The sequence below is a fragment of the Ictidomys tridecemlineatus genome, chromosome 16 (assembly GCF_052094955.1).
Source record: "Ictidomys tridecemlineatus isolate mIctTri1 chromosome 16, mIctTri1.hap1, whole genome shotgun sequence".
NCBI classification, from domain to species: Eukaryota; Metazoa; Chordata; class Mammalia; order Rodentia; family Sciuridae; genus Ictidomys; species Ictidomys tridecemlineatus.
In genome coordinates, this window is record NC_135492.1 from 45,256,531 (window position 1) to 45,308,265 (window position 51,735).

General features: G+C 37.6%; 1 protein-coding gene across 1 annotated transcript; it reads right to left on the reverse strand.

The window, feature by feature from the left end:
- Nucleotides 1–6,267: 6,267 nt before the first annotated feature.
- Nucleotides 6,268–50,452, reverse strand: Arl8b (ARF like GTPase 8B). Its single transcript, XM_005330965.5, has 7 exons — nucleotides 50,129–50,452; nucleotides 18,472–18,552; nucleotides 16,872–16,945; nucleotides 16,381–16,474; nucleotides 13,499–13,566; nucleotides 13,149–13,219; nucleotides 6,268–8,518 (listed from the first exon to the last, which is right to left on the reverse strand). Exons 1-7 carry the CDS (start codon nucleotides 50,249–50,251, stop codon nucleotides 8,469–8,471), a joined length of 561 nt encoding a protein of 186 aa, XP_005331022.1. The 5' UTR covers nucleotides 50,252–50,452; the 3' UTR covers nucleotides 6,268–8,468.
- Between the last annotated feature and the right edge of the window lie 1,283 nt (nucleotides 50,453–51,735).

Consider the following 51,735-nt stretch of genomic DNA (forward strand, 5'->3'; position numbering starts at 1 on the left):
AGCAATATATAATGCTGTATAGAAGGAAAAATCAAGCAAAAAATAAAAAAAAAAGAGGATTATCTGTAATTCAGGAGATCTGCTCCAGAATAAAGTTGACTTTATTTTCAAAGTCCTGTAAGAGCAACTAAATTTCACAATTTTTAAAATTAAATACTATATAATTATAGTTCCCACTTCTTTGGTGGACAGAAATGTTAGCTTGCAAATGTACTGTTAGCAAGACACAGGGGACAAACTAGCAGAAATAAAAACTAGTACATCCCCTCTGAAGGGCAATTCTTAGCATATATAAACACATTTACCAGTTGACCCAGATATTTCTGAGTTTCTACACATGTACAAAATGATTCCCTATACTAGTTTTTAGAAAAGCCAAATGTTATGAACCCAAGTGTCTATCAACAGGAGACCAGTTAGATAAGCTGTGGAGTCCTCACACAATGAAAACCACATAATTAGTGGGGTGCTCCTGTTATGCTCAAATTCGGACCCCCAAAAGACCACCAGAGAACAAGATCAATGAAAATAGCAAAGAGGTGTTTATTGCGAGCTAGCTCGGTCCTCCACGTGAACACACAGCAACTGATGACGCTGAGAGGCCCAGAGCCCAGGGTTTGCAGCAGTTTTATACATTCTTTGGAAAAGGCAGGGACCCCCACATACATCATAGCATCTCTTAGCATATCATCACACACCGCTGGAAAATCAAATAACAACTCTAAAACATGATTAGCACATTCTCTGGCGGGAACAAGTTGGGTTGGGGTAATTGGTTACTACAAGAGGGGGATTCCTTTGTACTGATTGGTTTAAGCCAAGAGGGGTGTACGTGCTGAACTACAAACCACCATAAACTACTGGGAGGGTCATCTGGCATCCCAGGTATTTCCCTGTCTCATGCTGATTGGTGGCTGCTAGGGGGTTGCTATGGGTCCCCACCTAGCCTGACTGAGTCAGGGACACGCAGCAGATCTCTCCTGTTATTTGTAGATAAACAACTTAGCAGGGTGGGAATTTGCCTAGGAGTGCTCTGTGGGTCTTTCCAAAGATAAAGGTCATGTCCCTTCCTGGGACAGGCTTTGCTCTGTGGTAGAGGCTGGTTTTTCACTCCAGGACTCAGGAGGCTGAGGCAGGAGGATCACGAGTTCAAAGCCAGCTTCATCAACAGCAAGGCACTAAGCAACTCAGTGAGACCCTGTCTCTAAACAAAATACAAAATAGGGCTGGGGGTGTGGTTCAGTGGTTGAGTGCCCCTGAGTTCAATCCCTGGTACCAAAAGAAAAAGAAAAGAAAACCACACAATTAAATGGCAACCATGGCGCTGCAAAAGAGAACCTTTTTTTTTTTTTTTTTTTAGTTGTAGATGGACACAGTACCTTTATTTATTTTTATGTGGTGCTGAGAATCGAACCCAGTGCCTCACACATGCTAGGCAAGCACTCTGCCACTGAGCCACATCCCCAGCACGAGAATGAGAAATTTATTATGTATTAAGAGAGCCAGGCCATAGTAAATGCCATGTCCAGGGCTGGAGATGTGGCTCAAATGGTAGCGCTCGCCTGGCATGCGTGTGGCCCGGGTTCGATCCTCAGCACCACATACAAACAAAAATGTTGTGTCCGCTGAAAACTAAAAAATAAAAAAAATTTTTTTTTTTAAATTCTCTCTCTAAAAAAAAAAGAAAGAAAAAGCCATGTCCAAATCAGTACACTACCCTCTATGTACGTTAAATGAATAAAAAGATTCTTAAAGGATCCAAATTTCTATTTGATTTTTGCATTTTATATAAAAGGAATTCCTAGAAAAATAAATAAGAAACTGATGTAAGTGTTACTTGTAAAAGCCAGGCGTGTGTGTGTGTGTGTGGGGGGGTGTCTTAAGGCATGGGTGGGATCAGGACAATGTCTTTTTGTGAGTTTTTAATTTCTCAATCATGTGCATTACCTATTATACGTTAACATATTAAAAAAAAATAAAACTTAGAAAAAAAATAGCAGTGAGCTTCCTTTCCACCTGTTCCAACTACTAACCCATTTAAACAGATGCAGTAGCTACGCATCAAGAAATGACACTGCAGAGCTAGGGTTGTGGCTCAGTGGCAGAGCGCTTGCCTAGCATATGTGAGGCAGTGGTTTTAATCCTCAGCACCACATAGAGATAAATAAATAAAATTAAGATATCGTGTCCATCTACAACTAAATATATATAATATAATATATATTATATATATGACTCTCCCCAGCTGCTGTGGAGATTACTGATACTTCCACAGAAAAAAGAAATTACATAAACTCTTACCACTTCTGCGAATGGTGAGGAGGGCTAATGCTTTCATAAATGAGCTAATGATTTGATAAATAACATTGAATTTTCCCTACAAAATAATACATAACACGTTTTTTAATTAAAGTTACCAAATTAACCCATTGGGTAATAGAAGAAATGACAGATTCTCACCAGTAGGGGCACTGACACAGGCAGGAGGCTGAAGCAGAGTAATCTCAAATTTGAAGTCAATCTGGGTATGTTAGGGATACCCTGCTTTAAAATAAAATAATAATAATAATAATAATAATAGTCTAGGGATGTAACTGACGAGGTTGTATGCTTCTTGGCCTACCATAGGCCAAGTCCAGGGTCCAAACCCCAGAACCAAAAAAGAAAAAAGAAATGTCAAACTTTTAAAACAAGATAGCACTTTGCCTGGTGTAGACAGAACACACTGAGGAAAAGCCAAAGTTGTAGAAGAGCCAGGTGGAAGCAGGTGTGGTGGTACACAACTGTAATCCCAGCAGCTCAAGAGGCTGAGGCAGGAGGATCCCAAGTTCTTCTAAATAGAACTTAGAAAAACATAGCAACTTACGCCCTAAACAACTTTGTGAGACCCATGACTCAAAATAAAAATAAAAAGGGGGTGGAAATGTGGGGGATTTGGCTCAGTGCTAAAGCGCCTCTGGGTTCAAACCCTGGTACCAAAAATAAATAAAAAGGTTGGGTGAAGGAGTTACTAGATAACAACTGGTTAAAATTCTGTCCATGTTCAAAGGGAACACAGTGGTTTTGTTGGTTCCCTTCCCCCCTTTTTACTTTGAAAGCCAGAATGTTCTAACTGTTCCAGGTTTCTTCAAAGCTCTAAATAAATTCTAGCAGAACCTAGCAACAGAACAGTTACAAACTGTTAAGCATTAGCTCTAAACAATTTACCCCCAAATTGGTAGTAGGTATTTTTCCTCAGTGTATACCAGAGTTAACATTTTTTTCTGTGGCCTGAAGAAAAAAATGTTAAAATATATAAGTGCCTTTCAAAATATAAGCCTGCATGTTTACAGCATTTCCTTCAAATGAAACCTAAATTATTATGTCATTCTGTAAATGTCTGTGATGCCCAGCTCCTAAATTAAAACTGAAAGTTTTTAAAAAATATATATTTTTGTATTTTTTTTCAAATAGAAGGATCATGAAATAACACATTCAGTAGGACCAATGGGCATTTATTTATGTTTTATTTTTTAAATATTTTTTAGTTGTAGTTGGACACAATACCTTTATTTATTTATTTATTTATATGTGGTGCTGAGGATCGAACCCAGTGCCTCACACATTGGAGGCAAGTGTTCTGCCACTGAGCCACAATCCCAGCCCTTTTTCTCTCTTCTCTGCTTTCTTTAACCACCAAGGAGATCTGTAGGCTGCTTCAATCATAGCCTGTCATGGAGAGAAATTGTTACAGAAATCCTCTCATTTTACAGATCTGAAACTAAGGTGCCACCAGGGTTTCAGCATTTCATCAGTCACACTATCCTTAAAGGCAAAGAAAAGAACCCATTCTGCCAAGTGACAATCCAGCACTCCACAGGACCACACTACATTAGCATTTTAAATGATTCTAACACTGCCCTTCTTTTTATGAATGCAAGACCTGCAATTCCCAGAGAAAGGAGGCTAAGGTATCTTTCCCCACTCTTGATCCCTGCTGGGAAATCTGCACACCTAAATGCCAGCTGTCTTTTGAGATTTTAAAATAGAATTACCTTACTAAAGAGAGGGCTTGTTAAGGAGATGGAATAATGAATGACTACTGCACTTGCTTAAATTAAGAAGCTACCCATTGCAATCCATCTAGCCTGCCAGTGACCTGCATCTGTTTCCCTAAGAACACCCGAGAGGCAACAGTGACAAAAGTACCCATTTTTACTAATAGCTAAATTTTAAGCAGAAATTGTGACAGGAAAATATTTACCAACCAACAGGAAACACCTGCAGTCAGCTGCAAACTTTTACAACAGCAAAGGTACAGGAAGTAAGGCCACTATTTGCCTGACAGTCTTCCTTTTCAAGTCTCTTTACTGTCAAATGCGTTGTGAGGGCATGACCTTAAAAGTTTGTAATAAAATGGAAATGCCTTAAACACCCTGAGTTTCCCCACAGTGGTACACTTCCAGAGTAAAGCATTTGCCAAGTGGGATGTTACAGTCTGGGGTTTGCTAAACTGTATTTAAATTTCCAATCTAGCTCGCAGACAGCTACAGCGGAGAGGTTGGAATTATCAAACCCACCAATTCCAGTGGAACTGAATCCCACAAAGACAGAACAGACAAGGCAATTAGTCTCTCAGTTAAAAAATAAATAAGTGCAGTAAGGTAGCCAGAACACCTAAAACACCTAATTTACTTGACAGAATCCAGGAAACTAACTATAGATATTTTTAGGTCTGTTTTTGAAAGTAGGTACAAACTTAGAATGACGCTAAATAGCTATCGTAGAAAAGCCATCTCCCCATTCACACTATTCCTTGAGTAAAATAATGAAACTGACTACATGGACCTACCAATTCCAATTCCTAAGGATGGAAATGCTCAATCACACATCCAGTTAGCCAGTAAGGGATGGTTTTATAAATTCAAGTATGAAAACTGAAAACCATGACATTTACTGAATATAAAACTAAGATAGGAATCTGGGAATAAAGGGAGAAATACCGAGTATCAAAGTAAGCGCCCATAAACCACTGAAACGCTGAGAATGAAGCCAGATTCAAAATTAGGCAGTCAGTGTAGTTAGGTAAATCGGGTCTAATATTGAGTGAAATCTAAAATGGAGGCCATGTTGAGAACTTTTCCAGAAAAGTTGAGCAACTCTTAAAATGTTAATGAAGTCCCAAGAAAAGCCCTAGGCCCAAAGTCCATCCCAAAGAAATGTTAATGAACAGCCCCGGCAGATTTGAGGATAGCCCAACCAAAGAAGTGTTAATGAAGTCCTTCCTGCCCAGATTACTTCATTGGCCCACCTGTGTCCCACCCCTCAGGCCTTCCAACCTACATTCCATCATTGAAAGAACTATAAAAAGGGGAAACAACCACACTTCCACGGATTCCATCTCTTGGGTCCCCTTCTTCTTCCAGGAAAAGTCTTTTCTAATTTTCCACTCTGACCTTGCCTCGGCATGCTTCTCTGGTGTTATTCTTCAACACTGGGGAAGCAAGGGCTCGTCACCGGTCAACAGCGGTAACAAGAACACCCATAAACAATTCCAACTCCTGAGCAGCAAGGCCTTAGCCCTGCACCCTTGGTGAGGACAATGAGTAAGTGCAGGGAAAACTGATGTGAAACTGTGCAGCTCCATTCTGGCCCCACACCTAGTCCAAGCCTAGCAAGCTTCCTCTATAAATAGTGCCCCACACCAACAGGCTGCAAACTCTCCCTCAGGAGATGGCCTGTCCACATTTGGGGTTCTGATTACTTTATTCCAAAGGCATTTCTTGATATTGCCACCATTATTCCTAGAATGTGTAACTACTTTCCTAAATGAACATAGGTCTATGTCTTGGCGGGAGCTGGAATTATGTTCCTCCAGGTATGCCAAGAACTGTACTGGTCTGAGTCAAGTTCCCTTTTCTAAGAATTCCCAACCCTTGGGGACATGTCTTCTCATTTCTCCAATAACTGTCATGAGAGAGATATTAACTTGTTTTGTTTTATAATGCAGACAATAATATACTGGCAAAGGGGCCAAATGTTTTACTCTGAAAAGGTGCCTTTGTGGGAAAATCAAGTTTGGTATTTAAAATATCTTCAATCTCAACAGAATTTGGTAAATAGGCATGTTTACCAATTTTAGTTTATAAGTATTTTGGTTTGATTTTTTTTAAAACTGTTAGAAAATGCTTTTCTAGCTCCTGCCTTTTAAAAGTCCTAAATCTTCTCTGTCATGACAGTCTACAAGATGTAGCAAATCCCCCCAACAAAAAAGTCACAAAATCAACATTGTGAATATTTTAAAAGTTTATTTCTATTTTAAGTAGCCCACAGACCCAACTTTTTGAGGGCTAAGTTGATTTCTTTCTAGCACATGGTCCATGGACCCTCTTGATGGTCATTTTCTTTCCACCTCCTTCCAAAACTGTCTGCACCTTTCATCATGATGCACATTTTATGGTGAAATTGCCAATACAACCCTCAAAATGCAAATTTATTGAATAAAGCTGAGAAGAGGAGTAAACAGACGAGAAAAATGCATCCACCTAAATAAAAAAATTCTGTATTTACAAAGTTCGGTAACTGTTAAGTTTTCACATGCAGAGGTTACGCACAGGAAAATGTTGGTAGTAGTCTTTCGATGTCTTGAAATGCTAAAAGCAATGAACAGACACACAAACACATTAAGGGTTAGCTATAGGTCCATTAACAAACCTACGCAGTTCCCGCGGAGTCACAAGTTCCAATTCCTCCTTTTAGGCACAAGCAAGTTGTCACATTGAAATGGTTCACAGTGACCATTAATGATGTCCAACTACAGTAGCAAGTTTGTCCCTTTGTTTACAGAACCACCCATCCCATCTTGGAAGTATGCCACATGCCTCAAAGAATAAGAAGAGAACTTTAAAAGCACAAATTCTCCTCGTTTTAAAATGTGAATGTAGAAAAACAAATAGCGTGTATGCAACACAGTGCAGTATTTTGTACAGAATTTTCTTAAGGCCATGGCAGTCTATAAATTAAAACTTGTATTCACTTAAATAACTGACTATTGACTACACTCTGCGTGCTCAACACATCTGGAAATGCACTGTGTATGTAAGTGCTGTTTAACAGAAGAAACAAAAGTCACACACGGTGTGAGGCAACACAGAAGTAGGTGTAGCGCAGAGCTTTATCCAGTACACAATATCAATGAGTAACGATTTACAAGTTAACCAGTATTAATATGTCCCTTTATGTATATGGAGATCACTAAGCTACAAAACATGTTCATTTTCAGTTTTTATACGTTTCTGTATCATAGAAGCAAACAAAAGACAGCCTCAGTTCCTCAGTTCTGTATGATTATTAAACAACCTGTAGACATTGCGCATGATTACATTAGATAAAGCAGGCAGGTCTAGAGTTGTCACAATAATCAAGATGTCTAATGGCACCAGACAAAAGAGTGCCAAACCTTATATTGGTAAGAGAAAAATAGGAATTTTATTTGTTTATAAGCATCTCTTGTGCTGAAAGTCAACGTTGTGACTGGATATGAAACGTCAGGAGTCACAGTGTCACGCAGCAGCACTGAGTCAATGACTGGAGACAGGAGAACAAACAGGTGTTTGAACAAGTCTGACATTCTTAACAGATTTTATTATATTGGTTGGAATGATCTAAATTCACGAAAGCTTGAGAAAATCTTCAATTCCCAACCCCTTAAAAAAGTGTGTTCAAAGGAAAAAAAATAGTAATGATCTGGACAGATACAAAACAGCATGCTCATCTCTTCCCACGTCCCCACTGCCATCTGCTGATAAGATTCTCAGAAAGCAGAACATTCTTAAAATTCACCAGGTAGGATGTCTCCAGTATAAAGAACCAACATTGATCTGGTGCCTCTGCTTTGCAGACCATTTTTTAATTCCTAAGGTGTAATTATACATTTCACATGCATTTGTGAGACAAGATAAACATTATGTTTATATCTCACAGGAGTCAGGCTTAAAGGTTTTCTAAATACTGTGTGTGGCACTAGTAATTTCATGCTGTATCAAGTCCATATCAATATTAAGCTACTGGACTCTATAATGAAATATTATAGATATTTACTGAAAACCAATATAAAATACTGGCCCAGAAAGACCAGTCTGGGAAATATGCAATTTTCTTGATTTAAGATGGTCGTGTGTGTGTGGTGTGTGTGTGGTGTGTGTGTGTGTGTGTGTGTGTGTGTGTGTGTTTAAAAAGCTCTACACACTGTTTAAGACAATTATGTGTGAGAAGCCTTTTCATGTATGCCGACTTTATCATGACAACTCTAGCTGATTCTTTATGAAGGATTAGGGATACACATCTTCAGCAGTGCACATGAGAAATAAACTCTGAAAAAGGCAATTTCTTGGGTTTAGGAAGGACCGTATTCTGGGAAGTACTTCAGAGGAACGGACAATAATTCTAGGATTATAGCCAAGAAGGACTGGAAGACTTCAGGAGATGTTTCAGCTTCTTCTAGATTTTGAATGTTGAATAAGCCACTGAAGTGTGATATCTAGAGACAGAAGGAAAAGTGAAAGTGTCAAGATACCAAAATTAAAAAACTAAATGTCAAACAGACAATACTTAACATGCAGCCAGTTCAAGGCACATAGAGGTCTCTTCTGCTTCACTGTAGCTGTACTCCATTACCTGAGCTTCATGAGGATAATATGAGAAATTATCAGAGACTGGAGAGTCTGCTCATTTAAAAATGAAATTGTGTAAAGAATAACTGAAGCCACCTTTTACTCACTGCCTATAACATCAATTATTGCATGTAAACTGACAGAAATGCAAAGATGTGGGAGAGCCTCCTGTGTCCCAAGACTTTTAAGTATGATAAAAAGACACAAGTAATCATTTGGGTTTGTGGTACCTTATAGAATGTCAGTCAAGAGACTGCAAAAGCCAAAGAATCAAAAAGGGCACAAACCAGTGTGCAACTAGGATGGATTGTGAGTGACAAGTGTGGCTAAAGCACAGGTCTGGAGGAGGGGCTGTCACTACAGCACAGGCCACAGCAAGGGTTCCATAGCCTTGCCCTTTTCACACTCTGAGCTGCATTGACACTTTCCTGTGTTGCAGGGTGAGCCTTTCCTGTGCTCTGTAGAATATTTTGCAGCATCCGTGGGCTTAACCACTACAATTCCCTTATCACCCCACATGCACTGTGACAACCAAAAACATCTCCAGATATTGCCAAATGTCTTCTGGGGAGCAAAATCGTCCTGTGTTAAAAACCACTAGACTAGAGGGGGACTGATAACTCTGTACTCCAGTCTTATGTGCTAACAAATCAAGATTGTAGTCTCAGGTCAACAGGAAGTCACTGGAAAGTTATCAGCAGAGAAGGTCTATCAGTTTACTTTATAGTAAGCTAGCAATATCAACAAAAGGACAATGTGGAGGTTTGCCAAGATGGAGGCTGAGTATTCCAACTGGAACAAGAAAGATATAAAGGCCTGGAGGAAGCCAAGCACTGTATGGATGGAGTGGAATAAGGAACAGATTGAGACAGAGAACTGACAAGACCTGGTAAGTGACTATAGGTATTAAGTGAGAAAGAATCTTCTGGCCTGAATGAATACCTCAGTCATGTCCCTGCTAAGTAAGGCAGTAGCTCAAAAACATCTCTGAGGGAAAAAGACAAAGAATGCAACTGCGGGCACATTACAATGTGGGGAACCACATGCCAAGGTGTCTAGCAGGTGAGGTAGCTCCGCAGATGAGAGAAGACATGGGGGGGCTGGGGATGTGGCTCAAGCGATAGCGCGCTCGCCTGGCATGTGTGCGGCCCGGGTTCAATCCTCAGCACCACATACCAACAAAGATGTTGTGTCCGCCGAGAACTAAAAAATAAATATTAAAAATTCTCTCTCTCCTCTCACTCTCTCTTTAAAAAAAAAAAAAAGAGAGAATACATGGGGACTAGCAAGGTCTTCTCATCATATAGGTGGCAGATAAAGCTACCGCAGCTCACATCAATGAGGAAAAGAACACAGACTGAGGAGAAAAGGTAGTAAGTTAGGATGCTGAATTACTCTTCTGTGTTCTTTAAAATGTGTTCTCCCAAGGCTGAAGCAAGAAGATCAAAAGTTCAAGGCCAGGGTTAAGGCTGTAGCTCAATGGTAGAGCACTTGCCTAGCATGTGTGAGGCACTGGGTTTGATCCTTAGCACCACATATAAATAAATAAAGGGGGCTAGGGTTATGGCTCAGTGGTAGCACACTTGCCTGGCATGTGTGAGGCACTGGGTTCAATTCTCAGCACCACATATAAATAAATAAAGGTCTATCAACAACTACAAAATAAATAAATAGACAAGCAATCAAATAAATAAAGGTGTTGTGCTCATCTACAAAAAAAAAAAAAAGTTCAAGGCCAGCCTGGGTAACTTAGCAAGGCTTTCCCTCAAAGTAACATAATAAAGGAGCAGGGGCCTAGATATGAGAGAGCTCAATGTAAAGCACTTTCCTGGCAAATGTGAAGCCCTAAGTTCAATTCCTAGCATCACAAAAATAAATAAAGAAAGAATAAAGGGGGCTGTCGCCCACCTAAAGAATGTGAGAAACTATTGGAAGTAGTTATATTTTCTTAGGCCCCAAGCCTAAAATAAAAGTATAAATTTGATCTTCCAGTTTCCCAACTAACATGCAATAGAGAAGAGGTAAGCAGCACACTATAAAGAAGAGTCTAGATCTGAGATCTGAACAAATATGACCTGCTCACAGGAATAGGATTTAACACAACTGTTAAAACAGGTCCTTCACATCCCTACTGAGGCAGTAATAAGGGGGAAAGGTGACTCTGAAGTGAACAACCAAGTATACATGTTTAAGAAATTCATTAAAAAACAAACAAAAACCTCTGTGGACACTGGACAGGCAATAATGCTCTACAGACAGATGAATCACTGAGGCCAGGTTAAAATGCAGAAAAGAAGTGCTCTATACAGATGGAGACTCATTTTCTAAAAAAAAAAAAAAAGTCACAGTATAAAGGGTCCTTGCAAAGATCATCTTCCCAGAGGTAATCTGTCCCCCATGTGATCTGAGAACACATTCTGAATGAAACTGAGGTATTTCATGTGTGACACAAATATCTAATGTGACTGTTAGTTTTATTTCTTGTTCAAAACAAAAAACAGACATTCTGATTTACAAACTACTCACTTTGATTCTAGTTTCCTTAGACTTGGTAACACAGACTTGGTAACACTTTAAGTGAATCAACAGTTTTGAAATTACAAACATGATGACTACTGACCCATCCAGCACACTATTAAGATCAGCCTCAAACAGCATAAGTTCTCACCAGCTCTGCTGTATCTCCTGCATAATTGGGTTCAAGAGACCCCTCCCCCTCCACAGGAAATTTAGTTATTTTATAAAAATCTTTTTTTTATAAAAAAAGATCTTTTTCTCCCTTCAAAGTTCTTGTTGTTTTCTATTTTAGGAAACACTTAAGAACATAAAAGGGAGTAATGTCTTTATAGAATAGTGTGATGTACTAAAAATTACAGTTACTATAGAGCAAGGTTTTTCACCCTTGCAACTATTGATGTTTTATGCTGTTAATTCTCTGCTGTGGGGTCTGGATCAAGTTATCAACATCTCCAGTCTCTACTCAAAAGCGAGCATCACTTTCCTATTTGTGACAACCAAAAAAAAAAAAACAACCCATCTCCTGAGGGGAAAATTCCCCACCAACAAACACAGGGGTAGAACAAATGCTCCCTTAGGAGCATACCTTAAAATTTAACAAGAGTTTTCTCCAATCACACATAACAGAATTTTTAAAAAATATAGTCTAAGTATTTGTAGAGGCTTTGTAGTGTCTGTTCTCAAATTAACTAAATGTTCCTGATATAACAAGTCACTTATTGTATCCACTTAATAAAGGAAAATTTGTGTCTATCAGGAATTACACTGCTATTAGGTTATCTTTAAAGGAAATGGTCAGAATAGCTATCAACACTAAGAGCTCATCAGAACATGTCTGGAACTGGGGTTAGGGGTTGGGGTAGGGGAGAGGAGGACAAACTGGAATTAACTTGAAAAAACATTAAGTGTGATAAGTTCCAACACATGCTAGATTACAGCCCAAGGGAAAAAAAATTAGAATTATTTTTAAATGTACTTTTTATATACTATTTATTATATTTATTTGAATACATATTTGTTCAATAATCTCTCATGAAATTAGTTAAGAGACTGAAGTGAGCAGTAATTATATATGTATGCACATATGGTATGTAAGCAGGTAGGTAGGCCTTGAGAACACAGACCTAAATTGAAGAGTGTCCTCCTAAAAGTTCATGTCCACCTAGAATCTCAGAATGTGACTTTATTTGAAAACAGGGTCTCTGCAGGAGTAATTAGTTAAGATCATACTGGGTTATGTGGGCCCTAATCCAACAACTTGTGTCCTTTAAAGAAGATTTATGTGCACACCATGGGAAAAAGCCATGTGAAGCATGACCATGAGGCAGAGACAGGAGCAATGCATCTATAAGCTGAGGAACGGTGAGCACAGTCGGCATCCAATACAAACTAGAGTGAGGCAAGGCTGGATGCTTCCCAGCCTTCAGATAGTGCATGAACCTGCCAACAGTTGTGATTTTGAACATCTAATCTTCTGGGCATGAGAAAATAATTGTCTGTTGTTAGAAATCACCAAGTGTATAGTACTCTGTTGTGACAGTTCTAAGAAATTACTACAGATATTATGTAGGTAAAGGGTATTCTTGGCTTTTGCTTCCAGTAGAGAGGTAACACATTACAGTAATATACTGGCTTAATAACTGAAAAAGTTGTTACAATGCCTGTTTGTAAAGTCTTATTTCAAAACTCATTTTGTTGTAAAGCACTGCTGGATACTGGATCTATGAAAATTAATACAATAAATTGGTATTACATAATGTTTAACCTCATGACTTTATTGAATTTATTTAAATAGAATATAAGATTTAGAATATTACATTTGTTGTCAAAACATATAATGTCTAAGCTTTTTCTTGAGGCAAAAGCAATAGTACTCTTTAAAGTCACTTAATCAGAAATGGGGGAAAATGAACAGCAAGAAGTATTAAATATTCCTTCCAATGATACCCATTCCTTCCAAAAATATCAGTCATTTCTTACCTATATTATCCTTTTCTTTGCAAGAAATTGAATAGCAGCAAATTTCTCTATCCTGAATAGCAGACAGGTTCCTGTAAGAAACAGTTCAAAGAATAAATGTGTGCTTAGAGTAGCTGTCACACTGACAACTCTGCTTGATTTTACTTGTAATTTTCATTAGTACACTGAAGAAATTATTTTACTACTACTAAAACTTTAGGGATTCACTTCTCTCGTAGGCCAAGTTTATTTACCAAAAAACAGGACTACAATAATTCCTGGATAATGTAATGATGCTAAACAACACAGTGGGCATAATATATGATTTAGAACTAAATATTTAAAACAAGATAACTCATTCTTAGACATACATTTTTTCGATTAGCTGTTTCTCATCCAAGGCATTTGGAAGATCTCTCTTGTTTCCAAGTACTAGTACCTTTAAAATGAAAAGATATTAAGGATAAACATTTATATACAAAAATATCACAGAAGCATATCATTTAGATATCTGAAGATGTTAAAATTAATGTTAATACATACCTCAATACTAAAGCATATTTGCATAACTGGTGGCCTATCTCGTTCATTCAATTATTCATATTGATATTCACTTAATGCCTACCTCATAGATGCCTTTAATTCGGTATGCAACTGCAACTTCTATTTAAAACATTCTAAGTCTTGGGCTGGAAGTGTAGCTCAGTGGTAGAGCTCACACATGTATACAAAGCCCTGGGTTCAATCCACAGCTCTAAAAAGAAACTTTCTAAGTTTATGCTGTACATCGTTATTTCTCTCTTTTTTAAAAAATATGTTTTAGTTTTTTGATATTTTAATTACTTATTTATATACGTAGTGCTGAGAACCGAACCCAGTCCCCCACACATAGTAGGCAAGCACTCTACTGCTGAGCCACAACTCCAGCCCCAAGTACATTGCTGTTTATTAATAAACCAAAACTAAAATAAGAACATATCTTAACCAAGGGTGGAAAGCCTTTCTTTCTTTCTCTCTCTCTCTCTCTCTTTTTTTAATCTCAATCATTTGACTCAGTGGTAGAGTACATGCTTATCATGCACAAGGTCCTGGGTGCAATCTGTAGCACCTACATAAATAATAAAACAGAATTTCAGGGTCCATTGTATAGAATATACTTATACAGTGTATACTTATAATAATACTTTATGACAATGGATAAGTGTAGGCATCAGGATGAATACAGTAATTATATACTCTGTTATCATGACTGTTATATAAATATGCTTTCAAAAGAAAGCAGAAACAACCTTCTCAATTACCATTCTAACTTTCCCCAATACCCTTAAATCATTCATTCCTTCCCTCTTTCTTTGTCTTCCTCCCTTTGTGGTACTAGGGACTAACACATGCTATTAACAAGTAGCTTTACCACTGAGCTACATCCCCAAAAGCCCACCACCTCTTTTTAAGAGGGGTGTCACTAAGTTGCCCCAGGCGGTCCTGAACTTGCGACCTTCCTGTCTGAGCCTCCTGAGTCACTGGGATTACAGGTGTGCCTGGCCTCCACACCCAATCTTAAATCAGTTTTCTATTGCTTGAAAGTGAGAATCCTTATGGTGACCAAAATAAAACTGATTTTTATTTATGGTATACAGAATTAGTCTTTAATGTGTAAGAAAAAGAATAAGACCTGAAGTCAGAAACAGATTCAAACCTGGCATTGTGATGGTAAATGTCTAATGACGGCTATGAAGATGGGGAAAAAAACACTAATCTCAATATGTTGCGAGGATTAATGTGGTAATGTAACTGAAGTATCAGGCCCTCATGATTTTATCGAGAGGCTAAAGCTGCTCCTCCCCAGCATTCCTTAGCCCAACTAATGGCACCACCTTCCATCTAACTGCAAGAGCCAGGAGCCAGAATTCCTCTTTATCCTTCACTTTTAATTCATTGCTGCATCTGTTGGACTATGCTCCTACATGTCTCTAAAATCTATTTCCTTCTCCCCATGTCATTCACAATACTACCCTAATCTAACATCCTACAATTTGTCAGGGCTACTAAAACAACTTCCTAAATCTGTCCTCCTCATAGTTCCTTCTTGACCACTTCCATTCATTTGTAACTATAATCAGAGTGATATATTCAAATACTAAATCCGATCCTTGCAAATACTTCAGTGGTTTCCCACAGTCCTGCTCAGTGCGGCCTCTAGTGTCCCAGCTCCAACATTGCAGGCCATGCTCTACCCCATTCTCCCCACTCAACTCTGAGCTCTAGGGCCTACTTCCTACCTGCAAAAGGCCTTCCTTGTCCTTCCCCTCCAGCTGTCATACCCCACACACTCCTATACATCCTTCAGCTCTCAGTTCACACTTCACCTCCTCAGACTCCTTCCTCTTACCCTAAAACTATATAAAACCTCCCCTCTAAATGTCATCATAGAAATTATCAGAGAAGCATTATTTAGCTGTTTACAGACCATGTATCTTGCCCACTAAGCCACAAGCTCCATGAACGCATGCAGTATGTTTTTACTCACTTCCACGCACCATCATATCCCTGTTGCCTAGGAGTTTAGCAGACACCTAATTAAGACATCACAAATAACAATGCCTAGGACATGGCAGATATAAATATAAGGAAATATAAATCTTTCAGACCATTAAAAAGATGACATTTTACTAATTTCAAACATAACATGCAATCAGCTCTCTAAATCCACAGGTTTGACATCCATGGATTCAAACAAATGAAGATCAAAATTATTTTTTTAAAAAAGTGAAACTAATATACATGTACAGACTTTTTTTATAGTCGTCAACCCTAAATACTGTTAACTACTTATATAGCATTTATAATGTATTGGTATTATAAGTAATCTGGAGATTACTTAAACAACATGGGAGGATGTATGTAGAGTACGTGCAAGTAATATACCATTTTGCATAAGGACTTCCAGGCACAATGGCGCACGCACACCTGTATCCCAGCGGCTCAGGAGGTTGAGGCAGGAAGCTTGCAAGTTCAAAGTCAGCCCCAGCGACTTAGCAAGACCCTGTCTCTAAGTGAAATATTTAAAAGGGCTGGGGATGTGGCTAGTGGTTAAGCACCCCTGGGTACAATCCCTGGTACCAAAATATCAATAATAATAATAATAGGCCATATTTATATCCATAGAAGGCCCCAGAACTGATCTCTGTGGATCCTTAGTGACAACTATTATCCTATAATTATAAATGTAAAGTAACACATAACCCATACTTACTGGAATTCCTTGTAACTGTGGTTTATCTAGAAGATTATGTAGTTCATTTCGAGAGGCTTCTATCTTATCACGATCTGCAGCATCTATCATGTAACTTAAAAAAAAAAAGCAATGATCAATATGCCTTTTCCATGTGCCTTGATGATGACAACTAGGACATAGATTTTTAATTTTCTTAAGATTTAATGTTATTAAAATTGTTAAAAGTCCTAGATAAAGAAAAGCTCAGCATTTATAAACGCTTTCAGCAAGTGTTTGTAGAGACTTAATACATGCTAGCATTTATGTCCTGTAGCTCTTAGCTACACAAACAAACATAAATAAAGCTTTCATTCTACAGCTGATTTTTTTTAAACTCTCATGTTAATGAAATTACACTAAGAAATTAGAAAAGAAAGATTTTTACTGCCTGACATAAAGACCTAGACTTCGGAAGTATACAACCTTCTCCTCAGAAGCCTAAATTGATTTAAATTTTTAACAAAGCTTACACGATGGCATTGACTCCTCTGCAATACCGTTCCCACATGCTCCGGAATCGGGGTTGTCCTCCTATGTCCCAGATCTTTAAATTAAGACAAAACAATTCTCAATAAAGGTATTTCAAATACTTCACTGAAGGAAGAAGACATATTTAATCTCACAGTGTGTCAAAGTGCTCCTAAAAACTCAAGCTCAAATAAGCTCTTAATCTGGGAATTCTTTGGGGCACTTCACTTCTAAACTTGATGTCCATATTTAATATGCTAACATTAGATCTAAAACTCTGCTTGAGCAAAGACTTGGTTCATGTGCAATAATTTCTTCCTTTTCCTGTTAACTCATATACTTCTAATACTAAAAATGTCTTTAATGTAATAATTGCTAATGTAAAGTTCAACTGTCTGAATGCCCAATCTTTTTAAGTTATCCTATGAATAATACAGCCAACATTCCCACGTAGGTGTTTTTCATAATAAATATTAAGCCTATTCTGTACAGAATCATGCTGATCACTGAGCTACATAAAACTCTTAAGTCATGGTACTTACTTTCAAGGTTTCCAACTTGGCCAGGTACCAGAAAAATGTATAAAAAGACATATATACATGACTAAATAAGGAGTTTCATCAGAAAAGCCAAAGAATTTAATGAACAGATTCTACAAATCACAAGAACTGGGCAAAACAGTCATTATGGTCCAGACCATTTTTAGAAATAAATGCCCATGAAAGATTGAATCAAAGCATCAAAAATAATCCCAATGAGGTGCTGAGGTTGTGACTTAGCGGTAAGTGCCTGCCTAGCATGCCTGAAGCACTGGGTTCAATCCTCAGCACCACATAAGAAAATCATGTTAAAGAACTAGTTAACTTTTTCCTATTTTATAGTTTCAATTTTAGGCTTAGAAGAAGAAAAACTGGGTGATGGTATTGTTGCCAAAGACATAATATCAAATTATCAATATTATAAATAATTAATTCCCTCTCAGTATAAAATATTATTCATGGGGCTGGGGATGTGGCTCAAGCGGTAGCGCGCTCGCCTGGCATGCGTGCGGCCCGGGTTCGATCCTCATCACCACATACAAACAAAGATGTTGTGTCCACCGAGAAAGAAAAATAAATATTAAAATTCTCTCTCTCTCTCTCTCTTTTTTAAAAAAAAATATTATTCATGAAAAAATGTAATGCCACAATCCAAACATTCTGAAGATGAGATCTTTATTTCTTGGGAATACCTAATCCCAAATATCACTTCTACTAATCCATATGCTAATTTTTAATGGCACTTAACATTAACTCTTTTTTTTAATATTTATTTTTTATAATATTTATTTTTTAGTTTTTTCAGCAGACACAACATCTTTGTTTGTATGTGGTGCTAAGGATTGAACCCGGGCCACGCACATGCCAGACGAGCGCGCTACAGCTTGAGCCACATCCCCAGCCCAACATTTCAACTCTTATACATTCTTTATGAAGAAACAAAAATGATTACATGCCCATTCATTACCTAGGAACTGCAAAATACTCAAGCAAAATCAGAGAAACAGGGAAAATTTCCAAGCTGTGTATTCTAACCATGGATTACAGAAAAAAACTGACGTACCTTTATTGTGACGTTACCTTTAGTCACTTTCCTCATGTTGAAGCCCACTGTGGGTATCATATCTTCACTGAATTGACCTGACTAAACAAACAAAATGTCTGGAGTTAGATGAATCAGTATTTATAAAGAGAATAATCTTCTAACATCAACACTGCGTCTGTACCCATTTTAGCAAATAACTCATATTTTAGTGGTGCTAACAAACTACTTTAAGAAAATGTTCCTTATAGCCCCAGCTCTTAAAGAAGAACATTACTTTGCTCATATAAAAGCATATTCTTCCATTAAAAAGACACTTTGGAAACGAGGCATCTTACATTACAAACACTTATAAAAATTTATAAATTTTTCCCACACATATTTTCACAAAGTAGAAGAAAACCAGAAGAAAAACTTCTGTTTTTTATTATCATTAAACTAGTGTGACAATAAATGTTAACATTCATTGCTGAATAGTTTTTATGAGTTAGTCTTTTAATAATAAGGCTCACAAAATGTTGTCATATAGCAGTTCTTCCTTTTACATAATCAACTGTTCTTTTGGGCTTCTATTCTCGATATCATAAGACTACAACTAAATATTTGTCATAGTATTCATATGACTTTTTCACATTTAAAATATTCATCAGTTTGGAACTTGATTATATACTTAAAGGAAGATTCTATTTCCAAATGACTAACCTGTAATCATCCCACCATCAATTTAAAAATCTACTCTTTTAGTAAGATAGAAATTAGGTGCTTCATGTAAACATTTAAGGATAAAAGATATATCCAATTTTCCAATTTACTTCTTGAATTTCCTGACATTTACCACTTCATTGTTTAAATAATTATTGAACTTCTTTTTGATCTACTGAGCAAATATTGTAGCTTTTTATATGTTTATAGATACTTTTCCTGGGTACCTATGGGTTGATGTGAGGAATAGGCTACCTATTTAAGCACAAATAAGAGCAAGTGATTTATTCTAAAGTCATCACTAGGTATTGAGACATAATATTTTATGTTTTCCATTTGGGTGAGGCATGTATACCTTGTTAAAATGTACCTAAAGAAAAATGGGCAATTTATGATAAACATTTTTATTAAATTAAACCTGAGAAAAGGTCCACTTTGCCCAACTAATTAAGAGTGATCTGCTAAATACTATACAAAGAAAGGTGGGTTCTCAATTTTCACCAGTCTGTTTATTCCTGAGTAAACACTAGGTTTTTTTTTTCTTTTTTTTTTAATCAAAGCTTATTCTATGTATTATTGTACATAGTAGATCAAGAATTTGGAGCATTTTCAAATTGTCTTCCTGCATCTCCCACCTTCCAAGTAAACTGTAGAAATTAATAATTTTAATATATCAGCTAGAATTATACTAAATACATTAACTTAAGAAGAACACTCCTTTATCAACTCTTAATATCTAACCACTATCTGGTCTCAGGCATGTGGTTATCTACTGAGTCATTCTATTCTTATACCTTTCAGAAAAGTATCAAAATTGGCATAATTTCTTACACATTTCTTGCCATATTCTTTGACAGCTATTGTGAAAGACATCTTAATGAGCCATAGTAAATACTGACTTATGTATTTATATTCCAGCTGCTTTGGCAAAAAGGTTAATGAGTTAACCTTTTTAGGTAAGCATACTAAGAGTAATGAGTACCTCAACACATAAATGGTTAAAAAAAATAAGAATAGTTTCAAGGACTGGTCAAATAAAAAAGACAATTTTTATTTTCAAGGCCCTAACACTAGCCAATTTTTTGTATAACTTCAGCTAGCCACTATAAGTCCCAAGCAAACTAAATTCCCATTTTATAAAACTCCAAAAGTTAAATTCATTCTCTCCTGTTCAGTGGTGTTTTGGTTGAGAAAAAAATGTTAGCACAACTAATCATTAATTTCACTTATATTAGACATTAATTCTCAGAACTTTCATATATATGAACTGTGTGACAATCTATTCATGAATCAAAACTAGATATATCAAAACTAATCATAATAGGGCTGTAGTTGTGGCTCAGTAGTAGAGCACTTGCCTGGCACATGTAAGGTACTGGATTGGATCCTCAGTACCACATAAAAACAAAAATAAAGATATTTAAAAAACTAATCATAATAGAAGATATACAAATAGCCAATAAGCACATGAAAAGATGTTCAATGTCACTAATCATTAGGGAAACACAAATCAAAATCACAAAGAGATAGCACCCATTAAGATGGCTACTAAAAATATAAACAAAAGGGTTGGTATAGATGGCACATTCCTATAATTCCAGGAACTCAGTAGGCTGAGGCAGGAGCATCAGAAGTTGTAAGTCAGCCTCAGCAACTTAACAAGGCCCTGTCTCAAAATAAAAATAAAAAGGGCTGGGTATGTAGCTCAGTGGTAGAGAACTCTAATGTTCATGAGGCCCCGGTTTAATCCCTAGGATAGGGGGAGGGGACCGGGGACAATTAGTTAAAATCTACCAGTAGGTTCCCTGGGCACTGCCCATTCCTAGGTTACAGAAATGTCACAAGAGGTAACTGTCAGAAAAGTATAAAGCAGAGAATGTCTGTGACTGAAACCAGATGCACAGACCTTCAAACCACAAGACTGAACAATCACATTTTCTTAGGGTCATAAGGACACTTGGTAACACTTGGTAATCTCCAGACCAAGATAGTTGCTCACAACCCACATTCCAAAACTGGTCACCTCTCAAGACAAACTACCATGGCGCCAACCTACCTGAGACTTGAGACATTTCTACAAAAGATTCAATATAAACCTTTTTTGTTCCTAGTAAGAAAGACAGGGGAACAGCCTCCTGTCTCCCTTGATGTAGGCTTATTGCTAATGAAACATTTTCCTCTCAAAGTCTCTTAAGTTATTGGCTCTCTAAAGATGGCAGCACAACCAGACTTTGTACAGTTAAAGTTACCAGCCTCAGGTACTTCATTACAGTAACAGAAAATAGTCTAGATCCCACAATTCTTTTTCTGGGTACAAACCCCAATGTTTGAAAACAGAGACTTAAAAAGACATTTTGTATACCTATATTTTCAGCACTGTTATTCACAACAGCCAAAAGGTGGAAGCAACCCAAATGTCCTTGAGCAAAAATGAACAAGATGTGATATATACATTCCATAGCTACAGCATGGATTACCATGAAGACATCAGGGTAAGTTAAATAAGCCAGTCTAAAAAAAAAAAAGACATTTTCTGATTTCACTTATAGAAGGTGCCTAAAAGGAGCCAAATCCATAGAAACAGAAAGAATGGTGGGGTCTGAACACATTCCTAGCAAGTAGCAAAACCTGAATTCAATCCCAGCACCGGGGGGAAAAAGAAAACACAATGAAGGTTCCCAGAAGCTGGGGGAAGAGACACTGAAGAACTCCCTTTAGTGAACACAAAGATTAAAAAATAAACTTCTAGAGATAGACAGTGGTGTTGGTCACACAACAATGTATTTAATACTATGGAACTGCACACCTAAAAATGGTTAAGGGGCCATGGCACACACCTGTAATCCCAGCAACTGAGGCTGAAGCAAAAGGATGGCAAGTTCAAGGTCAGCTTGGGCAAGTTAGCAAGACAAAACAAAGCAAAAAGTGCCAGGAATATAGGTCAGGGTTAGCACAGAACTGGGTCCAAACCCTGGATTCAAGTTCTAATACTGTAAAGTAGAAAAAAAGAGTTAAGATATTTTCCACAATTAAAAAAAGAAAAAAAAAAAAAAGTCATGACATAGGCAAATCATTACCATTTTACAGAAAAAGAAAATAGATTTCCAAGTACCTTCTGGCAGTGAAAATTTGTAACTAAAAACGTTATAATGCTACATTATAATAATAAAATGATGTACAGAGCTGCAGTTTACTGGGTATGCATCTCATTATTTCTCAGACAGCAGGTGCTAACAATAATTTTCCTATAATTCAGTTACTGTTGATAATGTGGAACAACTGAAAATTAGGTAAACAAGTATACTTGAGTTTTTATTCAAAATATCTTGTGTTCAGCAAGATGCCCATAAACATGTGTTGAACAAACTAAGAAAAGCTACAAAGGAGGAAAATACTGGAACTCTTCTATCAATAAAGTATTTACAGGGCAGGAGACAAAGCTCACCGGTACAGCACTTGCCTAGTTGGCACAAAAAACGTGGTTGGGCAAAATAAAACGGTAAAGAGACTATTCTCAAAGTCAGGTAATCAGTAAGTCATGGGACCCACTTTGAAATTCAGCTTCTATATCCAGAAGGAATGGGAATGCTATCTCCAAAGTCACAGAAAGTTCTTAACATTTATGGTTTTATGTTTTACCATAGGTCTTTCATTTAAAATATATTTAAATAAGCAGATAAATGCCTACAGCAGTGGAAAAACAATGCCAACTCCATCATGCAAATTTACTACTAGAGATTTCAGAAGTGAGACAAATAGAAAAGGGTAAAAAAAAAAAAATTAAAGGGAAGAGAGGAACCAACATAAAGTGAACACCAGGAAAGCATAAGACATGAGACAGTGAACCTATATTAGTTAAAGAATTTCACCGAAGACACTCTTGACACTTCAAAACAATCTGGATGGGGGAGGCATCAACTTTGTGTTTCAGTGTAGAGATGTGCTGTGCTTTGATTACTTATAAACTGTGATATCTGACCCTGCTGAGAACAGAATGAAATCCTAGCACATTTCAGTCTTTTAAAGTAGGATCATTCTAAATGGACTAGACTAGATTTTACAATTGTTCTTTTAAATGAACTAAAGCATGCTATTAACATGAAAGCATGCTATTAACAACATGGGAAAAGAAGTTTCTCTCCGTTTGACCTGTATATCTATACTAGCAATCAAATATGATATAATAAACTTAAAAAGACAGTGGAAAAGTACCTTCTCTGACAAACAACTCATAGTTTTTTTTCTCCAAGAATTTTTTTTAAGGTACTGGTTATCAGGCTGCTTTATAAAAACAGAATGAAATAAGGAATACCACAAAAATCTCTTATTAAATTTCTGCTTTTAGCCTGAAAAAAACCTTCTTTTCATGTGCCAAGTACAGTGGTCTTGTTTTAAGGCTGAAGATATTTCATAGTAAAGGAAGCTAAAGAGACACTACAACTAAATGAAGTATTTGACCCTAGAATAGATTCTACACCAGAGGGCAAAATGTTATAAAATCACTGGGTCAACCAACAAAACAGGAAGAAAAAAATCATACAGGTAAGCAGTGGGTGTGGTGGTACACGCCTGTAATCTCAGTGGCTTGGGAGGCTAAAGGAGGAGGATTCCAAGTTTAAGGCCATCTACTGCAAATTTATCAAGACCCTCAGCAACTTAGCAAGATATAATTTTTAAATGTCCTAAAGTTGGCAACTTAAACTATAGTCATGTAAGGGAGTATCCCTAATTTTACAAAATACACATTTAGGTATAAAGAGCCAAGGTGCACATTTCTCATCCTCAAATGTTTCACAAATATGAATGATTTCAGGTCATACATACACTAACAGTGAAATGTGTTGACAGTAGTTTGATTTTGGTAAAAGGCCCACTCCTCAGTTATATGCAAAGGACTTAAAATCAGCATATTAGGTGCTGGGGTTGTGGCTCAGCGGTAGAATGCTCGCCTTGCACGTGCACGTGCGAGACCCTGGGTTCGATCCTCAGCACCACATACAAAAATAAACAAGTGAAATAAAGGCGTTGTGTCCAACTACAATTAAAAAATAAATATTTTTTAAAAAATAAGATAAAGGCATATTACAGTGATGTAGCCACACCAATGTTTATAATGGCTCAACTCACAATAGCCAAACTATGGAATCACCCTAGGTACCCTTCAACAGATGAATGGACACAGAAAATGTGGCTTGTGTGTATACACACACACACACACACACACATACACATACACACTGGAATATTACTCAGCCTTAAAGAAGAATGAAATTATGGTGCCAGTAAACGGAGAGAGCTGGAGCATATCTTGCTAAATAAAATAAAACAATCCCAAAAAACCAAAGGTCAAATGTTTTCTCTGATATGTGGATGCTAACTTACAATAAGCGGGGGACGGTAAGGAAGAATAAAGTTACTTTAGATTAAGTAGAGGGAATTAAAGGGAGGGGTGGGCATATGAGTATAGAAAGGATGGAAGAATGAATCAGACATTATTACCCTATGTACATATATAACTATATGACCCACTACATCCTCTACAACCAGAATGAGAAATTATAATCCATCTATATATGATATATCAAAGTGCATTATACTGTCATGTATAACTAATTAGAACAAATAAAAATGAAAAAAATTTTAAAGGCATATTGGTATTCCTCACAATGCTTTTATTCCCACAACTTGTCTATAAATTTGCAATAATTTCCAAATAAAACATTTTAAATAATTTTAAAAATTGGAATAATCAAACACCACCATCCCGTATGTTACATCAGGTACATATGGAATTAGAATATGGGGAAAACCTTAAGACTTGGTATAAGGAAATGACCTCTTGGCTTTAAAATTGCAATTATAATTTGTTTTCCTCTTAAAGATTATAAGCTACTTTAATGTTTTAATATTTATAAACTAGAAAGTGAATTTTACAGAGTACATTCTCCCAAGACTAAGCTCCTCTTAGTTTCAGAAGAATTTTTAATATATTTTCTTCTTCTTTACATTAGTTATAGTTATGAACATACACCTCATATTCAAATGTGATATTCCCCTTACTTCACCTTTTTTTTTCATTTTTTCTTTTTGTAGTACTGGGGATTGAACCCAAGGGTGCTCTACCACTTTCGACAGGGTCTTGGTAAATTGCTTGGGGTGATGTCTTCTTTGATATAATGAGAGCAACTAAGAACAGAGCAGGGAGGAAAAGAAAGAGGAAAAGATTAACATTAAACAGAGACATGAGGTGGGAGGGCAAAGGAGAGAAAAGAGAAATTGCATATAAATTACATATAAGAGGTTGTTGAGGGGAAAGGAAAAAAAAAACAAGGGAGAGAATTAAATGACAGCAGATGGGATAGAGAAGATGGGAGAAGGGAGAGGGGATAGTAGAGGATAGGAAAAGTAGCAGAATACAACAGTTACTAATATGGCATTACGTAAAAATGTGGATGTGTAACTGATGTGATTCTGCAATCTGTATACGGGGTAAAAATGGGAGTTCATAACCCACTTGAATCTAAAGTATGAAATATGATATGTCAAGAGCTATGTAATGTTTTGAACAACCAACAAAAAATAAATAAATAAAAGTATGCAAAGTAAATGGAGAAATCCAGATTTCCATTAAAAAAAAAAAAAAATTGCTCGGGCTGGTCTCAAACTTGTGATCCTGCCCCAGCCTTCCAAGTCACTGGGATTACAGGAACGTACTACCACATCTGACTGTGCTTGTTAAGGGACTAGAAAATATGTTCATGATCTTTCAATAATATGATTACACCATAACATTTCAAAGATCATATAGCATTCATTTTCTTTTAATTTCAGAACACTATAGACAACTGTACCTTAAAACCTCATAAGACAATGACCTATTCTCAAATTTTCTGCATAAATCTGGATTTATTACCAAATGCAGACATAATTTTCCCCCACAGAACACAGTTTTTAAAAGCATGTTAAAAAATTCATTTGAACAGTTAAATCTTACAAAAAACTAGAGCAACTCAAAATTCTAATGGGCTGTTGTTCAAAGGAAGAATTCTGGTCAGTATTTAGATTAAGTAGCATGCAAAAACTTTAAATGATAATTTCTGAGTCATAAGGGATATAAACCAATTAAGCCTCTTTAGGTTTGTTTTGTTTTGTGTTGTTGCTGTTGTCTTGTTTTGGTTCTAGGGATTGAACCCAGGGGCACCTTACCACCAAGCTACATCCTCAGCCCCTTTTTACTTTTTATTTTGAGACAGGGTCTCACTTAGTTGTTGAGACTAGTCTTGAAATTGCTAACCTCCTGCCTCAGTCTCTAAGGCCTCTCCTTACGTTGAATGGCTCAGATTCTCCACATGAGATAACCAGTACTTCAGAGAAATCTACTCAGAAATGTATTTCTCTAAAGCAAACCAAAACTTTCGCAACAGTCATAACATTCCAACATTATCCTTTCAAAACTGGAATAATGTGCTATAATATGGACTCAAAAACAATCTTGTAACTCCTTGGAAAAAAAAAAAAAAACAGCCAGAAAGGTAGTGAAGGCAATTTTAAATTCCTGCCACAGATGGCCCCTCGTGCAGTCTATGGTCTGGATGCCCAGGTTTCATGTAGTCTACCAACACAAACCAGTGGCAGTGGCTTCAACCCAGGCACAATGAGTGATAGGTTCTTTCATCTGGGGTGTCTGCACAGACAAAGGAGAAGCAGCTGGGGCACTCATGCTAACTATCCATGAATTGTCACCTAGGTGCTCCAAGGCAGGCAGACCAATTTAAAGACTGCTAGCAAACATTGGCAACTAATCCACACCCCTATCTTTGTGTGCCTGTGACAACATACACAGATGATGAATCTGTAACATCCTAAAGTAAAAATACCTACTGCTTTTCATTCTTTCCTCAGAGGCCTTATAAGCCTATAAGGATACTGTAACTCTTCCTTTATACATTCACTTAGTCACTATCTCAGTTTTCAACAGAAGAGAAATTAAGAATCAAAAATAGTGTTCATTAACTACCTGCTGTGTAAAACAAGGCAATCAGGTGATGACTGGGTGTCTAGTAAGGCCTCTCTGAAATAGTAACATTTAAGCCCTTAAAGATACTTTAAAATCTGTCTGGGGGCTGTAGCTCAGTGGCAGAGCGGCTTGCCTAGCATGTATAAGACCCTGGTACATGCCTAGCACGTATAAGACCCTGGGTTTGATCCTCAGCACCACTATAAATAGACAGACAGATAAAGGTAGTGTGTCCATCTACAGCTAAAAAAAAATCTGTATGGTGACTGTACATAATGATAATGTTCTATATATTTCAAAAAGCTAGAAGAAGCTGGGTGCAGTGGTACATGCCTGTAATCTCAGTGGCTCTGGTGGCTGAGCAGTTCAAATGACAGCCTCAGCAATTTAGCAAGGCCCTAAGCAACTTAGCAAGACCTTGTCCCCAAATAAAAATATAAAAAGTGGTTGGGGATGTGGCTCAGTGATTAGGCACCCCTGGGTTCCATTCCTTGTACAAAAAAAAAAAAAAAAAAACTAGAAGAGTTTGAATGAATGTTTTCACCATAAAGAAAAAATAAAGAGACAGGTGTACCCTTATTTAACATTACAAAATTCATACATGTATTCAAACATGAAATCATACCCAATAAATATGTATATTTATTCTGTAATTATATTGGGTATAATAATACAAATATGTATCTGTTAAAAATAATTTTAAAAATGAAATTTAAAATAGGACAAGACAATTCCAAAAAGAACACCTATCTACCTATTGTGCTGCTTGAAAATGAGTCAGGGTATCAAGTATCTGCTCAGCTATGTCACTAACAGAGCACTCTAACAAGTTAATCTTAAGAATGAAAGGGTGTTCTTTCTCCTCTTTCCTTTTGGCTGCCTCTCTTAAATGCCCATTGCTAATCTATCTCCTTCCACACTTAAATGTTTACTATCCTCTTCTCTCTGCTTTTCTTCTTCTTCTTATACTGAGGATTAAATCTGGAGGCACTTTACCAAGCCACATCCCTAGTCCTTTATATTCTGAAACAGGGTCTTGCTAATTAATTACTTAAGGTCTCGATAAATTGCTGGAAAACTCATTGTGTTTTCTTTAGCATTTAGCCATAAAAACTAAATATATCAGCGAGGTATGGTGGTGCACACGTAGAATCCCAATGATTTTTGAGAGGCAGGAAGATCACAAATTCAACGACAGTCTCACCAACTTTGTAAGACCACAGGCAATCATCAAACACACACAATCAAGTTTTTTAAAAATGAATATAACAGACAAGAATTCTTTATATAACAACCTTTAATGAAATATAATGGTAGGCCAGGTGTACACTTGTAATCCCAGCAATTCATGAGGCTGATGAAGGAGGATCACAAATTCAAGGTCAGCCTCAGTAACTTAGTGAGGCCCTAAACAACTTACTGAAAGCATGTCTTTTTTTTTTTTAAATTTTTTTTTTTAAAGAGAGTGAGAGAGGAGAGATAGAGAGAATTTTTAATATTTATTTTTTAGTTCTCGGCGGACACAACATCTTTGTTGGTATGTGGTGCTGAGGATCGAACCCGGGCTGCACGCATGCCAGGCGAGCGTGCTACCGCTTGAGCCACATCCCCAGCCCCAAGAAAGCATGTCTTAAAAAATAAAAAAGGCTAGGGATGTGACTCAATGGTAAAGCACCTTTGGGCTTAACCCAAGTTCCAGGAAAAAAGTAAAAGGAAAATAGCAGTAGCTGCCTGGAGGCTCTAGGTCCTAGAAAATAAAACATAATGGTATAGGAAGTACCTAACTAATTAAATTCTTTATTGTCAATCTAATTCTAATTCATTTGAAATAACTAATTAATTCTTACTGCCTGCTAATATCAATGGAGCTACTTTGAAGTAACCTCCTTTACAAAGATAACTCTTGAGGATTCAAATGTTCATCAAAACGCAATTTCAATTAGAAGTCTGAAAAATCTCATTCCTGCTAACTTCTCCTGAAGAACATTCATTTCAAAAGGTCTCTTAGCGACTATTTCCTATATTCACTATGCCTTTCTTTAATAGCACCCTAATAATATTACTAAATCCATGCCCCAAAACCTGAAGGAAATTTTAAAAACTTAGTAGTCTATGAATTAATCTGCTAGTGAGCATCCTCAATCAACCACCCAGCAAGCAAGTGGCAGTGAAGCATTTTTACTCACATAGGTATTCAGAAACTCTAAAACAATAGCAATGCAAAAATGGACACTAAACTGGGCATGGTGGCCTGTAATCCCAGTGACAAGAGGCTAAGGCAGGAGGATCACAAATTTGAGGCTAGCCTAGCAACTTGACCAACTGTGTTAAAACAAAACAAAACAACAACAAAATCAGAAAAAAAATAGCTGGGAGCCTGACATGGTGGCACACGCCTATAATCCCAGTGGCTCGGTAGGCTAGACAGAAGGATCATGAGTTCAAAACCAGCCTCAGCAATTTAGCAAGGCCCTAAGCAACTCAGTGAGACCCTGTCTCTAAACAAAATACAAAAAAAGATTGGGGATGTGGCTCAGTGGTTAAGTGCCCCTGAAGTCACTCCCCAGTACCAAAAAAAGGAGGGGGGCGTTGGGAATGTAGCTTAGTGGTAAAATGCCCCTGGGTTCAATTCCAAAGACCAAAAAAAAAAAAACCTAAAAGAAAAAAGAAATCAGTGCTAGAGAGCTCTAACAAATACAGTACTGATTACCCCGTCAATTATTGAAGTATATAGGCATATTTCCCATAAACATTAAAGGTACACCAAATCTTTACTGAACATCTGTATCTTTACATGCTTTTAAAAAAAACGAAAAACAAAAAACTGCTGTGATTTAGGATGTGACAGATTCTAAAGTCAGAAGCATGAGTGTGGGGGGAGACAGCAATTCAGGTTGGCATTTTCAGGCCTAAATGTCATTCTAATGGTTGTTCTCTAACATTTGCTGATTTTACTTTTCTTTATAACAAATATTTCCAGTGGTACAGCACCTGCCTAGCATATAGGAGGCTTGCACTCAACCTCCAGCACCACAAAAAACATACAAAAATCAGTTTTAAAGTAACTTGATTTAAAACTTTCCTTCCTTCTGGGGAAAACTGAGTACTTAGGGTAGTAGGAAGTAGACTTATTTTCACTGTTATGACTTTCTACATATTCATATGCTTCTTGTTCAAAAAAACAAAATACAAAAAAAAAAATAATAAAGTTTCCTTTCAAATCCCTTCCTGGACTTCTGTTAGTGAACTTAAAAAAGAGGGATTCCTAGAGCAACCCCAATGATCCAAATTAGTAAATGATACATGTAATATAAATTCTTTAATCTTAACAAAGACTCCCCTATGAAAAGGCTTCAGTATGAACTACAAATTTTTAACCTATATACAGTAAAATTAATTTCATACTCAGTAAAACAAATTTAAAAAGCCTAGTCTTCATTAAGACCTATTATAGTAAGGTAGAATCAGAATAATAAAAAATTTGAAAGTTTTTAAAGCCATTCTAAAAATGTAAAGTCAAATATGTAAACATTTCAGTATACTATTCATTTTTTTATTTTTGATACTGGGATTGAATGCAGGGGCACTTACCCACTAAGCTACCTTGAGATTTTTATTTTTTATTTTGAGATAGGGTCTCACTAAATTGCATAGGGTCTTGCTAAACTGCTGAGGTTGGCCTCAAACTATAATCCCCCTGTCTCAAATTCTCAAACTGCTGGGATTACAAGCGTAATCCCTCCATGCCCACACCACTTCAGTACAGAGTTCTGGTAAATGGAATTATTCTGAGGAGTCTCATTCATCTCTCAGGTCAGAGACGTTAAGACAGCTGGGCAAGAAGTTCCCACTTGTAATCCCACCTACTCAGGAAGCTGAGGCAAGAGGATTGCTTTACTGAGACTCTGTCTCCAAAATAGAGTAAAAGAAAGTGGGAAGCTCAGTGATACACTGCTTGCATAGCATGTGCAAGGACCTGGGTTTGATAACCAGTACTAAAAAAGAAAAAAGAGAAATAAATAAGTTAGGAATTGAGCAAAACAGATCTAAAACAAACAGAAGGAAACAATAAATGTAGTAATTAGTAATGCTGAAAACAGAAAAAAAATGGAAGCAAATAAAGGAAAACAAAACTGTTTCTCTGAAACGATAAATGAAATGGATAAACTGACAATGAAAAGCAGGAGATAAAAATTGCCGATACCAACAATTAAAAAAGGGACATTATTAGAGACCCATAGATATTAAAGAGAGAATAAGAAAACCCTATAAATGATGCTCAGAAAATCAACAACTTCAAAACAGACCTATTTCTTCAAAGCCACAACCTTCCAAAATACTCCCAGAAAGAATAGTTCCCTTCCTATTAAAGAAATCACCCCAATTCTACATAAACCTTTCCCCAAAATAAGAGGTAGAAACATTTCCCAACTCATTTTATGAGTCCAGCATTACATTGCTACCAAAAAGTAGTTCACATATTCAGACAAGATCACACATGTTTAGGGTATTATAGGCAGGTTCACAGTAGTCAAAAGACTGATCCATGTTCCTAAAACATGTACAACATAGTAACAGCAGCAAGAGGGATAGCATGACAGCTTTAGTATTCATGCCAATTCACGGTAAACTTCTATAAACTAATGGGTTTGTGTGACAGACCAACAGCCCATGATTAAGAGATAGTTATAGGACTGGGGATATAGCTCAGCAAAGACCACTTACTTAGCACAAGTGAGGCCCTAGTTATGTATGATCCCCATTAACAAACAGGGGTGGGGAAGAAGAGAGAAAGAGAACAGTCTACACTGTCATTTTGTCCTCAAAAGGTTGGTGGGGTATTAAAATATACCAACCTCCCACAGGAGGTTACTGAGGGTAAACCATTACCTCTCAGAACCACTACTCCAGCCTAGAATTTTCAGGATATGACAAACCACAGCTCCACATATACAATTGCTTCTCTCAGAGTTTGGTTTCCATTCTGATCATATTCCTGATTCCATTTGTTGTTGCTATTTGGTTTTAGTTGTCTGCAGTACTGGTGAAAGAACCCAGAGCCTTACATGCTAGGCAAGCAATCAACCACTGAGCTACATCTCCAGTCCTTTTTAAATTTTATTTTCAGACAGGGTCTCACTAAATTGCTCAGTCTGACTTCAAATAGAGATCCTCCAGCCTTAGGCTTCTGAGTAGCTCAGATTACAGACAGAAAAACTGAAAACCTGTTCCAACATTCATTAAATAAAGAATTAAGGATAATATTAATGCACTGGAACTTAGCCCCCTACACCGCCAGAAAGGGGAATTCATTCTTTTTTTTAAAGTTGTTGATGGGTTTTTATTTATCTACATGTGGTGCTAAGAATCAAAACCAGCGCTTCATGTGCTAGGCAAGTGCTCTACCACTAAACTACAACCTCAGACCCCAAGGGGAAGATCATTCTTGATGAACAACTAATAAGAAAGCACTACTTTTTAAAATGGCCACATAGTCCCCAAAGTGAGGAATACAAACCAATCATATCTTGCCTAGGGAGGCTACACTGGCCATTGCTACCTATGAAAAATAGATAACTAGAAAGACCACTGGGAACCCTTCAAGTCTTGAATCACATACTGTCCTAATTTCTTTGAGACAGGACAATGGCAGAACTGAACTGACTCATTCAGAATTCTCAGGTCCAATATCATCCATTAACTACTTTTGCTTCCTGTTCAGCTCCATTTCTTGAAGGGAAATTATATGGGAGATGTTCTGAGCTGTGAAGAAATTTAGCCAGTGACAAGCACTTTATAAATATTCTAATTCTGCCTCATTCTACTTGCAGGAAAATAAACTTCACTGCTTATCAAAACTGCAACGTCCATTAGTGGCTACTTATGTGTGCAATTAAACAAATGTCAGAAACATACTGAGAAGTTACCCAGAAACAGTCTCCTAGGTTACAATTTAGCCCATAATTCCTGCTGACACACAGAATCTTTAAAAATTAAAATGAGCCACTTGGGAGGCTGAGGCAAGAGGATTCTAAGATCAAGGCCAACCTGGGCAATACAGGGAGACCCTATTCCCCCCACTTCCAAAATAGATTTTAAAAAAATCTCTAAAGTTGAAGCAATTAAGTATAGTATCACCTATAATATTAAAAATTCAGGCTGGGGTTGTAGCTCAGTATTATGAGTAATCAATTTCCTAGCATACATACACGAGACTCTAGGTTCAATCCAGTAATACATTAACAAAAAAATAGAATGAAAAAAATCCTCTAAAACTGACCAAGAATTATACTATATCACTCCAGATAACAGGATCTGCATGGTCCCTTGTCAGTTCTCTTTTTTCTACAAGACAGATAAATGAAGCCACTAAAACCCTACTAGCTATCTCTCTGTGTATTATAAAACATGTAAGCAATCCTCCCTTTAACTTTATGGACTAGTACAGGCATTCTTCTTCTTTTTTAATTCAGGGATGCTTAACCACTAAGCCACATCCTCAACTCTTTTTTAAAATCTTAAGATCTCTATAAATTACTTAGGGCTTCACTAAGTTACTGAGGCTGATTTTTAACTTGTGATCCTTCTGTCTCAGTCTCTTGAAGTGCTGTAATTTCAGGTGTGCAACACCACACCAGACTTGCACATGCATTCTTGACAACAGTAAGAGAAACAAGAAAATGCTGAGAAACATTATTTTGCCCATCAGACTCTAGAGAAGCAAACCTTGGCACTTATTAAGGTACATTAAAACCTGGATTTTGTTGGACACAGTGCTGCATACCTGTTATCCCAGCCACTGGGGAGGCTAAGGCAGGAGGATTCCAAGTTCAAGGCCAATTTTAGAAATTTAGTGATGCCCTCAAAAACTTATTGAAACCCTGCTCAGTGGTCAAGCACCTCCAGGGTTCAATTCCCAGTAATAAAAACAAAAACAAACAAAAAACCCAACAAACCACCTAGATTTTAACTGATTAATTCTTTATTGCCTACTTCTAAAAATTATTTTTTGCCTGTGAATTTACAGTGGTATTGTCTCCACTAATAGTATATGAGTCTAGCTCTGTTTTCTCCCCACTGTAAACTTTTTTAGTAACATCATTTACTTTTTAAATAGCAGTTCCTAATTTGCTAAGTTTATTCTAAACTAAAAAGCACCAAACCTTTGGCTATTTCTTTGTTTATATTTCATTAAGTCATCTCTGCATCCACAGTTTCTCTGGTAGTTATGTGACTTGCCAACAGAAAAAGCCAGCGACTAAATACATTCTCTTTCAATGCTCTTTTTCACAGTCTAGCTCTCTCTGTGTGTCCCTGAAGAAACACTAAGCACTATAATACCACTCCATTAATCCGGTCAGTGTTATCATTATTGTTTCACAATGAAACTCAGCTCTTAAATGAACTACTGAGTCACTGCATGCTGCTCAGGTTGCAAATTGCAGTTTCTTCTAGATACTAACATTATTTATTCAGTAGCTATCTATAATCCCACTTACTACCATTAGGGTGGGAGCAGGGAATTATAAGTGCAGAGAAGAAGGGGTAACAATGATGTTTTCCAGTTACACATGATTTCTGCATGAAGAATATATCACTGTTAGCAGCTAGGATACCTATCACTGGCTAACTCTATTAATAAAAATAATAATGATGACAATAGCAACATACTATTCACTTTCCTGGCCTCCTTTTACAGAAAAGGAAACCTGACATCAAGATCAAAAACAAAGCAAAATAGGAACAAAACTGGAATTTACACGCAAGGCTAAACTTAAAAGCCCTAAAGATACTTAATCTATTTTTACTTTAATAATATAGATAATATAGATACTTTAATCTGTAATCTAGGATTATTTGCAGACAACATAAGCAAGAGTCTACTTGTAGAGAAGTATGAAGTCAATGTTAGGTGAACAACCACCACCACCACCACAACAACAAAAACAAAAAAACCTCAATGGTCAGTGGAGAGACTGTAAATAGATAACTGCTAGTTTTCTACTTTGACCAGTAAAAAAATTCAAGTTGGAGCAAGCAAACTCTTCTACCAAACCCAAATTTATTAACAAGACATCAAATCAAACAGACTAATAAATTTTTCAACTAGATATCCCTAACATCCTAGCACATCTATAATGGGTTACGGGAAAGAACTATTATTTTAGTCTCTCTCTTTCTCAGAATGACAGAAAACATCAAGAATCAGAAATTGAGATGAGCCAGACATGGTGGCGAAAACCTGTAATCCCAACTATTCAGGAGGCTTAGGCAGGAGAAGGGCAAGTTCAGAGGCCAGCTTCTGCAACTTAGTGAGACTGTCTCACAATAATAAATAAAATCCCTGAGCTCTTAATTTATTTGTAAAAATACTTTTAGTTATAGATGGACACAATATATTTATTTTATTTATTTTTATATGGTGCTGAGGATCAAACCCAGTGCCTCACACATGCTAGGCAAGTGCTCTACCACTGAGCCACAATCCCAGCCCCTGAGCTATTAATTTAGAATACAAAGAATAATAAATGCTGGAAAAAGGAACATTCATACACTACTGGATGGACTGTAAATTAGTACAACCACTATGGAAATCAGTACAGAGGTTCTTCAAAAGAGTAGGAATGTAAACACCATATGATCCAGTTATGCCACTCCTTGGTATTTATCCTAAAGAATTAAAGTCAGTATACCATAGCAGTAAATGCATACCCATACTTACAGCAGCATAATTCACAATAACCAAGTTATGGAACCAACCTAGGTGTGCATCAATGGATAAATGGATAAAGAAAACATGGTATACACACACAATGGTATCTTACTCAACTATAAGGAACAATGAGATTATGGTATTTGCAGGAAAATGGAGTTGAAGAATATCATGCTACGTGAGATAAGCCAGACTTAGAAAGTCAAGGATCTCATATGCAGTAGCAAGAGAGGGAGGAAAAAAAAAAAGGAAATAAAAGGGACCTTATGAAAACAGAAGTGACCAGTAGAGAAAAGTCATGGTGGGGGACCAATTTATGCTGTGTTTATGAATAGAATGTGTCAATTAAAAATTAGTAATTTTAAACAGCCAGACACACTGGCACACACCTGTAATCCCACCTACTCAAGAGGCTGAAGCAGGATGATGGTAAGTACCAAGCCAGGTTGACAAAGTTAGCAAAACCCATCTCAAAATAAAATTAGAAAGGCTGGGGATGTAACGCAGGGGTAGAATGCTTGTCTAGTGTTCAGGAGGCCCTACTTCAATTCCCAGTGTCACATTTTTTAAAAGTCCATTCCAAGAAATCAGAAATGGTCCTTTGTGCCCAGTATACCTCTAACCTGAACTCCACCCTCTGAAACTGAGTCCCTAACTCAGAGCTCACCTGAGGGGAAAGGGTTCCATTTTATCTTTCTTTCATATAGGTGGAGCACATGTTCCTGTTTATCCCACAAATAATACATCCCATGATAACTGACAACTAAAAAGCCTTCATTCTATACCAACCACTGTGCTGATTGTCTACCTCATCGTAAGCCCATAGGGCAACAATTTTTATTTCCATATCACCAATGAGAAAACTAAAAGGGCCCCAAAACTAAGATAATTGGCACAGAGAAATGCAATTTGGGGCCTGTGCTATAAAAACAAAGCAAGGAGAGGGGCTGGAGTTGTGGCTCAATAGTAAAGCGCTTGCCTAGCTCGTGTGAGGCCCTGAGTTCAATCCTCAGCACCACATAAAAATAAATAAATAAAATAAAGGTATTGTGTCCAAGTTCAACTAAAATAAATAAATAAATAACAAAGCAAAGAGAAATTAACTTTGACTAGAAGAGTTGAGGCGGGGCTTCAAAGATCTGGAATCTGAACAATAGGAGTAGGCCATCTAATGGCAAGGAGCACAAGCAGACCAAGAAAAGCAAAAGGCTTGGTATTTTAGGTGCCCCATTTTTCATCATTATCAGTCAAACATGTATTTCAAATGCCTACCTCCTCCATTCTCCCCACACCCATTTGCTAATTTTCACTGGCAAATTTAATCCCCTCTTCCAAAAGCTTCCAAAATAAGTATTGAAAGTATAAGGGTTCCTGGAAGGATAGCAAAGGCATGTGCTAAAGAGCCAGGAAGGCATACTTAACGTGACATTTAGCTACAAAAAGCCAAAGAAAGCTAAAAATGAATCTGGAACATTTAAGAGGTCATATACAATTTCCAAACAAGTCTCAAGTCTCAATTCGTGGAAGAGTTGTACTTATCAAGTTGCAAAGCAAGATCTTAAAGGATTTGTCTCCAAGTATGGAGCTCAGATTTATCACCTCTTAGGAATTGGAATTGAACTCCAGACCATTTGACAACTGTATCACTTGACCAAGCTTTACCTTACAAAAGCCAATGAACATGGGCTGGGGAAGGGGCTTGGTGGTAGAGCACTTGCCTTGCAGACATGAGGCACTGGGTTCAAGCTTCAGTACCATATAAAAAATAAATTAATAAACAAAGATATTGTGTGTCCATCTTCAACTAAAAAAAATGATTTAAAAAAAGCCAATGAACACCTACTTAAGGGAAACATGTTACAGGAAGACATTTTATAAAATAGTCAATTGCTTCATTAATTATAATAGAAGAAATTTTTATTGAATGCTCCCTGTGTATGGGGGAAAGGGTAATTAAGCAATTGTAGGATGTTTAGGAACAATCTGTGCTACCCCAAAGAATAACACAGCAAAGATAGTTTTCCTAACTTGTTTTGTGGTAAATGTTTACATGTTCCGAAATGAACTGTATCTCTGAATACTTCAAAGCATTATAAATCCAGTTACAGGGGAGCTGAGGCAGGTGGATAAAGTTTGAGGTCAACCTGGGTAACTTAATCTCAAAATAAAAGTGAAAAAGGGATGAGGTTTTGGGACAGTAGTAGAACACTTAGCTAGCATGCTAATTTAATGCTGATTTAATCCAACATCCTAAAATTAACAAGTGGAAAACAATAGCTATAATCAAAAGATTCATTTATTAAGGGCTACCACATCTATTTGATTTAATATTTTCAAGAAATGAAAAGGAACTGGGAATATAGCTCAGTGATTCAGTATTTCCTTGCAGGTATGAGGTCCTGTTATATTCCTCGGAACCAGAAAAGAAAAGGAAAAAAAAAAAAATGAAAAAGAAATAGACAGATGATGATCCCTTGGATTAGGGGAGGAAGGGATAAAGAGTTCCATTTTGAATATGATTGAATTTTATTACCTATCAAAGAGAATAAATTAAATAGATCGCTTTCTATGTACACCAAGATTCTGTTACCAAGAAAACATATTTGCAAATATAAAAGACATAAAAAAACTCAAAGAACAACTAAACAGTAATAAATATATCTTCATGTTAAAAAATTTTTGTGTATCTGTACTTTCTATTTCTCAAAAACAAAATTGATTTTTCTCCCTTTGGCACTACAAAGTAAGGGGCACTCTACCACCAAACTACACTCACAGCCCTTTATACTTTTTGAGATAGGGTCTTGCTAAATTGCCCAGTTTGATCTCAAACTCATGGTCCTCCTGTCTTGGATTCACAAGTCGCTGAAACTACAAGCATGCACCACTATGCCCAGCCTGATTGTTTTTAAGAAAGACATTTTTTAAAATTTATTAATTCAGTCACTGAACAAACAAGATTAAAATAAGGAAGTCCAAAAATATTAGAATGAAACAGCTCAATTATGGAGGGAAAACATGAGTCTCCATTGGGCTGGGGCTATAGCTCAGTGGTAAGAGTACTTGCCTAGCATGTGTGAGGCCTGGGTTCAGTCTTTAGCACTACTAATGATGAAGTCCATATACTGGCATAAAAAAAAATTCTACAGAAAAAATGAGCTTTCAAGAAGACAGTAAAGAAAAAAAAAAGCATTAGCTGGGAAGGAGAGAGAGAGACAGAGAGAGAGCACCCGCAAACAGTCACATGACACTAAATCCCTTTATATCTTGGAGGCAAGTCTGCATGCAGTCCATTGAAGCCATTTCTCACCTAGAAGAGAATGAGTTAACCCAAACACAGCAGAATACCTGCTGGGGTTTACAAACTTGCAGCCATGAACAAAAAACCCACTCTAATCTTAAATCCTGGTTAAAATTTAAAATTACACACTAAGCACACACTTGCACAGAGCACTAGAGGGCAAATACTATTGCCAAACGCTGTTCTTCCTGTTGGGTCTACCTTTCCATATCCCTGCCATAAAGCTGCATGATGCTTTTTATTTTTCCTTCTGCCAAGAGACTGAAATTTCATCAACCAATATCTAATACTGGAGTCTTTATACTTTTATTTAACTCTCTGATCTATGCCTAAGAGTTCTAGGTGTAAGAACTAATAGCACTCACTCAAAGAACATGAGGTTCTCAGAATGATTATTCACTCTTTACAAACATCAAAACTGAAGAACAGGAAGTTAAATGTGTTGTCTGGGCTCCTGACATTAGTCAATGGTTGGATTAAAAAAAAAATACAAGTCATATTTCCAGATCCTTGTTTAGAATTATTTCTACAAAAAAATTGCAATTTTATTCTAACCAAGAAATAGTTCAGATCTAACTTCACCTCTTCAAAGGAAAAACTACATAACTAGGTCCATCAAAAAACACTAGCCTACACCCAGTGGGTCAGGAGTCGTAAGTAGAAGGATCTTGAGTTCAAAATCGAGCAGCTAGCCTCAGGAAAAGTGAGCAGCTAAGCAACTCAGTGAGAATCTGTCTATAAATAAAATACAAAATGGGGCTGGGAATGTGGCTCAGGGGTCTAGTGCTCCGAGTTCAATCCCCTGTACTCTCTCCCCCCAGCAAAAATAAATAAAACCACTAACCTAGGCAGCTTTGCCCTATGTGACCTATGGCAATGGCAGCACTGATGCACATGGTGCAGGTTGTGGGCACTGACTAGAACATGAGGAAGACCCTCAGGAGCAGGACATTTCAGTAGAAGAAGCATGAATTTCTAAGGAAGATTCTTCCTCCCAGAAGGCACAGCACACAGGTGTGGCAAGTTTGGTCAGGTCTCACAAGCCATGTTATAGCTCGGTGAGAATCACAGAACAAGCCATGAAAACAAAACAATACACATGTGCATCTTGGTTTGTGACAGCTGTGTGTGGTGGTGCATACCCCCAGCAACAAAAAAAAAAAATCAGGAAATTGAGGCAGGAGGACCTCAACTTGGAAGCCAGCCTTAGCAACTTACCAATACCCTCAGCAACTTAGTGAGACCCTGTCTCAAAAAAATTAAGGACTAGGGCTGGGGATGTGGCTCAAGCGGTAGCGCGCTCCACTGGCATGTATGCGGCCCAGGTTCGATCCTCAGCACCACATACAAACAAAAATGTTGTGTCTGCCAAGAACTAAAAAATAAATATTAAAATTCTCTCTCTCTCGCTCTCTCTCTCTTAAAAAAATTAAATAAAATTATATTTAAAAAAAAATTAAGGACTAGATGTAGCTCAGTGGTAAAGGGCCCCCAAGTTCAATCCCCAGTACCAAAAACAAATCCAAACAAACAAACAAAAAAATACTCCTCCAGGATTATGAACAAAATAAAGATGCACCCTCTCCACACTTGGATTCAATATTGTGCCGCAATGTTTCTGTCTAGGCAATAAAGCAAGAAAATTAAAATTTACTAGCCTACCTAGAAACTGAAAACATTTTTTCCACCAGTTTATCTGTTATCAAATTAAGCATGATAAATTAAAATGTGTTCCAATGATTCAACAAAAGAAAAACAACAGACTTCCTAAATACAAGCAATTAATATTTAAAATATAAAAGTGAAATCTATATGTAATTGAATATGCCAGACTCGGTGGAGCATGTCTATAAGCCCTGCTACTTTGCACGCTGAGGCAAGAAGATGGCAAGTCCAAGGCCAACCTGAGCAAATGAGGGAGATCCTATTTCAAAATAAAAAGGGATGGGGATGTAGTTCAGTGGTAGAACACTCCTGAATATAATCCCCAGTAACAGTAACAGTAACAACAACAACAAGGAATTGATCATAAAAGCTAATAATTATATCTTATACTAGTCCTAATAAATAAGCCACATCTATTGAATTCATTCTATATGTTAGCACGGTGCTAAACACTTTGCATATGTTAATTATTTAATTCTCACTGTTCTAGACCAGTTTTGTGATGACCTCCGTTTTATGGAAGTAAAAAATAAACCAGAGAATATTTACTTAAGTGATATGGACATATCAATATTCAAATCTGTGGGAATCCAGAATTCATGATGCAGTATGAACATGAGTTCACAAATACATTTTTTGCTTATATTTTGAATAGTATTTGTCCATTTGAACAAATATTTGAGTATCTAGTACATGCCAGGCACTGTGCCAAGTGCTTGGAATCCATTAGTGAAAGAGACAGCAATCCCCACCCTTAAGAAAATTATAGTAATCTTGCAGTTAAGGGTCCTACACATGCTAGGCACTTTTGATGGGCTCTTTTTGAACGTGTTCAAAGTGTTTTAGGCACATTAACTTGTTAGCAATTCTATAAGATAGATAGTACTTTATTTCTACTTTACACAGAAAGAAACACACTGAGGGGTTTAACAACTTGACAAAGATAACACAACTTGCAGAGTTTGGCTCAAGTCTTAACCTCTATGTCATTTTAACACATATAGTCACTTAATTTGAACATACTCCAAATTAACATATCACACTCATATGCCAACCAAATTTTGGCTCAAAATATATTCTCATAATAACACTTTTGTAGATCCTAAAGCAACTGCTACAAAGTACATGGATACAAAAAATATTAGTATCATTTTGCCAATTATAATCCAAGTTTTTTACAACAAATAATTACCTTTCTAACCCAGTTTAGGAGAAAAGATCACCAATTCCAAACTTAAATATCATTTCTTACATATCTAAAATCTTATTTTGCCAGTACAATCATTGTAGAAATATATATTCTTAGAGATAAGTCCTAAACTATTTTGGTTGAGTTTTTTTGTTTTGTTTTACAACGATGGAGGTTGAACACAGGGCCCTACACATGCTAGGCAATCGCTTGACCACTGAGCTATGTCCCCATCCCTTTATATTTTATTTTGCAAAAGGTCTCACTAAGTGCCTAGGCTGGCCTCAAACTTTTAATTCTGTCTTAGCATCAAGAGCAACTGGGATTACAGGTATGCACCAGTATACCTGGCTCTGATAATTTTTAAAAATATTTTTAGCTGTAGATGGACACAGTATCTTTAATTATTTTATTTTTTTTAATGTGGTGCTGAGAATCAAACCTAGTGCCTTATACATGCTGGGCAAGCACTCTACCACTGAGCTACAACCCCAGCCGCGAGAATGTAGGGAAAAAGACACACTTATACACTGCTGGTGGGACTGCAAATTGGTGCAACCCATCTGGAAAGCAGTATGGAGATTCCTTGGAAAACTGGGAATGGGACCACCATTTGACCAAGCTATCCCACTCCTTGGTTTATACCCAAAGGACTTAAAAACAGCATACTACAGTGATGCAGCCTCATCAATTTTTACAGCAGCACAATTCACAGTAGCTAGATTGTAGAACCAACCTAGATGCCCTTCAGTAGATGAATGGATAAAGAAATTCTTGTATATATAAACAATGGAATATTACTGAGCATTAAAAGAGACTAAAATCATGGCATTAGCAGGTAAATGGATGGAGTAGAGAATATCATCCTAACTAAAATAAGCCAATTGCAAAAAAACAAAGGCCGAATGTTTTCTCTGATATGCGGATGCTGATCCATAATGGGCATGAGGGAAGAAGCAAAGGAGGAATGGAGGAATTTTAGATAGAACCAAGGAGAGGGATAAGAAGGGAGGGGACATGGGGGTAGGAAAGATGGTGGAATGAGATGGACATCATTACCCTAGGTACATGTACAAAAACAGGAGTGGTGAAACTCTACTTTGTGAACAACCAGAGACATGAAAAATTGTGCTCTATGTGTGTACTATGAATTGAAATATATTCTTTTGTCATGTATAACAAATTAGAAAAATAAATAAATTTAAAGTAAAATTTTAAAAAAAGAAGAAAAAATTCCTTTTAGGAAATAAGAATGTCATTCTGGTATAGAAAACCAAGCAAACTATGAAATTGGATCCAAATACAAGACCCACATCTAATTTAAGAAATAGTGTAACCTGAAAAAAATAGCATAATAGAAGGTATGGCTTGTGGTTTTGACTTTGAAGAAACTACTCCATTAAAGAGTTTGGCTTTTTCACATCATAGAAAAACTAAATGCTTTAAATTATCACCTGATTTTAAATACTAAGTGAACAATGTTAGCAGCCCTGAGTTTGATCCCCAGTACTGAAAAAGATCAGTGACAGAGCACATCTAGATTCAATCCCTACTACAGGGCAGGGGGTGGAGGCAAAAAAGTAGTCTACTTGGCAAACTTTCTTAAACTTCTGACACAGAAAAGATAATCTGTAAGGAAAAGGGAAAAGGGGGGTGGGTCAATGTAATAGGACCAATGTAATAGGTCCAACGGATTAATGAGAAATACAAAGAAGCATGACAGAATTCTGGAATATATAATTCACCAATAAGTTTACAACAAATTCAGTATCGTGACAGGAAAAAAGGATAAGGTGAATTTCCATTCATATGACTTGCTGATAGAGTTCAATAAAAGATAAGGGAAAAAGAATTGTCAAGTCTCAGTCCTGGAAGTTGCTGAAACATTAAGTAGGAACTTTTAAAGACGTATTACACAGAAACAGAGCTAGCAGAATAGTTTAAAAATACTGCTAGTTTAAGCTGGGGATAGTGGTACAGACTTGTAATCATAGTCACTCAGGAGGTTGAGGCAGGTGGATCACAAGTTCAAGGCCAGCCTCAGCAACTTAGCAAAGGCCTAAGCAATTTAGCAAGGCCCTGTTTCTAAATAAATACATAAATAGAGCTGGAGATATGGCTCAGTGCATAAGCGTCCCTGGGTTCAATCCCTGGCACTCCTGCTCCCATAATATTAGTTTATCTCATCAACAAAACTAAATGTGTTTTGCCCTACAGATATCAAAGGATGAAGTATTTAGCTCATGTTCAACTTTATATAAGAAAACTGTTCAGAACATCTTCTCAGTGGGAGTACATACTTTCTAGAAAGTAATTTGGCCATTTGACACAAACTATTTTAAAATTTTTTAATCTAATGATGTCAACTCTGGAACTCATCCTCAGGAAATGCAGATCAAATTGATGATGTACAACAGCAACATCCTGGAAAATGTTCAAATGTCCAATAATGAGGAAATAACCAAATACATAAACTATGGCCAGGCACAGTGGCACACACCTGTAATTCCAGCTACCAGGGAGGCTGAAGCAGGATAATTGTAAATTCAAAGTCCTGGGCAACCTAGCGAGACCCTGTCCCAAACAAAAAATAAAAATAAATGGCTAGGGATGTAGCTTAGTACCAGAGGGCTTACCTAGCACACGAGGTACTGGGTTCAATTCCCACTACCACACGCAACCCCCACCCACCACCACACACACACATACACAAAAACCCTTTAACGAGACCATCTGTGGTAGGATGTCTCATGTTCCAACATTCTGAATCTATATTTGAAGACCACATCATGGGAAGATTAGCTTGCAAAGTTTCAGATTTATTAAACATGTAAAAATTGAACCATAGCACATTTTCCTTAAAAATGAGTTTTGCCATTCTTATCCCCAAAATAATTAAATAAATCATGTTATAAAACCCAAAATTAGGGTTTGGGATATAGCTCAATGTATAGCACTTGGTCAACACAGGCAAGGCACTGGGTTTTCTCTCCAGCACATACATACATACATACACATACACACACACACACACACACACACACATATATTTCTAATCTTCATATATTAAAAGTAGTCCAGTCAGGAGTAGTGGCACACATCTGTAATCCTAGCAGCTCAGGAGGCTGGGGCAGGAGGATTATAATTCAAAGCCAGTCTTAACAACTCAGCAAGGCCATAAGCAACTCAGCAAGACCCTGTCTCTAAATAAAAATATTTTTTAAAAAGGGCTGGGGTATAACTCAGTGGTTAAGCTCCCCTGAGTTCTATCCCCAGCACAAAAAAACCAACCAAAAAAAAAAACAAAAACAGTCCATTAACTCAACAATGCCTATTAGCCAGTTATTTAAATATGTCAACATAGTTTTCCACTACTCTTCCTTTCCACTGATTATCATTCACTCCTTTCCCTAATGTCCATATACATGAGTGTATATATAACATATATAATACACACAAACACTTCAAGTCCTTACATGTAATAGTTTGCAAACACACATGCTTAAGATGCCTAAATGCAGACAGGTACAGTGGCACAGGCACATAGGTGGTGAGGCAAGCTGGAGACCAGTCTGGGCAAGTTAGCAAGACTCAGTCTCAAAATTAAAAGGCTGAGGATGTAGCTCTGTGACAGGGTGCCAGAGGTTTAATTCCCAGTATGGTAGAAAAGAAAAGTGCCTGAATATAAAAATGCCATGCAAATTTAGAGGGCTGGAAGTATAGCTCATTGGTAGAGCACTTGCAAAACATGTGTGAAGACCTGAGTTTGATCCCCAGCTCTGCTAAACAGATGAGCATATTATATGTGAGAAGAGTTTTTGCGTTTGTGTGTGTATGCTGAAGATTAAACCCAGATCTTACATACTTTAGTCAAGTGCTTTACCACTGCCCAACATCACCAGCACACAAAAATGATTTTTTTTTTTTTTTTTTGGTAGCGGGGATTGAACTCTGGGGCACTAGACTACTGAGCCACATCGACAGCCCTATTTTGTATTTTATTTAGAGACAGGGTCTCACTGAGTTACTCAGTGCTTTGCTTTTGCTAAAGCTGGCTTTGAACTCTGATCCTCCTGCATCAGCCTCCCGAACTGCTGGGAATACAAGCCGAACAACCAACCACACCAGGCATGAAAATTACTTTTAAACGATTAAAATCTTCCAAATATAAGCTCTCTGGTTCTAACCTCAGCTGGATCCAAAGAGGTAGAGAGAAAAAGAAGAAAGTGCATTTTCCTGGGTTATAAGTCTATCCTTGCTATTTCCTAGCATTGCTGACTTTGGAATTTCACTTGCCTCTCTGGACTTCCTGGCCACTCTTTGAAATAAGGGTAAAGTTAGAATAAGGAAGGCTGTTACAAACTCTTTTTTTAAAAGACACTAGAGATGGACACAATGATGCATGCCTGTCATCCCCTAGCAACTTGGGAGGCTGAGCAGAAGGACCACAGGTTCAAGGCCAGTCTCAGAAACTTAACAAGACCCAGTCTCAAAATAAAAAATAAAAAGGGCTGGCACCACAGGTTCAATCCCTAGTACCACCCCCTCCTAAAAAAAGGACTCTGGATTCAGATTTCTACAATCTTCCCACACATTTTCTTTTCTTAATTCTCAGTAGTAATTAATTTCCATGGACTAACCTTCCTGATTAACAAAATCTGTTAAAGTATAGATAAATTTTCATAACAATATCCATTTTATCCATTTATAAAAATCTGTTGTACAACGTTTTGGCAAATTCATACTCATTATTTCTAGGTAACTATACTATAAACTGTAAGAGTTTCAAAGATTACTCAATATTCACTACACACAAAACACACATGACTTATTATGCAATAACTGCCAGAATAGTTAACAACGGGCTTTATTTCATTCCCTGAAACAAACATAAAATTAAAGTCCACGGGTGTTTCTTTTTAGAATGTTCAAAACAAAAGAGAACATTATGTAAATCAAATGTTACTTCATAAAATATTAGATAAAATGAGGTATCATTTCAGTTTCAAAACCCTATGAGTTGGGCGAGGTGACAGAGTGCTTGCCTAGCATGCAGTAGGTTCTGGGTTCAATCCCCAGTGCAACTTTAAAAAAAAAAAACAAAAACCCACAACCCTATGAGTAAGTATTTGAAGACTAACATCTCTGTAACTTTAACTTAACAGCCTCATCTTTTAGAATTGAACCAAACCCTACTTTTAAGTAGTTCAGCTTCACAAACCTTTTGAGTAAGATAAATTATATCTATTAAATCTGTCTTACCTTTTAAGATAGATACAGTGATATTTAAATTTGATGAATTTATACTTGATTAATTTGTTCAAAAATATTTTTAATAAGGCTCAATTTTTTGTGGGGGGGGGCAGGGGGTGTTTCAGGATGGAACTCAGGGGCACTTGACCATTGAGCCACACCCCTAGCTCTATTTTGTATTTTATTTAGAGACAGGGTCTCCCTGAGTTGCTTAGCATCTCACATTTGCTGAGGCTGGCTTTGAAGTAGCAGTCCTCCTGTCTCAGTGTCCCAAGCTGCTGGGATTACAGACATGAGCCACCACACTTGGATTGTTTTAATACTTTAGATACATCATTTTTATCTAAAAATCCTTTAAATCACTAACATTTTCTTCATCCTCAATATATTCTATAAAAATCACAGATTAGGGGTCAGGGTTACAGCTCAATGGTAGAGCACTTGCTTAGCACATGTGGGACACTGGATTCGATCCTCAGCATAACATAAAAATAAATTAATAAAATAAAGGTTAAAAAAATCAGAGTCTAAGGTTTACAAGGTACCTCTTTCAGCATTCTGAAGGCCAATGTCAATTATAGTATAGGTTTTTACTCCTTTTCTAAAACTATTATTATTTTTAATTAATGAATCAGAATTGTTTTTATGAATTATATAATGTGGAATGATTACATCAAGTTAATTGATATATCCTAATCATTTTTGTGATGACAGATTTTCTTAACAAAGCCTCTCCACACCATTTTACCTCAAAGAGAATATCTAAGATTAATAGTTAGAACCACTGTGTCACTGTGAATTCAACATCTCTGCAGAAGTTATGCTGTTGTTAACTAAAATAAACTAATGTGAAAGGAGAGAGCATGATGTGATTACTTTACAACAGCCTTAAATCTACTACTGTAGCTGGCATTTAGGTACAACCTGAGATTCAAAGGAAACAATTACAGCTGAGTGCCTTTCTCAGTATTTTTCATTGTTTCTGCATTAAATAGATAGAGACACTACAAATAATAACAATAGTTGCCATTTAGCTTCCCCTTAAATGGGAAGGCATACTGCTAGTCACTGAACATTTTCCACTGCATTTAATCCTCAGAACAATTCTATAAGAAACATATTATTATCTGCTTTTAATTGATGAGAAGCAAGGACTCAAGGAAGCTGTGGCAGATCCAGATTTCAAAACCAGGGTTCCTTGACATCAAAGTTCAAGCTTATAATATTAAGTTACAATGTCTACTGAAGATATAAGTACTTAAATCAACAAGTTTCTCAAATATTCACTCAACTTTTTAATATTTTCCATGCATAACTAGTTTTCTGCAAGAAGCAGTTGATTGCACAAATCAACCTTGTCAAAGGGATGGGATTTAGAAGGTGACTACAATTCTTAAGTAAATATCAGAAAATTTAGGCCACTCAGGCTAAAGCCTCACCTTTTTCATATTATATTAAAGTTTTAATATGAATACATGACCTAAAGTTTGTTTTTTCTTTAGTAACACCAGATATTTAAAAGACAGTCATTTTAAGAAAAATAATAACATTACAAAAGGAGTAAAACCCGTTGGCAGTTTTCCTTTATACTTATATGCAATATTCTCCAAAAGACATTTGATTTCTACTAATCTTGCTTCCTCCAAGTCTTACTCACCCCTGTTGCTCTATACTGCAAGGACTAAGAGTCACAAGCTACGTATTTTCTCCAACAAGTGTTTGAATCACTCCTGTAACCAAACCAGTTGGACGGCCAGTTAAATAAAGATTTCAACAGTCATCTAAAAGGCGAAAGAAATGCCGCAATCTCTCTTCAGAACAGTTCTAAAGCTCATCCCTGGCAAGTTCAAGCCCCTACCAGACAACACTGAATCAGAGCAACTTTTTAAGTAAAGACAGAGGAGAAATCCTTCACTCCTATTCCTTCCCCAACCCAAAACGCACAACCGAATAACCATCCTACTTAACCACTGCTGAATAAACACCGCATTGTATGTAAGTTCTCAGAGCCATTTCCCGCCCTAACACCCATTCCCTGGGCCTGGCATAAGTTCATTCCTGGCAGTCCCTTCTCAAGTGAGAAGCACACACAGAAGACAAATCCCCTTTTGCAAGACAGTTAACGTGACGCTGACTGCAGAAGATACATCTTGCCCATTCGTTTAATAAGACAATTAGCTCTGCAAAACACACCCACACCCCACTCCTTGGCTTCATAAACACTAGGACTACCGTGGACTCGGTGGAACTGTCCCTCCCCTCTGCCATAGGCTGAATCTTCGACCTTAGGAAGACCAGTGGAAACCAGTAAGTGAATTCAGAGAGAGGTCAAGCGGCCCTCAGAATTCTTCTGCAGGGCGCCCACACCGCTCTCCTGGCCTCAACAATGGGCCACTTGGTCCCAAGCAGCAACTTGAAAAAAGGGTTCTTCTTTCTTTAGGCTCACTCGACGCCAAATCCCACCCTAAAGGGAGAGTGACGGACTGGAGTGTAACCCTTGAGCTGCCTCCACTCGGAGCCAAATCCAGAGACTCCGCACTCCCTCCCAGCCCCACAACAACAGCACTTTAAACAACGTGACAAGCTCCGGGCGACCCTGTCCCCGGGCCTCGGTCGCGTTGAAAGGCATGGCTCTTTCGTGGAGACCAAACACGATTAACCCTGCCGCTGCCGACCTCGGCTGCCGGCGCGCGAAAAGCAGCCTCCGGACCCCTGGTAGGGGACGGTCAGGTCACAGGCCACCGCCCGTCCCGCCGCGCCCAGAGGGGGCGACCTGACCCCAGCCCTAGGGGAGGAGCCCGCCGACCGGCGGGCGGCAGAACCAGGGCGGACGCTCACCGCGATGACATTGACGAAGGTGGTCTTGCCCGAGTATTGTAGCCCCACCAGCGTCAGCTCCATCTCCTCCTTCCAGAACAGCGAGCGGAACCAGTCCAGCAGGCGGGAGATGAGCGCCAGCATGATGGCGGCGCTGAGCGAAGGCGGACGGGACGGCGGGAGGCAACGGCGACGAACACTTCCACACGAGCGGGCTTCAGCCCGGACCCCGCCAACGGCTCTTCGGGGCCCCGGGGCGACACGGGCGGACACGGGCGGGCGGCGGTGGCCGGAGCCAGGAAGCCAAGCAGGTCATATGACTCGCCCTACCCCCCACGCTGGGCCCCGCGCCGCAGCCGGCGCGCACGGCAAGAGCGACCATCCCCACCTGGCCAGGCGCGCCCGCCGCCTGCAGCGCCTCCTAGCGGGGATCTCGCCGCAGCACAGCACACAGGCCAACTGCACCTGAACTGCTTTCAGTGCCCTGGCCTCCTTGGCTCGCTCATTGATGGTTCATTCGCCCTTCATTCGTCCACTCATGCATTAACCCACTCGTCTATACACTTATTCAAGTTTTCTCTGAGTGTTCGTCGACAACGTACTCTGCGGGAAGACTTCAAGATTTGTGAGGGTTTAAATTATATGGTGGTAACTGTGTACATGTACAAATACATCACATAAAAATCCCACCATTATGTAAACTATATTGCACCAATAAAAAAAAAATACGGGGAAAAAAAAGACTGAGCAGTGGAGAGGTTAGCATAGAATAAAAAACTCTGAGCTGGGTGTGGTGGCACACACCTGTAATCTCAGCAACTCAGGAGGCAGAGGCAGAAGGATCAAAAGTTCAAGGACAGCCTCAGCAACTAGGCCATAAGCAACTTAGTGAGACCCTGTCTCAAAATAAAACATAAAAAGGGTTGGGGAGGGCTGGGGTTGTGGCTCAGTGGTAGAGTGCTTGCCTCACATGTGGTGAGGCACTGGGTTCAATTATCCGCAGTGCATAGAAATAAATGAATAAAATAAATGTCCATCAACAACTAAAAAAATAAATGTTTTTAAAAAAGTGTTGGGGATGTGGCTCTGTGGTTAAGTGCCTCTGGGTTCAATCCCTGGTACCAAAAAAAATAAATAAATAAAACAATAAAAAAATAAATTAAAAACCCTGACCCACATTTTTGGTAATAGCAAAAGATGAGAAACATCAAATGTTTAAATCAGTGGGGAACTGGTAAAATAAACTATGCTGTGGCTAAGCATGTTGGTCTATGCCTGTAATCCAAGCAACTCAGGAGGCTGAGGCAGGAGGAACACAAGTTCAAGGTCAGCCTCAGCAATTTAGTGAAGCCCTAAACAACTTAGCAAGACCTTGTCTCAAAATAAAAAATAAAAAAGGGCTGAGATGAGATGTGGCTCAGTGGTAAAGCACCCCTGTGTTCCATCCCCACTAGCAAAAACTGAAAAATAAAATAAATAAATAATGATGTGTCTTCTGGGGGGATACTTTATAGCTGTAAAGGAAAAATAAGAAGAAAGTTCTAAACCATTGGAATGATGTCCAGGAAATACTTTCTTTTTTTTTTTTTCAGGAAATACTTTCAAGAAACAGAAACTCAAGGTTCTGA

Bases quoted from the DNA above. Each gene is read 5' to 3' on its own strand.
- Arl8b (XM_005330965.5), bottom strand. From the start codon at position 50,251: ATGCTGGCGCTCATCTCCCGCCTGCTGGACTGGTTCCGCTCGCTGTTC. The intron at 16,475-16,871 runs GTAAGCTTTGTT...TTTTTTTTTAAG, and splicing joins AGAGGAGTCAATGCCATCGT to TTACATGATAGATGCTGCAG. The intron at 8,519-13,148 runs GTAAGAAATGAC...TTCTGTCTCTAG, and splicing joins CAAAGAAAAGGATAATATAG to ATATCACACTTCAGTGGCTT.